General features: G+C 50.5%; 2 pseudogenes; one reads left to right on the top strand and one right to left on the bottom strand.

Moving 5' to 3' along the window:
* Nucleotides 1–38,287: 38,287 nt before the first annotated feature.
* On the bottom strand, nt 38,288–39,065 carry LOC129010781 (uncharacterized; annotated as a pseudogene).
* Nucleotides 39,066–42,157: 3,092 nt separating this feature from the next.
* On the top strand, nt 42,158–42,686 carry LOC129010048 (small ribosomal subunit protein eS6-like; annotated as a pseudogene).
* The last annotated feature ends 29,063 nt before the right edge of the window (nt 42,687–71,749 follow it).

The following is a 71,749-nucleotide window of genomic DNA, read 5'->3' as shown; positions in this document are numbered from 1 at the left end:
GTCCATGGGCACTGCCGGATTTTCTGCAGCTGCTGTGCAGGATGAGTAGAATTCCCGGCCCTGGGAGCCTGTGCTGGACACACAAGGGCTGCAGTGAGAAGTGAAAATGTCAACTACAATCCAGATGCTCCTCGACTTACAGTGGGAACGGGGTGCAGTGAGAAGTGAAAACATAAACTGCAAATTCAGATGCTCCTCGACTTACAGCGGGGCTGTGTCACGAGGACCCATCCTAAATTGAAAATGTCCTAAGTCAAAATGCATCAATGCATTTTGGAACCTATGCATTGGAAACCTATGGAACAGCATGGCTTTGCCTGGCCTACCTTAAATGTGCTCAGAACGTGATGTTAGTCCACTGTTGGGCAAAATCATCTCACACAAAGCCTATTTGATAATACAGTGTTGAGCATTTCCTGTGATTTATTCAACACTGCACTGAAAGTGAAAGAATGGCTATACAGATAATCAAAGTATGGTTCCTACTGAAAGCAGATCATTTTCACACCATTGTAAAGTCAAAAAATCCTAAGTTGAACCATCAGAGCATCTGTTTGTATTTATGGTAATGGTACAAATTAATTAAAAAGTAAGTGGTCCTATGGACAAATATTAATCATACAAAATAATATGGAAAAATGAAATTACAGATGTGATCAGCCTATGGGAAATTTAAAAAATTTTAATGTGTGTTATTATTGCAATATGGTTTTCTCAGTGAGAAATTTTTTTTTAAGTAGAAGGAAGAGTGTGTGGCTACTGTCTGTTTCCCTGACTCAGCACTAAGTCTAGGAGGGCGGGGATCTTGTTTTTCTTCCTAATGGCTCTATCCCAAGCTTTAGCAGACAGTCTAGCCCATAGCATGTGCTCAGTGAACTGGATGAACAAATGGATCCGTGGGTGGATGGACTGAAGGATGGATAGATGGGTGGAGGGGTAGAAAGATGTATGGATGGGTGGATGGGTGAATGGTGGATAGGTGGGTGGATGGTTGGAAGTATGGGTGCCTGGGTGGATGGGATGGATGGATGGATGAATGGGGGGATGAATGGTGGGTAGGTGGGTGGATGGGTGGCTGGCTGACTGGATGAATGTGTGGGTGGATGAAAGGATGGACAAATGGGTGGATGGATGGAAGGATGGATGGATGGATGAGTGGAAGGATGGATGAATGGTGGATAGGTGGGTGGGTGGTGGGTGGATGTATGTATGTATGGATGAATGAATGAGTGGATATGTGGAAGGTTGGAAGGATGGATGGATGGATGGATGGATGGATGGATGGATGGATGGATGCATGGATTAATGGGTGAATGGAAGGATGGATGAATGGTAGATAGGTAGGTGGGTGGATGGATGGATGGATGCTGCTGGCCTGGTCAGGGGATCACTGAACCATGCTGGGAACCTACATATTTCCTGTTCCTCCAGGTCGGCCCTGTGGTGACCTTTAGAGCTGAATAATCTTAACCTGCATGTGTGGAACCGGGATGGCTCCTTGGATGCCTGGGCTGAGGCTTCTTCCTATAAGATTGGCAGGAGGATGGCAATTCTCCTTAGCTGCAGAGTTATGGGCTGGAGCAACAACTGTAAAATACATTTCCTTTTGAATAGACAAAGCGTGCTCCAACAGTTCAAAGGACACTCACCGACAAGCAGGTCTCCCACACTGTTCCTCTGCCTCCAGTTTGCTCCCCAGATGCAGCTGGTGTTATCATCTTTGTTCATCCTTCCAGCGATTACTGTGTCACCAACAAGGAAACACATGGCTATGTCTCTTCTTCCCACGCAAATGACAGGGTGGTTTGTGTGCGGCTCCACATCCCTTTCACACGGCGCTCATGGGAAAAGTCCCTGTCAGTCAACAGTGATCTGCCACATTCTTTACCCACTGGATGGAGGATTGCAGGCCTGGAAGCTCCAGGCTTATTTAACCCACGCCTGCAGCGGGTCCCTCGCAGCCTCCCCATCCTTTGCTAAGATGCTCATGTGGGTGCATTCGTGGGAATCATTCCTGGAGAGCTGCTTGGTGGAAGAGGAAATGCATTTTAAAATTTGTCTTCTAATTTTCACGCCCTTGTTGGTGTGCAGTTCTGTGGGTTTGGACCACTGAACAGACTCATGTAAGCACCTCCAGAACAACCCCATCACCCCCACATCCCTTCACACTTCCTCTTGTACTCACCCCTCCCCTCCACCCTAACACCTGGAAACCGCAGGCCTCTTCTCTGACATCCAGAGTATCCTATAAATGGGCTCATGCAGTGGGAGCCTTCTGAGTGGGCTCCTGGCCTTCAGCCCGGGTCATTGAGAGTTGCCCGGGCGTCTGTGCGCACCCACGGCCTGCCCTGCTCGTCTCCCTGCTGAGCCGCGTCCACCGCACCGGTGCGTGGCGGCTCGTTCTGCGCTCACTGATGGGGGTGTTTGCGTTGTTTCCGGTTTCTGCAATTACAAATAAAGCCGCTAGGAACATTAACCTACATTTTTTTGTGTGGAGGTAGGTTTTCACTCCACGTGAGTGGGTCCCTGGGGTGGGGCTGCGGACTCACACGCTGAGTGTGTGGAGTGTTTGGCTGGAGCAACAGCCACCCTGTTTCCATAATGAAGTGGCTGCACCGTCCACTGTGAGTGCTGCTTGCTCCGCAACCTCAGCAGCACCTGCTATCATTTCCTTCTTTCTTTGCTTTCCTTTTTTTGTTAATTTTAGCATCCTAATAGGTGTGTGCTGTGACCTCATCGTGACTTTAATTTGCATTTTCCTAATAATTCGTGACATTGTCCATTGTTTTATGGGCTTATTTGCCACTTGTGTATTTTATTTGGGAAAATGTCTGTGTACATTTTTCCTCATTTAAACAATATTGTGTCCTTTGCTTTGTTATGGTTGAGCTTTAAGAGTTATTTACATATTCCAGATATAGGACTTTGGTCAGATATATGAATTGTAAATATTCCTTGCCAGCCTGTGGCTGGTCTGATCATTCTCTAAACTCTGTCTTCTGCAGAGCAAAAGGGTTTAATTTTGATGAAGTCAAGTTTATAGATTTTTTTTTTTAAGAATTGTGCTTTTGTCATTGCCTAATCCAAAGTCACAAAGCTTTCTCCAATGTTGCTTCTAAAATGTTTATAATTTTACATTTTACACGTAGGTCCCAGATACATGCTGAGGTAGTTTTTGTGGGAGGTGGGAGGTGTAGGTAGAGCTCACTGTTTTGCTTGAGGACCTGCAATGGCTGCAGCCTCATCTGTTGAAAACATGATCCCTTCCTGATGTGTTGTCTTTGTGGATAGATGCATTTAAAATTTTAGTGAGTAGTATAAAAGCCCTCTCCAGCCAACACAAATTTATTCCTCCATGAATGACTGCACTGCGGGTGGATGAGGCTTTGTCTCCCTGGTGCTCAGTGCACTGGTGGGGATGGGTTCTGTCTGTAGGGGGAGGTGTGGGCATCTGTGGGGGAGGCAGAAGGTGCCCGGGAAAGTGGTCACCGATCAGCTGCACATAGTTACCCCTGGGGTCTGTGCTGACTCCCACACCCATCTGCATCTCTGGCCGGGGGGGGGTCTCCAGGCACGAGATTGTCTCAGGCTCCTTGGGTTCCAGAGCACACCAGGACTGAGAACCCCTGCTCCAGGGGCAATGCTGCTGACACGGCTGCTGGTCAGGCCGCTGGCTGGCCAAGGTCAGGGTCCAGGGGCCTCTGAGTTGGAGGAGGGGGCTCCTTTTCCCAGGCAGCCCCGCTCTCCCAGCCAGGGCCCAGGAAGCCAAGGCTGCTGTCCGCTCACTTCTGCTCCAGCTGCTGGCTCGGTGAGCCTGGGTCCTGCCACTGCTCCCCAGGGAGCTGTAATTAGGATTCCCACGCAAGGAGTTGATGGAAATGGCATTTCACAACACTAATGAACTTCTGCTTTCTTTCCAGAGCCATTTAGCCTATTTAAAATTCAAATTGAAGTCAATAGAAAGTGGCGTGTCTGAGTTCCATCCAGGGATGTGGTTGGTTTGTGTTGGAGGAAAGATGGGCTGTGGTTCCCTTGGGGGAGAAGGCAGGGATGCTCAGACCTGTCTGTGCCCAGGGCCGGCTCAGCGTTGCCCTCCGCAGGGGAGGGGCTCCCTGGGTCAGGACCTGCACAGGGATGGGGAGGGGAGTGACCCGAGGATCGTGTCCCGCCAGAGACCATGAGGCCCGGGTCCTCTGGGTTCTTGAGTGGAGTTGTTTTTATCCCAATTATCCACATAACAGCCCGAATTCCTCCCCCGTGGCCTGTGTACGTTCAAGTCACCACCCATGTGTGGGCTGCCTAGGGAGGCCACACCGCTGGCCAGGTTGGCTGACCTCCTGCTGACTCAGATTGTGACCCCCTCATTCCCTGAGTGTCTGAATGGATCAGGGGAAGTGGTGGAAACAGGAAGTTTGGGCTGCTGGGAATCGCTGGTGAGGAGTAATGCACCACCTGCTTGTCTCCTGGGAACGTGATGACCCTAAGATTTAAGTCAAACATTCACTCTCAAAGTTGTCATTTGTGTGTATGGCCACCTACCTTCTCACTAATCCATCCACCATCCATCCATCTGTTCATCTGTCTGCCCATCCACTTATCTGAACTTATACTCAGTTTACTATCCAGTCTTCTCTCTTCCATGCATCCATCCATCCATCCATCCATCCATTCATCTGCCCATCCACTTATCTGAACATATACCCAGGTTACTATCCATTATTCTCTCTTCCACCCATGAATCCATCGGTTCGCCCACTTATCTGATCATATACCCAGGTTACTACCCATTCTTCTCTCTTCCATCCATCCATCCATCCTCCCATCCTCTTGTCTGAACATATTCCCAGGTTACTACCCATTCTTCTCTCTTCCATCCATCCATCCATCCTCCCATCCTCTTGTCTGAACATATTCCCAGGTTACTATCCATTCTTCTCTCTTCCATCTATCCATCCATCCATCTGCCCATATATCCTCCATCTTACCTCTCATCCATTTATACACCCGTCACCCATTTTAACCAGTCATCTGGATTTTATCCAATTACACCATTTATCCTGCAATTATCCAGTCTCCCATTGCACACCCATCCCCATTTATACCAATTCTCCATTTATTTGTCTGCCCATTTTCTCCTTTGTTCCTTAATGACCCTATCATTCATCACTCTCCAAAGAGAGTGAGGTTTATGCCACCCAGTCCAGAAGCTATTGTCCTTTCATGTTAAGAGAATCGATGTGGTCACTTAATCAGATGCCACTTTGTTTAATTGTCACATTATCGCACCAGAACCAGTATTCCTGCCTGGACCCAGCCTCTGCTCCCCAAGGGAGTCAATTAGCCATCTGAGTGGCCACCTGACACATGATGTGCAGAGATGGGAGGAGACAGGCAGAGCAATTTCTTTTACGCTGGGGCTGTTAATGCTGTGAAGTCTGACTAAGGGTTTCTGTCCACTGATGGTGCTTTTCATGCGATGCGTGTGGTTCTGTTCCTGTCTGAGTCCACCCTGAGTCTGCCTTTCTTCCACACCCTGAGCCCCTTCCATGCAAATGCGCCTTTCCTGACAGCCAGGCTGGTGTCAACAGAGGAGAACTAGGCAGCCACGTAGAGTGTGGTGGAAACATGTCTTCTCTGGAAACATCAGCCTTCACCCCCACACCAGGGAAGTGCTTTGAGCTTCACTGTCCTAGATGCCTTCCTGTGGGCTGTCCACAAGCCTCTTTCTGATGGATAATACATTAAATCGTTCTTAGAATAGGCTCCAAAGGGATTTGCTCGGATGAGAAAGAAACACCAGGGGGGCTGGGAGGGTGTGCAGACCTGAGAGGTGAGTCTGAGAATATCCAGGAGCTGCCACTCCCCCCGCAGGAGGGGACCATGGGAGATGCAGGAGGGAACCACGGGAGACCCAGGAAGGGACCACAGGAGACCCAGGAGGGAACCACAGGAAACCCAGGAAGGGACCCCAGGAGAGCCCGGGGCTGGAGGTGTGGGTGAGGAGTAAGTGCAGGAAGGGGCTGACCGTGACCATGGAGTCCTCTTCTCCTTTCTTCCAGACCCTCTTGGGCCGTGTTTCTAGGGCTCTGCACCCAGATCGATGGGAGGAGGATGGTGCCATTCACTGAAATAATAGGAATAGGTGTGTGAGGAGGAGCTGGCAGGGTGAGAGGTGAAGGCTCTCTCTGGGGAATCCACCCACTGAGGGGCACCTAGACATGGTCTCAGCTCCCACCCTCCTGACACCCACTCTGTTCTACAAAGTTGAAGGTAGAGGCACCTTTCTTTGGAAACAGGTGTTCAAGGAGGGCTTTTTCTGTTATTGTAATCCCCCCTACACACACACACACACACACACACACACACACACACACACAGCTTAAGAGATGGAGACAAACAGTCACCCTACAACAATCACCACCTCTGGGCCTGGACAGGACCAGGGAGGGTGGGCATGGGCGGGGGTATTCCTTGCCTGATGGGGAGGCCGTGTAGGAGTGAGTGCTGACTCAGCTGAACACAGTGAGGGGCTCCTGGGGATCCTGTGTGAACATCGGGGTCCCTGCAGGAGGGGAGACCAGTATCCCACCCCATGCTGGATGCGTGATGAGCAGAAGAGCCACAGGCCACCTGCGGCCAGCAGCCCAGTGCTGGGAGGGCTGGGGAGGGCTGCACAGTCGTCCTCTGAGGGGTCAGCCTGAGTCTAGAGCTTGTACCAGCTCCCATCTATAGATTCAGGAGAGGCCGCCCGCCGGGGTAGCCCACAGGGCAGGCCCCGAAGGACCCCAGAGTGCCCAGGATAGTAACCTGGGTATATGTTTCACCCCAACATGCCCTTGGGTGGCCACATGGTGGGGGGTCGTCCAGCACAGCCCCAGGCAGCCCAAGGCCGTCCCTTGTGGATGCATGGGAAGGTGGGTGGGCCCAGCGGCAGCCAGCCAGTGACTTTATCTCCATTCTGCAGCAGCGTCTTAGGGCCACAGAGGCACCCAGCAAGTGCTCCCCATGGGAGGGTCCGGCACACACGAGGCAGCTTCTTCTCAGCCACACGGCCCCAAGGAGGAGCAGGGTCCTGAGCTGCATCAGAACCCAGCCATGTGCACCTTCCCTGTGTGCGGGGCTGTGGGGATGAGCGGTGGCGTAGAGACCCCCTGACCAGGCCTGGTCCAGGCTCACAGCCCTGTGGGAGGAAAATGATTTTCAAACAGAAGCCCCCAACTTTCCTGAACACAGTTGGGTGGGCAGGGGCGGGGCAGTCAGAGGGAGGAACCAGAGGGAGAAGGGAGTCAGGAACTGGGAGCCTGCTCACCCCATGGGGCGGTGCCTGGGGAGCAGGGCCTGTGCACCCACTCAGTCATTCACTCACTCATTCACTCCCTCACTCATTCACTCATTCACTCCCTCACTCATTCACTCATTCACTCCCTCACTCATTCTCTCATTCACTCACTCATTCTCTCAGTCACTCACTCATTCACTCAGTCACTCACTCATTCACTCCTTCATTCACTCATTCACTAATTCAGTCCCTCACTCAATCATTCACTCACTCACTCATTCAATCACTCATTCACGCATTCACTCACTTCAGCGTGTGGAGTCAACCTTCACCCCAATGTGCCCTTGGGTGGCCACATGGGGGTCACCCAGCACAGCCCCACGCAGCCTGAGACTGTCTCTCATGGACACACTGGAAGGCAGGCGGGCCCAGGATCACTTATTCACTCTTTCATTAATTTGCTCACTCATTCATTCATTCAAAAACTCATTCACTCCCTCCCCTCCTTCTCTCCCTCCCTCCCTCACTCCCTCCCTTACTCATTCATTCACTCACTCATTCACACATTCACTCATTCATTCACTCACTCATTCATTCACTCCCTCACTCACTCCTTCACTCATTTAATCACCCAATCACATATTTAATCATTAATTCACTCAATCACTCATTCATTCACTCAGAAACTCATTCACTCATTCACTACCTCACTCATTCACTCCCTCACTCATTTAATCACTCATTCACTCATTCAATCACTTATTCAATCATTAATTCACTCAATCATTCATTCATTCACTCAAAAACTCAATCCACTCCCTCCCTCAGTCATTTACTCATTTACTCACTCATTCACCAACTCATTCCCTTACTCGTTCACTCCCTCACTCCCTCCCTCACTCACTCATTCATTCAGTCACTTATTCAATCATAATTCACTCAACGACTCATTCAATCACTCAAAAACTCATTCACTTTGTGAAAGGAAAATAAATCTTAGGGCCCCAAAATCGCTAAGCAAAAGGGAAAAGTCAAGCTGGGAACTGCTTAGGGCAAACCTGCCTCCCATTCTATTCAAACTCACCCCTCTGCTCACTGACATAAATGCATAGCTGATTGCCTCCTTTAGAGAGGCTCATCAGAAACTCAGAAAAGTGCAACCATTTGTCTCTTATCTACCTATGACCTGGAAGCCCCCTCCTTGCTTTGAGTTGTCCCATCTTTGCTTCGAGTTGTCCCGACTTTCTGGACGGAGCCAATGTTCATCTTACATGTGTTGATTGATGTCTCATGTCTCCCTAAAAAGTATAAAACAAAACTTCTCTAACCACCTTGGGCACATGTTGTCAGGACTTCCTGAGGCTGTGTCACAGGCTCGTATCCTCAACCTTGGCAAAATAAACTTCCTAAATTAACTGAGACCTGTCTCAGATATTTGGGGTTCACATTTGGGCAACCACAAAGGGATTCTGAGTGGAGATTCCCCTGACCTTTGACAGATCTCCTATCGGTGCTTGGTACCAGCATGAGCTCACTTTATGGCTCAAACCAATAGGACAATTTGCTGAGGTCTGAGGGCATCCCTTCCAGAGAATCCCTGATCTCCCCAAATTTGGTCAAGATCTAAAGTTTGTTTTGCTGTACAACTCCTTTTATTGGAGTTTTACTTGCCTCCAACAAGGAAGGCAAAATTTCCTGTTTCCATGATGATGAAAAGCAGGTAACTTCTTTATGGAGTTTGAGCTCACTTCCAGCAGGGAAGACAAGTTTGAGTTTTTTCCTGCCTCTAGGATGGTAGAGAGCAGTCTTTAGCCTGAGACCCATCCCTTGGTAAGTAGCTGAATTGGCGTCTTGTCTTGGCTTAAGTTTAACAACCAGCTGGTCTTAACTTATCTTTATCATTAGAGTCTTAACTTATCTTTACCATTAGAGTGCTCAGTGATCATATTGTTGGTTTTTGTTGTTGTTTGTTCTGGTCTTTCTGTCATCAGATTTGACCAACTCTACCTGACTTGGTCAAATCCAAGTGAGAACTCCAAATTATGGGTAACAAAGCCTCTCTAATTTGGCTAAAATTTCTCAGAGCTGAAAAAGAGGAAAAAACAAAATTCAAAACCCCAAAAAACTGTGTGCTTGGTTTCTGTGTTTGCTTCCTGCTTTAAAAAAACAAATGTTCTTTCTTTACTTTTCTTCTACCCTATACCTCCTTCCTCCCACTTTGGCATTTGCATACCAAAAATCTAGAGAAGGCTTCTAAGGACTTGAACCCCTTTAAAGAATTCAGAACAAAGGTGCCACTCACCCATTCTGGGCTGTTCTGTTTTCTTTATGGAGTTTCAAGAGTCATGGGCAGATTCTTCTTAGGCCTAAAGCTCTGTTTTCCTGTATTGCATGACCTGACCTCTTTGGCTCTGGGGGTAGCAGAGATGACCTTGTACTGTGAGAGGATTTGACCTTGGCGTGTGTAATGGCAGACGGGAGCTACAAAGTTAGGAGTGGCTGAGCAAATACAGGAAATGGTCTTGGCTGTTTTTTGTTTGTTTGTTTGTTTCTCCCAGGAAGTTGTTTAAGGATCCTAATTCTAGTTTGGAGATGCATTCTAAAGGACCTTCCCTATTACTTTTTCTCCCCAAATTAATCTAGATTCAGCTTGTCTGTGTGCATTTGCCTGAGGAACTAAACTGTTGTTTTCATAGGTAAATGAGAAACTGAGTTTTCTCAGCTCCAAAGAGAAGAGGCATTTTGCTCTTCCCAGCTGAAAGGCACCACTGGGTTACTGGAGGCCTCATAGAGGCATCTGGAGTGTTGACTCCCCATGACATGCAGTGGCCCTACAGGGAAATCTCCAGTGAAAATTAATTTAATAAAAAGATTCATTCAGGAAATGCATAAAAGGGCTGATCACCTGCATTTTGAGCCCTCTCAGAGATCATAGACCTCTGGAGAGAGAGAGAAACTGAGACAGGTAAGACGGCAGAAATGACTCAGTGGTGACACACTGTGGTGTCCTGTCCACAAGTAGCACACATCGATCCACCACACAAAAAAGCTAGGCTACAGCTCAGTTCCTCCTTAAAAAAAAAAAGGGAAACAAATAACTTAAGAATGAAGAGAAAACAAGGAGAATAGCCCCTTTGTGAACACTCTGTAGATTTTATGGCACCTCTACTGCCAGAGTTTATGTAAAATGGAAGTAATATGGTCTTTGTGCACATTTACATTAAGGAAAAAGAGCCCTAAGATCAACCTGCAAACAATAGAGTTCCTAAGTTTTCTTTTTCTCTATTTTCTTTTCTGCCTACTTTAAATCTGATGCTATTTTTCTATTAAGATAAAAACCACTGTTTGGATTCAACAGGCTTTTTTTTAATGAGCTGGTGAATTTTTATTTATCTCATGGCTAAAGTTCTGAAGTAAAAGCTGTAGGATCCTTGTGTGTGTATATATTTAAAAGGCCTTTATAATTTCTATAATTTTATGTTTAATTGGCAATTAAATCTATTTTAATTTCCCTCTAGCACACTTTTATTTTTCCTCCCTGTACCTCATGAGGTAAATTTTGCTATTTGATTTTTACCTGAGTTGTTTCCTTTAATATACAAATTTAAGGCTATTTAGCTGACAACTGTCTAGAGTAGTGAAACAGGTTATCAATAATTTGAAAGTCTAAGATAGGAAAAAATGTTTGTATAAACCTATAAGATGTACTTCTATGGGCATGCCTAGTACATAGATCTATCTATTTATGTGTTGTGTGCAAAAAGTTTCACTGCTGAAAATATATAAAAGGGCTCTAGTTAATTGGCTTAAGAAAATAAAAGCTCTTGAATCAAATACTTTATCAGGAAAAAAGAAAAGACTAGTCAAATGCTTTTTCAAGTTTATGTAACTTAAGTAAAATCTTAAATAAGCTAGCTTTAAAATTATTGGTAAAGTATAATAATATAAATACGTTAGGAATTGCCAGCACACATTTTTGTTTGTATTTACTAATTAAGCAATTTCATACTTATCCCTGCCATAAGGTGTCAAAATTTGGCATAGGGATTTCAAAACCATAAACCAAGCCCAAAACAGAGTGATGTCTGCTTGTGTAATTTTAATAAATAACACATTGGTATTGGTTTAATGAAAATAGCTATATCCAGAATTTAGTAAGATTGCCATAACTTGTAATCTGTGGCTTTAGGCAGTCTACTCCACAGGCAGTAAGGTTTATTTTGGGAAAGGACTGCTATTGTCTTTGTTTCAAAGCTAAACTATAAACTAAGTTCATCCCAAAGTTAGTTCAGCCTATGCCCAGGAATGAACAAGGACAGCTTGGAGGTTAGAAGCAAGATAAAGCCAGTTAGTTCAGATTTTTTCACTCTCTCAGTTATAATTTTACAATGGCCATTCCATAACTTTAAATGATGGCTATTGCAGTTTTCATAAATAATCTAGGTAAACGATTAAAATAAAATAATTAGATAAATGTAATGGGATAAATACTTGTAGACAAACTCATCATAATTTAGAATCTAAAGTTATATTAAATTAAATATACATTTCATTATTTGGGTATTTTCCAATAAAAATATATTTGTAGGAAAATGTTTTTTCTAAAAAAGTGCGTCCTTTTTAAAAAGGTGAATGATTTCTGTATAATTCGAAGCTTATTTAAAGGTTATGTATAAAACCAGGTAAAAGGAACCAGGAAATGAGAAAAATGTAAAAAAAAGTTATAAAAATAAAGAGGTGATTTTTTTGGTAAGAAAGCTTAAAGAGAAATAATTTTGTATGAGAAGAATCTTGTATGGTAAATTTAGTCCTCAAATAAAATGACTGGTGTTTAAGAAAGAGGAATGTTCAGGACACACCAGAAAGTCCAAGCATGTCATGAATGGTCTGTGTAAGTCACAATAAGCGGATTTGTCAAAAAAGACCAAAAACTTTCAGATCAAGTTGTCTATTAATTAAAGGGAAATTATAATGGTCTTTATAGATATTGGGCTTAATGTAAAAAACACATATAAGAACAAAAAATTTTCTTAAGGGATTGATTTACTCTTAATTAATTATAAGAGATTTTAATTTTTTTAACCCAAAGTTCAACTTTTATTGTATCTCACCATTTTAGGTTTTCTCATCCCTTTTAAAGGGTGAGAAATAGTAATACTCTCCTTCAACTCATTTTTAAGCTCATATGTTTTTTTCTTTGAGATCTGTTTGTTGTGGCCTGATGGTAACAATGTTTTCTTAAAGTTCTAAAGGAAATGTTTTCTTCCAACATACCATTCTGTGTAGTGCAGAAGGTCTTTTCTTTTGCCATTGGTAACTGGCCTAACAGATTTTACAGTTTATTGAAACAATTCCTATGCCATTATTATTGTTTTGGTCTGCTTGGGAAAAAAACTCAGATTAAAAGAATTTTTTTTAATTAAGGTTATTACATCCCTGTATCTTTCTGTATAAGCTTTTAAAGTCCTTGTGACATTGTGTTACAGGGATTTGCCTCCTGAATCTAAAAAGGACACCAAGTCCTGCTAAATCTTAAACACTGACAACAATTAAAGCCTCATCTTCAGGGCCAGTAGAAGATGCCAATCAAAATAAACTGCATTCCTGAGACACAGGGCCAGAAATTAAAGCTATTCAACTTCTAAAGGCCCAGGGACTATCATGGAAGAGGTGGGCATATGAGATTATCAGGGCCAATTTTGAGAGAGAAAATAAGTTCAGTTTCTGTATGAATTAATCATTAATGTCAAAGGCACACTGATGCAAGACCAGCATATAGGCCCCTGTGTCAGATTAACAAGGTTTTCTTGAAGCATTCACTGACTCCTTAATAAATGTTATAAAAGTTATAGAAAGCTTATGGAAGTTATATCTTATGGTTAATATTTAAATTTTATAGATTGTTTATAAAATTTTGAAAAACAAATTTAATTGGCTTCATACTGTTTTTATTAGGGCTTATTGTTTGGAAAATTAAGTCTCCTCTCTGAAAGAATAAAGGTTTTTGCCCTTTTTAAAAAAATCCTTGAGTTATCACTTTGGTGTAATGAATGACTTATTTTACAATGACCTGTGATATCAAGTGTCTATCAAGCCTTTGATATATGACAAACTCTCAAATTATAAATTATGCCTTTTTCTGACCTAATTAATCCTTTAAGATGTTAGGTTCCCTAAAGTCCAAAAATGACATAATTTGTTTTATTTGGCATAAAAATTATGCAAGAAGCATTGTCAAATATGAAATGGTGTTGGTTTTCTTTGGGCTGTATTTGTATAAATGTGTGTTCCAAAATTATGGGAAACTCCTACAATTCTGATATGACTTAGTGTACATTATCAGTAATAATTATAATTGTTATATTAAATTATTTTGTGCCACAGAGGTAACAAATTTCCTTGTCAATGTGTCTTTGACTATGGCTTCCCCAAAACTTTTGTCATCCATGGAAAACTGTTGTCTTGTTTTGGTCCTCTTTAGAAGGTGTTTTTATAATCAGGTATAAAACCCCAACAGGTGCTCTTGAATACAGATTTCTGATAACTTTGGAGATTGTGAAATCAGAACAGAGAAAAAACTTTCAGGACTCATGGATAGCTGAAATGTTTATGAATATCAAGCAGAACAAGAATTTACTGCATGGACTGAACTAAGGGAAGACTGAAGTAATCTTTTTGAAGTGATTTTTTTGAAGCTTAAACCATTGCTGATCCTTTGTTTTGTTTTTTCAGAGTCAAGGAAACTTTTCTTTTGAGTTATTGACAACTTTTAACAATTTAGTATACTCCTATGAACAAAATTTGGAGCATGTTTGTTTCTTTCTACCTGATTTCTCCAGAATTTAGAAACTATTTGTGAGTATTCTTAACTTGTGGCAATACAGTTATTTGCATAAGTGCAATAAGAATCTGTTTTCACTTGTAACAGAAAACAATTGGAGAAACTAGTTATTTTACCAGGATTTTGACTGGAATGATGTGTTTTCCTTAGAGGAATCAAAATTGACTTATGGAACCAATAAAAGCCCCTTGGGAAAAACTAACCTCATGACTTGTCTGCACAGTCCCTGTACAGGGTTCCTCACCTGTGGTAAGTAAAAAATGTCACTTTCTAACAGGCCCAGAAGCCGTGAGTTTATCTTAAGACCTCAGAAGGACAGAAATTCACCAAACTCATAGGTATTTGATGGTAAAAATCCATGGCTGGGCTCAGCTTTAAAAAGTCTTATCTGAGATTCCTTCTGTGGAGCAAAGTTCCATCAAAATTAATGTAAAAGCCAAATAATCAGGCCAAGTATAATAAAGCAAATCAATCCTACAATGACTTGTCTTTAATAAAGATAAAAACTAGAGAGAGGAAAAAATATGTTTCAAAAACTATAGTACACCTCTTGTTAGATTCTAGACTTGCCTAATATTTTTCAATTTTTATTATTTTCTACAGTTTGGGCTGAATTCTAATTTTCTTGGCTACAGTCCTCAAAATAGTGTTTTCCATTTTTTCTTTCCTTTAGAAGGAAAACAAATTCCCCCCATTTTTCCTAATTTAGAGTCATTAAAAACAAAGCTGTGCTTTCTTAAAGCCCTGTGAACTGAAGCTAGACAACTTAAACTTCAGAAAAAAATAACATACATATTTACATACATAAGCCACTTTCATACCTGCCTACTGATGTATAGACTTCAGAGTAATGCAGCCTATATAAATTTTCCAGGATTCTTCTTTTGTTTGTTGTTGTTTTCTCCCTTTATCCCCCCTATTTTCTCTTCATAGGACATGAGACTTAACAAGCTACTAGAAATGAACTTTTCTCATAACTCAGGATGTACCAATCTAGGAATAAACCATCCTAGCCAGGAGATATCAGATGAAACCTGAGACCAGAGACTCATTTTCTTCTAAAATGCTTTCTCCAAAAGATTTTTTAAAAAGAAAAGGGGAGAAATGTGAAAGGAAAATAAATCTTGGGACCTCAAAAATCACTAAGCTAAAGGGATAGGTCAAGCTGGGAACTGCTTAGGAAAAACCTGCCTCCTATTCTATTCAAAGTCACCCCTCTGCTCATTGAGATAAGTGCATATCTGATTGCCTCCTTTGGAGAGGCTAATCAGAAACTCAAAAGAATGCAACCATTTGTCTCTTATCTACCTATGACCTGGAAGCCTCCTCCCCACTTAGAGTTGTCTTATCTTTCCAGACCCAAGCAATGTTCATCTTACATACGTTGATTGATGTCTCGTGTCTCCCTAAAGTGAATAAAACCAAACTGTGCTCTGACCACCTTGGGCACATGTCATCAGGACCTCCTGAAGCTGTGTCATGGTCACCTGTCCTCAACCTTGGCAAAATAAACTTTCTAAATTAACTGAGACTTGTCTCAGATATTCTGGGTTGACAACTCCCTCATTCACTCCCTCCGTCACTCCCTCACTTACTCATTCATCTGACTAACTCATTCACTCATTTACTCTTGCATTCTCTCACTCACTCTTTCACTCACTCCCTCACTCATTCATTCATTTACTTAATCACTCATTCACTCACTCATTCACTCATTCATTCACTCACTCACTCATTCATTCACTCACTCATTCATTCATTCAAAAACTCATTTATTCCCTCACTCACTCCCACACTCACTCTTTCATTCACTAATCCACTCATTCTCTCACTCACTCCCTCCTTCACTCACTCTCTCACTCACTTAATTACTTATTTATTCTATCATTAATTCACTCCCTCACTTTCTCATTCACTCACTCATTCATTCACTCACTCACTCATTCATTCACTCACTCATTCTCTCACCTACTCATTCACTCCCTCACTTATTCACTCCTTCACTCTTTCACTATTCATTCCTTCATTCACACACTCCCTCACTTACCCATTCACTCACTCATTCACTTCTCATTTCTCATTCACTCACACACTCACTTTCTCATTCATTCACTCACTCATTCTCTCACTAAGTCTTTCACTCCCTCACTTATTCACTCCTTCATCCACACACTTTCTCACTTACTCATTCACTCACTCATTCACTCCTCATTACTCACTCACTCACTCCCTCACTCTCTCATTCACTCACTCATTCATTCATTCACTCATTCACTTACCCATTTATTCACTCACTCATTCAATCAATCACTTATTAACTCATTCATATGGGAGGAGACATTTGGGGAGGGGGCCGGGGAACCCCAAGTGCAGAAGAGGGCACGGGGGTTTGAGCCCAGGCTGGTGAGGGGTCTCTCAGCAGCAGAGCATAGTGTGAACACACTTGCACATCATTATTGAATTGGAAAATGAGATTTCCAGAACCAGGCAGCCTTCCCTCTCTGGGTGCCAACAGCTAGAACGTCTGTTCTTGAAACCGTGATATAGCCGTCAGTGCAGTCAAGAATTGCACCATTTGGGAGGCAGGAAATCGTTTCCAGGAGAAAGTGCTCCATACAAATGGCTAAGCCTCTGGTCCTGGAGAATCTGCAAATGCAGAAAACTTCAGGATTTAAAAGAAACTCAGATTTGTTCCCCTTTCCTAATTGTTCCCAACCGTTCCCTGAGCCTTTTCTCTTTTAGAGACAATGGAATGGGCTAGAATGTGCTGAAGGGTGCAGAATGCTGGGCAGGAATCTCACCTCTGGGGATGAACCACAGACAGGTGATGTGGTGGGGAGAATTTCCCAGCTCTTTCCAAACCAGTGGGAAGTTCCAGTTGGGAACATATTCCCCAGGGCACTGAACTATTAAAATAGAGCATGGAGTTATCAGAATGGTGCATGGACCAATCCGAATTGACCACAGATCACACAGACTGGAGCATGGGCCAATCAAGATGAAGCATTTTCCAATCAGGATGGAGCATAGATCAATGAGAATGGATTATGAGATGATGAGCCAATTAGGATGGAGCATGGACCAATCACAATGAAGCATGGACCAATCAGGCTGGAGCATTTTCCAGTCTGAATGGAGCATGAGCCAATCGCAATGGAGCACCAGCCAATCAGGCTGGAGCATTTTCCCATTGGAATGGAGCATGGGCAAATCACAAGGGACACGTGTCCAAAACCCAGCACAGAGGGAGCACTGTGTCCAATTGAGTGTCTGTCATGGCTGCACTCACCAGGTCCCCTTCTTATCCTGCCACCCTAGGCCGTGGGTCAGGAGACAGAGGTGCCTGGGGGAGCCAAGACCAAGCCCCACTTCTGCCTGTGCAATGGGACACCCAAGCTGAGAGACGACTGTGAGTGACAGAGAGACAGGAGCCCAGAGATGCACTGAGTCTGTCTGTCTGTCTGTCCGTCTGTCTGTCTGTCTGTGCAGGAGCCCAGAGACCTCAGGCAGCCTCAGGCTTCCAAGCTAGCATTTGTGCTCCTCGCATCTGGGGTTGACTCTAGGACAAGCTGATACTTACAGACACAGAAGGCGATTTAAACGTGTCCCCAGATGACAATGTAGTCTGGGGTGAATTCATTTGTAAGAGTCTGTTGACATTTATTGTAAAAGATGAGTACTTCTCACTGGTCCTCACATGTCTCATCCCTGAGACAGAGGGGGAGAACATCATTTTAATTGCCATGTGATATGTGTTTCCTGAAGACTTTATGGCTGCTTTGCAGTTTATCATCGAGGGGTAGATTTATAGCACTCTGTGGGTCCTTGCCTGCACTGGGCTTGTCAGGCTTTAGGTAAAATGGAGAGGGTCTATAGGGCGTGCCCTTTCCATGCAGGCTTCTCCAGAGCTGACTTGTGGCTCAGGGCCAGAGGCAGGTCTGGGAAAGTCCAGCCAGCAATCAGAGCCCAGGACTGCTGTGCAGGCCCAACTCCCAGTGCTGACCCCGACAGCTGTGCTGTGTGATCCCAGAGCCATCCTCACCACTGAGCATGGTTCCCTTCTCTGTAAAGCAGGGAAACTGATGCTCTCCCAGGGACACCACTCGGCAGCTATTCCCCCAGTGCCTGGAACAGCCCCTTAAGGATCACCCTTCACCCAGCCTCAGTCCACGTGGTTTGGGGACATCCCCAGTCCAGGTGCAGATTACATAACCAAGTCAGCACAATGCCCTCCTATGGGACGTGACTGGCTCAGGCTTAAGGGTGCAAAGCCATCAGGGCCAATCAGATGCAAGGAGATTTGGGCTGAAAGGGTCTGGTCTTTCTCACAGGCTGTGACTTGAGGTGGGCGTGGCATAGATTGCCCTGCTGGGATCAGTGGGCAGAGCCTGCTTGAGACTGGAATCCACGTGAAGGAAGCAGAGCCAGGGGTGGACCAGGCCTTGGTGAGAGTGACCTGAGCTCTGGACACACCCAGATCTGAAAACAGGTCACTCTCACCCTCTCCTGGAAGTATCCATTCATCCCCTTTGGGGCTTAGGCCCTGCAAGTGGGGTTTGTGTCACTAACATCGATGAGGACAAGATGGTCTTATTTCGGAGAATAATCAGGGAACTGTGAGACAACGCATCTGAAACAGGAGGTGATGCTGGTGCCTGGCCACAAGAACCCTTAAATAGAGGTTGCTGTTGGTATACAGAGCTCTCCTGCTGCTGGGGTGCCCCTCATTTATCTGAGATGGATCAGGTAGAACGAACCATTTCAGCATGATGAAGTCCAGATGGAAGTGTGAGTCTCAAATGTGGGCATCATTCTCATCAGTGCTGGTGTTTCTGCATTGCCCCTGACCCCCACCTGGCCCATGAGACACCTGCCCCTGGGTGTCCTTGGTGGGTGCTCCTCTCCCTCCCCTGAGCAGTGGACCAGGCTCACCCTGGACCTCCTCCTCTCCACCTGTTCCCCATCCCCAGGGTCAGCCCCTGTGGCTCAAACACCTTCTACTGCTACTGACCACACACCAGAGGGAGACCCACCCACACCTCTGCCGTGTCACACTGACCTTCACCTATTTCAATTTTCTTCCCTTATCACCACCTGAGGCTTTAACGTAGGTAACTTCGGTTACTCTTTGTTTGAAATGCAAACAAGCCCAATAAGGGACAGGACTTGGTCTTGGTCTTGGCCTCAGTTGTCCCCCATTTGTTGAATGGACAAATGGATTGATGAATGGACTAATGGATTGCTGGATGGATGGATGAGGGGAAGAATGAATTAATGGGTGAATGGATAGGTAAATGAATGAAAGAATGGAAGGATGGATGAGTGGGTGCATGGATGAATGGATACATGAATGAATGGATGGATGGATAGATGGATGAGTGTGTGAATGAAAGGATAATGGAAAAATGAATGAATGGATGAATGGATAGGTGAATGAATGGATGGATGGATAGATGGATGAGTGGGTGAATGAATAAATAATGGAAGCATGAGTGGATGAATAGGTGAATGAATGGGTGGATGGATGAATGGATGGATGGATGAATGAATAGATGGATGGATGAATGGATAGGTGAAAGAGTGGATGGATAGAAGAATGGATGGATGGATGGGTTGGTGGATAGATGAATGAATAGGTGAAAGAGTGGATGGATGGATGGATCAGTGGGTGAATAAATGAATGGATGAGTGGATGGACAGATGGATACAAATTTGCACAGCTCACATTCTCCTCTCAAATGATTTTTCTGAGTCCTTCCTACTTTTACTGGCCCCTGGTCACCTGCCCAGTGTCCTATCTGCTGTGCCTCCCTGAACTCCATGAGGACCCTGTGACCTGCACTTGTCAGAGAAGTCTTCTTGGAGGAGGGGGCTCAGGCAGAGCATGGAGAAGAGAAGAACTTGGGGGTGGAGTGGGGGCACAGCCTGCAGATGGTGGGGAGGGAAGCTCCATCCCGAGGTGGTAAGTGGGGTCTCACAGCCTCGCTCTGGCTCTGTTGGACCTGGGAGAGTGCTGGTAGCTAAAAATGCTTTTTCCCAAAAAGTCTATAACTAGGTGATGGAAAGTTGGGCAGGTGCACAGCCCAGCAGGAATGAGGCCAGGAAGAAAACAGAATCCAGACCCAAGCATGTGATGCTCATTTGAATATCATTTGCATGGAATTCTTAGTGCTCCTCCTCTCCCCACCCCTTCCCTGCTGCCTTCTCTGGGGCTTAGCTCACAGTGGGGCTTATCTCAGCCCCATCAGATACCAGGGAGGGCATGGGCAGCAACACGAACAGAGTTGGGTCCCCAGTGAGTGTGGCCCTGAAGAGAGGAAGGGCCTCCTGGGGCTGAGCCATCCCCTGGTGGGCTCATAAAGACAGAGGGAGCCTTGGACTGGGGACAACCAGCAAGCCTGGTGTGCCCCTGCTGGGACTGCCCTGCTGAGTCTATTGTTAGGGTGCCCTTTGTTTGCCTGACCACGGGAGGCCCGCAGGAGAGGAGGGCCTGGGGACAACCTCAGGATGGGAGGGTTTGGGCCCCTTCTCTGCTCCCTTTCTTGGAGTTTCTTGTGTGAGAGAGGAAAGGGCTGCTTGGGCCACACCACAGGAACCATGAGACCATAACTGGGGCTGTTTTAAGTCTCCAAGGGTGTGGAAGTTGTGGTGCAGGGAATGAACCAGGCCCAGCCTCTGGGAGAGAGAATGGGGAGCTCCCTGGGCCCTCTCCTGTCCCTACAGTTCACAGCCCATGGTCCAGAAGTGGTCCATTTCATAACCATGAAACCCTGGGGAGCACATGGGCTCCTGGAGAGGACCAGGGCCTCTTCCGCTGCCATTTGGGATGACACAAGTTCTGTAGAGCAGGTGGAGCCCGTGTGAGGGTGGGAGCAGAGAGTGACACCCTCTGACACAGGCCGGGGAGGGACCCCAGGCAGTTGTGTGGGGAGTGCAGGGCCTGGGTGCAGGCAGCAGCCTGGGGTGTGTCCCGTAGGACCCCAAGGAGAGGCCATGAGTGCCGAAGAGAATCTCAGGGCAAATCTCAGGGGAGCAGCACTGGGACGTGTCTGTCGCTAAGGTTATTCTAAAGGCAGAAGCACAGGGACTTCCTGAAAGGCTGCATAGGAGCATGAGGCTTGGGCTTGGCTGCCTGGAAGAAGGGAGGTGCCCTGTTCTTGGAGGCCAGAGGATGAGAGCGAGGCAGGCTAAGGAGGAAATCACGGCCCAACCTGGGCCTGGGGCAGGGGCCTGGCTGGGGAAACTCCTGGCTCAGAAGCAGAGCACAGGAGGAGAAGCACAGGTGGCCCTTGCTCTCCAGGCCTCTGGGTGGCCAGGAAGTGCATGAAAGCACCTCTGAGCCTCGGTTTTCCATCTGCACAGTGGGCAGGATGATGAATGAAAGCACCTCTGAGCCTCGGTTCTCCATCTGCACAGTGGGCAGGATGATGCGTGAAAGCACCTCTGAGCCTCGGTTTTCCATCTGCACAGAGGGCAGGATGATGCGTGAAAGCACCTCTGAGCCTCGGTTTTCCATCTGCACAGTTTTCCATCTGCACAGTGGGCAGGATGATGCATGAAAGCACCTCTGAGCCTCCGTTTTCCATCTGCACAGTGGGCAGGATGATGCGTGAAAGCACCTCTGAGCCTCGGTTCTCCATCTGCACAGTGGGCAGGATGATGCCGGGCCCGTCTTTCCTAGAAGGAACTTTTTAGGCACAAATGAGGAAGTAACATAGAAAGACTTGGAGGCTTTGCCAACATAAGGCAAGAGATCACTCCAAGGTAGGATGACTGCTATTTTAATTGGCTGTAATCAAATGTAATGTCTTGTTTTCATGATTTGGATTGGAGGTGGAAATATTAATTCGAATCATCCATCCTGCAGTCAACGGACCTCCCTGATGGTGGCTTCCCGCGTTCCCTGTAAATGCCTGTGACTGATGAGCTATCAGCAGGGATGGGAGTCATGGAGCCTCGGACATCATTGACTCACTTGTGCTTGTTAAATAACTCAGGACCTGGGGCCGCTTCTCAGGGCTGGGGCCGAGTCTCTCGTGCACACCGTGGTGTTGGGCGTATCTGCTGTCTCTGGGGAGACAGACACCAAGCAGAAAGGCAGGAGAAGGCAAAGCTGTCAGCCCAGGCGCTCCTGCCATCCCACGCTGGCCTGCAGGCCACCGCCTTCCGCCCATCCCAGAAGGACGTGTCTTCCTCTTAAATACCTGAGCCAAGAGGCTGGGGTGCATCTTCCCCTCCGCCCGCTTGCTGAGCTGAGTGGCTGCATTGAGGGGATTTTTCTGTCTCTGCCATTAAACAAATCCTGGTGGGCTAATTAGCTGTGAGAGGTTTCAGGTGCTTTCATTTTCAAAAGAAGTCAAAACAAGCACATATTATGCTTGGAACAAGCATAGCTTTCTAATGAAAAGAGACTGCAACTAGATCATCAAACAAATGTAAACAAATAGATCAATAAATGTGCGTGCACACACGTGTTCACAGAGGACGATTTGAAGGTGAAACGTGAAATGACAGCCCGTACGGAGGTGCCAGCCATGAGATGTGCAGGGGCCAAGGGCGCAGGGCCAGGGTGGGCAGTGGAGCCGGGTTAACGTTACTGCTGTGCCCTAAGAAACAGGGAGGGGAGGGAAGGCAGGTCTGGAATCACCTAGGAGGCAGATTTGGCTGATTTGTTTCAGGAATCCTTTCTGCCTTGTGATTTAGGAGTTAACGTTTCCTTCTCCTCTTTCTGCTCCTCCTTCCTCCGATAAAGTGCCTGACCTTCATCAGTGCACACAGGTGGCACTGGCTCAGGGCCCATCGAGGGCCAGTGTCCTGGGCCCTGTAGGGCATGTCTGTGGGAGGGCCACTAAGTTCAGGGGACAGGGCCGTGGGGAAAATCTGCCCCGTGGATGGATTTGACGGCAGCCATGCTGTCCTGGGGAATCAAGGAGGAGCCTTTCCTTGTCCCTGGGACAGCAGGGGCTTCTCCAGGTGGTGGCCCCTCAAGGGTTTCTCCCCAGCAAGCTTCCTGCCCTCCCACTGCTCTGAGTCAAGTTCCTCCCGCCCACCTGCTGACTTCATTCTTCTTCCTCTTATCGTCCTGGGCGGGGCCTTCCTGAGCTTCTCCCTCAACACTGAGGAGCTTGCCCAGCCACTGGGATCTGGCCCTCTCCAGGGTGCTGAAACCTGCTGCCGCTTCCTGGGTGGGGAGGGCGTGGCTGTCCCAGGATAAGCAGATGTGGGACCCCGTGGCAGAACTACAGTTGTTTTGGTGTTTCCATCATGCCCTAAATCCAGCCAGAAGCAGTTTGAAGATACCCGGTGCGGAATGTCCTGCTGATAGCCGGCTGCTGAGCAGACGCCTGGGAGAGAGCATCTTTATCCTGGATGTGCTCAGAGGATTCAGAGTCCAACACACACCTCTCCAGAATCCATTCAGGCGTCTGCAGGCTGGAGACTGAGGGCAGAGAAAACAACGCCCATGGGATTATCACCCAGCTCAGCAAATGCCCATCAACCCCTTTCTGCACATGGCACTGCGCTGGGCACCTGGGGGCTTTAGAGAGGGTGAGATGTGGTCTTTGAATCTGGAGAGTCATCGCGTGGTTGTGAGCCACACTACAGCTCCTCAACAGAGAAACAGTGAGGACGCAACATCAAACAGAAGAATCTTGAAGACGAGGCAAGAGCATTGAGGTACTGCCACCACCTCCAACCAGCTCTTGCCGCAGCTGATAAACGTGCAGTATTGGCGTTGTCGGGAACTGGCTTTCTGGGGCCTCTGTCACCTCCCGTCTCTGCAGAGCTTGTGATTGAGCCTGTTCACAGGACACCTTCGTGCTGGACACAGCTTCCTGTCGTGATCCAGAAACTCACTGAATTTAATCTAAGATTGCTAACAAGAGTTTCCTGAGGCTTTGGAGGGGACCGTCAGGAGTGGTGCTGCTCTCGGAGAAATAAGAAAACTGTGTCAGTCAGGGCTCGGCTTCAGCTTAAAGTGGCAGAAATGCAGCTCGCACTGGTGTAGGTCAGGGAAGTCCACATGAAGCGGAGAGAGCAAGGTGTGACTGGGTCTCTGTGAGGCTGGAATAGGGAGCGGGAGCTCAGCATGGAGCTCTTGCATCTTTCTCTGTGCAAACTTTGCTTCCTCCACTCACACTGGCTGAGCCTCACACTGATCACTGTGGACCCCATTCCTCTGGCATAACAGCTACATGGGTAACAGACTCCAGCATTCCCTCCATGATGCCTGTTCACTGTCCTTTTAGATTTCGAAAGAGCTAGAAGAGAAGAATGTGAATGTTCCCTGCATAAAGGAAAGGTAAATGTTTGGCGTGGGAGGTATCACAAGCATCTTGATTTGATCACTACGCATTATATGACTGCACTCCCGAATATGTACGTCTATTATGTATCAATAAACAGTCTTGGGGAGAATCTTTGCTCTACCTGGCCCAGCTTCTGTCAGCAGCCCAGCCCTGAACCAGTCGCTATGGGCAGAAAGGCAGCCGTCTGAGAAGCTCCCAGGCTGTGGGGTGAGGGGCAGCAGTTGGTCAGTGTGAGTGGATTTTCATTTGTCTTTTTCAGGTTCTGGCCATGTTCTCCCCCAGAGGAGGCCTGAGAGTCTCAGAGGCTGCAAGAACTCCAAGTCTTCCATGACTCTCTTTAGTTCCTTTTCCAGGGAGCAAAAACCACTCCTGCATGCCCAGAGTCAGGAACCTCACTGGGGTTTGTGGGAGCAGCTCTGATTTGTTTTATTCCAGAATCCTTTTTGTCTGCAAGGAACTGGATTATAATTTTGAAACCATTTTTTGGCACTAAACAGAAATACTATCCAGGATATTATGAACATGCAACATTCAGAAAACTGGGAGAAACTGGTTATTGTCATGTGTTGTTTAGAAATATCAGATGCTGGGCCAGGCATGGTGACTCAGGCAGGGTGACTCATGCCTGTAATCCCAGCACTTTGGGAGGCCAAGGCAGGTGAATCGATTGAGCCCGGGAGTTTAAGGCCAGCCTGGGCAACATGGCAAAACCTCATCTCTACAAAAAAAAAAAAAAAAAAAAAAAAGCATGGTGGTGTGTGGTTGTATTCGTAGCTGCTCAGGAAGCTAAAGTGAATGGATTGATTGAGCCTGGGAGGTTGAGGCTGCAGTGAGCCATGATTATGCCACTGCACTCCAGCCTGGGTGACAGAATGAGATCCTGTCTTAAAAAAAAAATCAGAAGCTGTCCTATTGATGTCAAGGACACCATAAAGATGCCTGATGTCACTATCACAAACAGTATTTAATATAGGTCCTTGATAATGCATAGGACAAGGAAAAAATAAGCATAGATATCAAAAAGGAAGAGACACCATTAACAATATTTGCAGATATATGATAGCCTACATAGAAAACCTAATTAACCAACACCATAAATCATAGGGACTAAAAGAAAAATTGCAAATACAGAACACTTCTTACTGATCAGCACTATCTGATTAGAAGATGCAATAGAATACGTAGGATTGCATTTACAATAGCAGCAAGACCTTTGAAACATGTGCTAGTAAACCTAATTAATGAGTGAGATCTTTGTAAAGATGATTGTAAAACTCTCCTGCAAGATGTTACCGTGCTCTCGAGAAAGGGAAGAGGAAGTTGCTCCACTCCTGAGCAGGAAGCCTGAGACTGCACAACCATCCTTTCTTCCCATTCAAATCCACACGTTCCATGCAGCGTCAATCCATATCTCCACACACGTTGTCAGGGACATTTGCAAATGGATTCTAAATACACCATGAAGAGTAAGTACTAAAACAGTGCAAAAAGAGAGGAAGAAAGGGAGGAAGAGGAAGAAGAGTGGAGAGCAGTGATTCTCCCCCCGTTTTCAATAGATAATAAAGACGTTGTGAATGAAACACCGTGGCACCAACGGAAGTAGAGGAAGAGATCAATAGGATGTAATGGAAGGTTCAGAGACAGAGCTGTGTGCCGTGAACTTAAGATGCAATAAGGGAGCTGTTTCACACCCTAATGGGTGGCAATGAATGGTGTTGAGATGCTTTCCTGTTCTGTGGGAGAAAAATAAAATCAAGCCTCACCCTTACCCTATTCCCCAAAACAAAGCCAAACTTATGACCTAAACATCAAGCAGAACTATACAAATAACAGACTTATGACCTAAATATCAAGCAGAACTATACAAACAATAGACTTATGACCTAAATATCAAGCAGAACTATACAAACAATAGACTTATGACCTAAATATGAAGCAGAACTATACAAACAATGGACACAAATATAAGAAAATGGGCCTGGCTCGGTGGCTCATGCCTGTAATCCCAGCAGTTTGGGAGGCCAAGGCAGGTGGATTGCTTGAGGTCAGGAGTTCGAGACCAGCCTGGACAACATGATGAAACCTCCTCTCTACTAAAAATACAAAAATTAGCTGAGTGTGGTGGCATACACCTGTAATCCAAGCTACTTGGGAGGCTGAGACAGGAGAATTGCTGGAACCTAGGAGGCAGAGGTTTCAGTGAGCCGAGATCGCACCACTGCACTCCAGCCTGGGCAACAAGAGTGTAATTCTGTCTCAAAATTAAAAAAAAGCAGGAAAATGTAACCTGGGTGTCAAAAGACCCTAAACAAGACAAAAACACATAGGGCTAAAATGAAAAATACATACTTTTGTCTACATCGACATTTAAAATTTCCATATCAGTAAAGATAAAGTGAAGAGATTAGCCACAGACTCAGAGAAAACATTACATGACATAGAACAAAAGATTCACACACAGAATCTGTAAACGCCTTCCTAGAGTAATATGGAAAAGATAAACAACCCAGCAAAAATTCAGGCAAAGGATATAAACAATTTATGGGAGAGAAATGACAAGGGGCAACATAGAAAAATGCTCAACTCAGTAGGAATGAGGGCAAACAAGTTAAAACAAGATACAACGTTTCACTTATCTGATGGGCAGAAGTGAGGAAATGATCATGTCAAGTATTAGCCAAGTGGCTGGACACAGTGGCTCACGCCTGTAATCCCAGAACTTTGGGAGGCCAAGGCGTGCAGATCACGAGGTCAGGAGTTCGAGGCCAGCCTGGCCAAAGTGGTGAAACCTCGTCTCTACTAAAAATATAAAAAGTTAGCCGGGTAAGGTGGCGCAGGCCTGTAGTCCCAGCTACTTGGGAGGCTGAAGCAGGAGAATTGCTTGAACCCAGGAGGTGGAGGTTGCAGTGAGCCGAGATCGCACCACTGCACTCAAGCCTAGGCAACAGAGTGAGACTCTGTCTCGAAAAAAAAAAAAAAAAGTATTAGCCAAGATGTGTGGAAAGAGGATTCGTGTATGCTGTTTGTGAGAATGTAAGTTTGAACAGTCTTTTCTGGAGAACCATCTGGACGTGTCTATTGACACAAAAAGTGCACACATGCTGTGGTTCCCAGTTTCACTTCTCAGCATCTACCTGAGCATGGGCAAAGGAGGCGGGTGCTAGAATGTGTGCTGCCATGTGGACAGTCATCCTGGAGGTGTGCGGAAAAATAAAACTTTAGTGTCTTCCAAGGGGGATTTGGTTAAATAAAGCCTACGGTATGTCCATAGTATGGAATATTGTGTAGCAGCTGATGCAAAATTGTAGAACTATATACATGGATGTGGAAAGATTTCTAAGGCTTGCTATCCTACAAAACAAGCAAGGAAGAAGTCATGGCCCCAGTGTGATGTGTGTGTATGTGTGTGTGTGTGTGTGTGTGTGTATAAAAGCCATGGTGAAGGGGGCACTTACTTCCATCCATATGGATGTATGGGTGTAAAAGCTTAGGAACCCTCTGGAAGAAGAGACCCCCCCACCAAGGCCACAGTGTTTCTCTGGAAATGAACAGGAATGTGGTGAGCAGCAGGGAAAGGACGGGGTGGGGTCAAGAATGACTTTCAATTTAATCTTCAAATGTACGATTGATGTTTGCAACATTCACCCCTTTTTAGTAGTTATTTGAGGCATCACTTACACTCAGTAAAATAACAAATCTTATGAGTACAGATGGACAGGACTTCAGATATCTATAGGCCTTGTGACCGCCCCCAAGTTGAGGCACAGACACCACCACCCCAGGAAGCTCCTCACGCCCTTTCCGGTCCACACCCAGAGGTTACTGCTCCTGTGGTCGGTTTCCACACAGTCTTGCCTGTTCGGAAACCTAAGTGACAGGAACTGGATATAAATGGAATTCTGTGACACGTAGTATTTCATGATTCCCATTTTTGTCTCAACATAATTTCTTGAGATTTCTCCCTAAAGCTGTCTTTCTCAGGAGTGATCATAGACTAATGTTGCATTGTATGAAGATTCTGCTATTTGTTTCTGCATTTGCCTGGGTTGTTTCTGGGTTTCACTATTTTAAACAAATCTATTGTGTCATTCTTGTGCAGTTGTTTCTTGTAAACATATTTATGTATTTTTCCTATGTTCCCAGGAATGGATTTTCTGGGTCATGGGGTTGCTCTATGTGTAATCTTCTTAGAAGCCATCAAACAGGGTGTCTTAGGGGTGTACTATTGCACCCTCCTCCACAAAAGCCATCCAAGAGGGTGTCTTAGGGGTCCAACATTGCACCCTCCTCCACAAAACCCATCCAAGAGGGTGTCTTAGGGGTGCACCATTGCACACTCCTCCACAAAACCCATCAAAGAGGGTGTCTTAGGGGTCCAACGTTGCACCGTCCTCCACGAAACCCATCCAAGAGGGTGTATTAGGGGTGCACCATTGCACCCTCCTCCAAAAGACCCATCCAAGAGGGTGTCTTAGGGGTGCACCATTGCACACTCCTCCACAAAACCCATCAAAGAGGGTTTCTTAGGGGCCCAACATTGCACCCTCCTCCACAAACCCATCCAAGAGGGTGTCTTAGGGGTCCAACATTGCACACTCCTCCACAAAACCCATCCAAGAGGGTGTTTTAGGGGTGCATCATTGCACACTCCTCCACAAAACCCATCCAAGAGAGTGTCTTAGGGGTCCAACGTTGCACCGTCCTCCACAAAACCCATCCAAGAGGGTGTATTAGGGGTGCACCATTGCACCCTCCTCCAAAAGACCCATCCAAGAGGGTGTCTTAGGGGTGCACCATTGCACACTCCTCCACTAAACCCATCAAAGAGGGTTTCTTAGGGGTCCAACATTGCACCCTCCTCCACAAAATCCATCCAAGAGGGTGTCTTAGGGGTGCACCATTGCACACTCCTCCACAAAACCCATCCAAGAGAGTGTCTTAGAGATACACCATTGCACACTCCTTCCGAGAAGCCATCCAAAAGGGTGTCCTAGGGGGGTGCATCATTGCACACTCCTCCCAGCTACACACAGGAGTTGCAAGGGCCCACTTGGTCTTCAGCAGGAGGTCAGCTGTTCCAATTCCAGCCATTCTTTTAGGCACGTACCGGAGTCTCACTATGGTTTAATTTTTACTTCCCTGATGTCTGTCGATGCTGCACAACTGTCCCTGTGCTTATGGGACATGTGAGAATCCTCTTTTGTGAACTGGCTAATCTAAATTTTTGACCAATTTTAGTCATCACATTAAAGCATCTAATTAATAGGATCTCAGGTCACACATTCAGGATTCTAAAATCTGGACAAAGCAGAGTGTAGAGAACACCTTCTTTGCTCTGTGAGTTTATCTTTGCTTAAAGCCGTGTCTGTTTAAGTCTGCGTAGGCCCTTCCTTCTCCCAAACCCAGTTTCCTCTTGTGTGAAATAGCGCAGGCCATGACTGAGTGCTGCTCTTCTGCAGCATCTGGGCAGGTTTGGCTCCCCTGGCTGGGCCTTGGAAGCCTCTGGAGGCTCTGGGTTGATTCTTTTGCCTGTCAGTCAGTTTGCTGAAGGGCAGGATTGGAGGTGGGAGAGGCACTCGGCCTCCAGCTGCAGAGGGAAGCTGCCCAACCTCCCTGAGATGCCATGAGGCTGAATCAGGGGAGTCTGTGAGTCCTTCAAGGGGTGGCCACAGTGTGGAGAGTTGAATTCCAGGAAAAATCCCCTTTCCTCCTGGTTCAGCCAGAGGGCAGGGGCCTGAGATCTCTGGGTGTGTGCAGTGCTCAGCCACGTGTGCAGTCAGGGATTCCATGGCCCCCTCGCCCTTCACAGGGAGGAGCAGACATTTGACTGCAGGCGTGAGTAGAGGGTCGCTGGGATGGAGGTGACAGAGACGCTGTCCCTGGGTCCCCGCTGAGAGATGTGTCCCATCCATGGCCCTGTGGCCAGGTTCATTGTGGGGTGATCCCCCCGTGGTGCCTGTGCACTAAACACATAAACTCCTCTGCCCAGGATGCCACAAAGCCTATCCCCTCATTTTGGAACTCAGCGTCTTCTCATCCCTGTCCTGGGACTCAAATTCATTGCTTACAGAAGTTCAAGGCAGAGAGAGATATGGGTAAGGATAATGGCAGTTTAAGCTCCCATCTCTGAACACATTTGACATTGTAATGAGGAAGGTTCAGCAATACACTAGACGTGACTGATATCCACAGGAGAAATTCCCGTCTTCCAAGCCAGCTCTGCACTCTTATCCCAGGCACCACATCAGCAACAGGAAAACAAAGAGAGGCACAGGCACCCCGGTGCCACATTCTGGGGGTGAATCCACTGCAGGAAATGCTGCCACAATTAGCTGAGAAACCTTACAGGTCTGTCCCTGGGAGTCGACCGGGGGCTCTGCAGAGAGGACCCTGAGCAACAATCAGTTATGGGACAAAAGGGACCTTCCCATGGCCCCTAAGCAGGTACCTCTCACAGTGAAGGAAAATGGGGAATTTGAGCCCCTAAAGCTCTGCTACTCTGGGACCAGCAGCATCAGCATCACCAGGAGCTTCTCAGAACTGAAGACTCTCAAGCCCTCCCTCCACATCTGCCCCACCTGTGGATTAGAGCCCCGAGTGGGATCTGGACCCATGGCTACCCAGAGTGAAGACAACATTCCCCAGCCCTCCTTGTGGCTTCATGTGACCAAGTGACCCATTTCTGACCAATGCACTAAGATAAGAGGCCATGGGAGCCACTTCCTGGTCATTTCCTGACAGAGGTGAGCCCTCTCCTCCTCCTCCTCTCCTCCACTTCCTCAGCTGTGAAATAGGAATGGTGATGATGTTGATGATGGTGATGATGATAGTGATGATGGTGATGAGGATGATGGTGATGATGGTGACGATAATGGTGATGGTGATTATGATGGTGATGATGATGGTGATGTGATGGTAACGATGGTGATGTGATGATGGTGATGATGATGGTAATAATGATGTTGTTGATGATGATGATGATTGTTACAGTGATGATGATGATGATGGTGATGATGATGGTGATGATGATGGTGATAATGTTGATGGTGATGATTGTTATGATGATGATGATGATGGTGGTGGTGAAGATGGTGATAACAATGATGGTGATGATCACGGTGGTGATAATGATGATTATGATGGTGATGATTATCATGATGATGATGATGGTGATGATTATTGTGATTATGATGATAACGATGATGGTGGTGATGATGATGATGATGGTGGTGGTTATAATGATTATGATGGTGATGATGATGGTCATGGCGATGATGATGGTAATAATGATGATGATGATGATGGTTATGATTATGATGATGGTGGTGGTGGTGGTGATGATGGTGATAATGAAAATGGCGATGATCATGGTGGTGATAATGATGATGATGATGGTGATGGTGGTGATGACGATAATGATGATGGTGATGATTATTATGATTATGATAGTAACGATGGTGGTGATGATGATGGTGATGATGGTGGTGGTTATAATGATTATGATGGTGATGGCAATGATTATGGTGATAATGATGTTGATGATGGTGATGATTGTTATGATTATGATGATAATGGTGATGGTGGTGGTGATGGTGATGATGGTGGTGGTTATAATGATGATTATGATGGTGATGATGGTGATGGTGATGATGATGGTAATGGTGATGATCGTGATGTTGGTATCCTAGAGAGAGAAGAGGATGTGGTGAGATCATGACAAGGCTCAGAGCACAGACAATCCCACCACAAATGCTGTATGAAATATACTTATTATTGTTATAATCATCTCAAATTATTAGGTATGTGGAGACATTCCCCTCCCAGGAGCCATCTCCCCTATCCTGGACTCCCTCTTTATAAACAGGAGCTGAGCCCCCCTATAGAAAACTTCCCTTCTGGACTTCCCCTCAGCAGCACACCCTCCATAGAGCAGGTAAACTTCCCCCAGACAAGGAGGAGACACAGGTGGGTCCCCTGACCCTGTACCAAGGGGTCACTGTGCCTGGCATCCTGGAAACAGTGATTAATGTAAGGAAGGTTGTGTCCCTGAAATAGGCCATGATCAATGGCATTTGAGTTGTGCTTGGCTAAGGGATTGGAGAATGGACATCAGATGGCAGGTGCTGAATCATTTTACTAATGAAGCCTCTGCCTTGCCCACATTATGAGAAGTTTTCCATGGGAGGCTTTGGAGCCGCTGCTTTTTTTTTCTTTTTTCTTTTTTATAGAGATAGAAGTCACTATGCTGCCCAGGCTGGTCTCGAACTCTTGGCCTCAAATGATCCTCCTGCCTTGGCCTCTTAAGGTACTTAGATTACACGTATGGGCCATCATGTCTGGCCCAGAGCTATTGCTTTAAGGGAGGTGCAGCTGGTCTCCCCAGGCTGCTGTCTGCACATCTTAGTACATTAGCGTGGAGTGGGCAGGCAAAAATGTCACACACCTGCTGAATTCACTGTCTGGCTGATTATTAGTGAGATGGGACATCTTTTCTTTTGTTCAACTGTTTTTTGATATTCCTTTTCTGTGAATTACCTGCTCATAATATCTGCTCATTTTTCTATCACTCTTTCTGTTTGGTATTCATTTATGGAAGCCACTTAGATGTTGCGTATACCAAATTGTTGACTATTAAGCATGAGGCAAGCATCACTCCTCAATCTGACCTTGTCTTTTCACTTGTGTATGGTGGCGGTGTTTACGGGAAGAGGTCTACAGTTCATCGCAAGGCTCTAGAGGGAATCAGGATATGCCAACCTGAGGTATGCCATTTTGGCAGCAGAATTCTTTTGAGCAGAAAGCACTGGAGTTCCTAAAATTCTTTATCTGCCTAAAACCAGAGCCTCCCCCAAACAACTCCATTGTCCTAAGTCTGTCCCCAGGAACGACTGTAATCATCTCTTCTTGGAGGTGAGAATCCCCCCCACATCCTGGCAGACATTGTCACAAAGGACCATGTCTCCCATCTGCCCTCCCGAGGGCCCATTTATCTTTCAATAAAGTACTCTGCATTTCCGTAAGTGCGCCTCTGCCCTCCCCACCCCTGTTAGGATGAGATGTGAGCTCCAGAATCTCACTGCTCCTCTGGTATTTGCTTATTTCTGGGATACCCTCATGCACGAGAAGTTTAAAATGTCCAAATGCATGCTTTTTTCCTGTTGGTTTTTTGTTTGTTTGGTTTTCTTGAGACAGAGTTTCACTCCTGTCACCCAGGCTAGAGTGCAATCTCAGCTCACCGCAACCTCCACCTTCTGGGTTCAAGCGATTCTCCTGCCTCAGCCTCCCGAGTAGATGGGATTATAGGCATGTGTCACCATGCCTGGCTAATTTTATAATTTTTTTTAGTAGAGACAGGGTTTCTCTATGTTGGTCAGGCTGGTCTGAACTCCCAACCTCAGGGGATCCGCCTGCCTCAGCCTCCCAAAGTGCTGGGATTACAGGCATGAGACACCATGCCCAGCCACTTTCTTCCTGTTAATGACTTTCATCAGTTAGGCCCCCAGCCACTGAAGGTGAGAGAGTAGAGGAGAAGTTTTTCTTCCCCTACAGTTCTTTGAAATTAGTTTTCTCACTTAAACCTCCACTCTGCTCTCCCAGCAACCAGTGAAGCTTTCTCCATTAAATTTAGTTCAAGTCAAGGCTTTGTAAAAGCAGAAACCCAGGAGGAGAAGAACATCTGAGCAAAACAATCTTCCTAGCAGAGTTTCTGTTTTAATATATTTCCCCAGGATATGGGTTTCAGCTGGAGGCCCTTTCAACCAAGTTGATCTTTGCCCAGAGGGTGGGGGGAGATCCATCTCTGCCGGGTTCTTTGAGGCTCTTCCCAGTGTGAATTAAAGGGTTGGGGCTAGAACTTAGGAAAATCTCCTGGAGAATCCACAGAGCTGGGGGCTGCTGCCAAGGTCTGAGGTGTGGCCTCTGGAGGGGAGCCCTGCAGACCCCAGCTGCCCTGGGCTGGGCCTCCTGCTCTGGGCCACCCTCTCTGCTGATTCGCTGGGGTCAGACCCCGGTCTGGGTGGAGCAGCCACAGGACACATGTGGGTCTCGAAGGCTCCTCTCCTGCGCTCCTGGGGAATAAGGCGGCAGCGGCCCCTGCTCTTCTCCTGCCTGGGCCACCGTCTTCACCAGGTGAATGCATCTCTTTAAAGCCTGGGATGGAGGATGGAGGCTAGGGGATGGGAATGGGGAGGGGACTCTGGGACTCCCTGGGAAGGAGGAGGAGGAGGAGGAGGCAGCCCTGGCCTTCAGAGCCCAGTGAGGCCCCATCCCCTGTGAAGGCTGCACTCACCCTGAAGTGTGCCTGTGCCCAGAGATTTGTTTCCATGTCGGGGTCTCATCTGACCAACTCCAGGAGCCTCCAGGTGAATCAGGAAACAGGAACCTGTCATGCAGGGGACTCCCCATCCCAGTTACATACTTCCCACCCCCAAGTCCCCAGCCGGCACTGGGGCCTCCTGTCTACATAGTGGGTGTTCTCCAGAGGGAAACCCTCCTCCACTTCCCTGCCAGTCATACACTTTTTAAAAACAAATCCACAAATTAAAACATTTTGACAAGCTGAGGAGTGATGCATGTAACACCCAATGAATGAGAAAAGAAACGTGAAAAATTCATGCCTTATTTCACTCCGTGTCACAAAAATGAATGTGTTGCTAAGGCTTGTAAATTTTAGGAAGGAATTTTTGCTAAAAAACAAAAATTGCAAGCTTCGGAAATGTCTGCTCCCACGGCTCTGAAACAAAAGCACACCCTCCTCCAAGCAGCAGAGAGCCCAGCTCTGCCCCCCGGGGACACCCAGGGCCTTCACCCCAAATAGCGGATCCTGTGGGACCCTTAGCACTGGAGCCCTGGGGCACTGGGCGCTGGGCCTGCGTGGATTTCCCAGGCTTGCTGGAATTCCGTGCTTCGCAGCAAACTCCATACGGGGGAAGCCGGAGGAGAAGGCCCAGGGAGAACGGGGTGTAGACAAATGAGAGGCGCCCCGTCCTGGGGGAATCAGGAAGGGGTCCTGCAGCCCCTGGTGAGGCCCTTCCCCCATGCACAGTCCGGGCCCCCCACGGCTTCTGCAGGACCCACCTCAGCTCCGGGTCCAGGCTGAGCCAGCGCTCTTTCCTCAACTGTGAAATGGGTTGCTCAGCCCCCTCACGGGGTTGTTGAAGCTCAGGCCGTATCCTCGGGGACAGTCGGCTCTGGAAGCCACAGTCTGCTGCCTGCAAATGTGCTCCTCAAATCGCCTTCCCTCCCGCAGCCCCTCAGCCCACCGTGGTACCAAGTGGCCAAAGTCTACGGCCACACCCCCCTGAACGCCTACGAGCTCGTCTGATCTCGGAAGCTAAGCAGGGTCGGACCCGGTTAGAACTTGGATGGGAGACCAAATGGCGACAGTGCTGGGCTTTCTTCCTCAAACCCACGACCACAGCGCGATAAACAGGGACCCTGTTGGAGGCCACGTGGGTCACAGGCCTGTACCGGGCCCAGCACTTTGGCGAAGGCAATGGGGATCCTGATTGGCCGCCAGGGCCACGGGCCCTCCCAGAGCCAGACGCAAAAGGGGAGGGAGCTCTCCCAGGAGCCTCGCGCGGGACACTGAGCACAGCCCCTCCCCGCACACGCGATGATCGATCAATGGAGACTTGACACGTTCGTGGATTCTATTTTCCCGGGAGGGTCGCTGGGACCGGTGTGAATTCTCCCGTCTCACCCCACAAATCCTACTAACAGGCATCCGCGAGCTTTCTCGTCTCGACTTTGCACAAGTAAATTGTGTTTTCTTTTTAAAATGACAAATAGCGCGAGCTCCTGGCGTCCGTGTCCGATTGGAATAGAGACGCTGTCCCACGGGGGAGAGACGCTGACGGCTGAGAATTCTCTGGAACCCCCAGCGGCGCAGACACCCACGCGCTGCTGGACGCACGGAGCCCGCCCTGGGCCTCCCTCCCCGGCTTCAGGTCCCCGCCTCGGCCCTGCCCAACGGGGGCTGCGCTCCCTGCAAGTCTGCGGCCCCCACGCGGCCCTCGGACCCGGCGCGGGTCTTCTGCGGACGCCTCCAGCCAGCTCCGGGTCCCTGCTCGGAGGACGCTAATTGGCGTCGTTAAGCAGGTGAAGCAGGTGTAGACAGAGATGCGTCCTGCCCTCCGCACCCGCTGCCCCCGCAGCAGCCACCGAGCCTCGACCTGTGGCTCCCCCCGAATGCACGAAGTCCACGCTCCTGTCCAGGACCCTGAGTCAGGGCCTGTCCCACCCGCCGCTCCCTCTACGGCCCTGACCCCTCCCGGGCACACCGGGCCCGTCCCCCGAGGCGATGCTGGCCTCGGGTCTGCCCTGCGGTTCCCCCTCCCGCGCTGCTTCCTGCCCGCAGTGGGGGCCGCTCCTCAGGCCCCGCTCAGAGGAGCCCCGCGGCTGGAGAGGCCCTCGCGGCCGGAGAGGCCCTGCGGCCCCCCAGATGCTCCCGAGGCACTGCCCGGTTCTTCCCTTCCCAGCCCCGAAGCCTCTGGCTTCATCTCTTCCCTTCATTTAACTGATCCACTTATTTCAGGGGAGCTCCAGGAGGACAGGGATTTTGTCCGTTTCTTTCACTTTTGGATCTGCAGAGCCCAGGACAGCACCTGGCCCGTAGTAGGTGCCGCAAGAAACGCTTGTTGAAGGAAGGAAGGAACGAACCCACGAGAATTGCAGGAGGATTAAATGAAAGATCAATTCATCCCACCTCACGGTAATAGGCACCCTGTTTCCTCCCAGCCCCGAGATTGGAGAATTTGTTTTCATCCTCCTGTTGTCTGAACACAGCACAGAGCAATCCCGAGACACAAAGCAACGTGCCTTTCAAAATTTTTAATAAACCTGGAATCTTGCTGTGCTGGCCAGGCTGGTCTTGAACTCCTAGCCTCAAGCGATCCTCCCTCCTTGGCCTCTCAAAATGTTGGGATTATAGGCATGAACCACTGTAACCAGCCTCAAGACAGGCTTTCTAAGACACAAGATTCCACATGTCAACTGTACCCACGGAAACCATTCCTTAGTTTATTGTCACCGCCATTCCTAACTCTGATGTGAAAATCCGTGCGTTCATCAACATAACCCAGTTAGGGTCACACTCATCATGGGGCCCCCATTGTCTCTGGCGCACCCCACGACTGATATCTGCGGGGCCATCCCGCTAGGCTTCGAGTTTCAGCTTCCGCCCCAGGCCTGCCTTTCTGCAGGGGCCAGGGTGGGGTCCTGTGCTGATTGGACCCTCTGACCCCTTGCTGCTGCAGAGGGGCTGTTCCTTCTGTTAAATCCCTGGTGCCCGAATCCACTCTGTGTCTTCTCTTTTCTCAGCAGGACGTTTTAAAAGCCCAGACCCCCTCCTTGCAGAGCAAATCTCCAGGCTTTGGTGATCACTGTCACATCACAAGAACCCTCTTCATCAGGGGCCACTCTTGAGACTGGGCTGAAGCCCCCAAGAGGGGGAAGCTTGGCGGGCTCAGTAGGTTCAGGGAACTTTGAGGTTCACTGCCCTTCGGGGAGCCCTCTCCAGTTCTCCACAGTCCCCACCGCTCCCTATGGTCATCCCCGGGCACCTGCACTCCCACCGTTCTGCCTGGGCCCTGGGGGCATTTGAGCCCTGGGCCAGTCCTGAGTTGGTTTGGAGGCTGGGCTGTGTGGAGCTGTGGAAGGCCCTGGGCATGGGGCCAGCTCACTGCTGGGGGCCTGGTTTTCTCACTGTCCAGCTGTGTGGCTCAGGGGCCCCCGTCTCTATGTCTCAGTGATGATAATGCTGGCCGTGTGGGTCCTGGAGGGGCCTTGAGTGAATTCCTCTGCTCAGATGTGAGGTGCTTAGACCTCACCCTAGCTCTGCCCTGTGACCTTGGCAGGTCATCTGGGGTCACTTTCCCATCGGAGTGGGGGTGGGAACTGGAACCAGCCACTCCCATGTCCCTCCTCTGAGGTCGCTCTTGGCACTGGTCCTAGGGATAGGGCTCTAGGGGACTCTGGCCTCTCTCTCTCCTCTCGGTCCCACTTGCCTTTGTCCTGCCCCCTGAGATGAGGGCATGGACGCCCGGGTACAAGACGGGGCAGGCAACCTCACAGTGGTGGTAACCCTGTGCATTAACCCTGGGCCTGGCACGTGGACCTCCTGTGACTGTCCCCAGATGCCCATGAGGCCGAGCTTGGCACTGCCCAAGACCACACAGTCCATGCGTGGTAGAGCTGGGGTCCAGGCTGCCCACCAGGGCAGTGACTGCAATGGTGCAGCAGGGGACAGTCACTGTTGTGAGCTCAAGCCAGGCACTGCGCTGACCTTGAGGGATGGCTCCGTGCTTCCCCTTCCCACAGCTGCAGTGAGGTCTAGGAGAGCGGGGTCAGCTGCGGGCTTGAGTCCTGGGGTGCCTCTGGGCTGACGGGCCCTGCCTGACCTGCTCCTCCAGTGCCCCAGCCCTGCCCCATCCACGTCCCCTCCCCTCACTGCCCCCGGCCCACTCCGCTGCGGTCTCAGTGCCTTCCCAGGCTCAGCATCATCTGAAGGGAGGAAAGTGAGGGCCCCAGACTCTGTGTCATCCTGGCAGGACCCCTCCCCTCCCATGGCTTTGAGCCCATGAGATGGCCTTGAACAAAGCGGCAATGGGCCCTTCCTGAGACACAGTGCGGCCGTTTACTGGGAAACTGCCCAGTGTGACCCTCATGACTGTGATGTGAATCCTACAGCAAAGTTGAGCAGTGTACAACCTGGGCTACTGCACCTGGCAGCCCTGGCTCCTCCTCCTCTGCCTCTTCCTGCTCCTTCCTTCTCCCTCAGAGCTCTAATTGTCACTGAGACTTTATGTTTCATTTAACAAATGTTTGTCTCTCTGCTTGAACAGAACCTCCATGGGGGGAGTGAAGAGTGTCTGTTGTATAAATAGTTGTATTTCAGTGCATAAAACAGTGCCTGCCTCAAAGGGAGGACTCAATCAATATCTGTTGAATGAATGAATGAATAATTGCCTGGGTCAGCGAATGAATGGCTGAATGAATGATTTCTCCTTCCCCTCAGCACTGTCTGGAGTCCCCAGAACAGGCGTGGGCAGCAGTCGCTGGTCTGTGGCCTGTCCCACTAGACTCGGGGGTCTCATGCTTGGTCTGGGTGGAGATCACCCACCAGGCTCCCGGGTCGATCCTCTGCTCACAGGAAGCTGCGTCCGGCCCAGCTGCCAGGAGCTCACTGCAGATGGAGGGAAGAGCAGGGACGATCTGCGAGCGCCTGAACAGCACACAGGAGCCAAGGAGCCGCTGCTTAAAATGCAGGCGTTGAGAGGAGTTTTGCCTCCTTTTTGAGTTGAATATGAGATTTCCGAGCAGCCATGACGAGTTGGGGTAGTGGAAGTGGGGAGTCCGTTCCTCAGTCAGATGGAGGAGGGGGGGGTCCCCTTGGATCTCCTCTCGGGGCTTGAACCCTGATACTTAGTCTCTTCCCACCTGCCCTTGGTGGATCTGGAAAGCTCCTGGGAACAGGGTGGGTCCTCTTTGTTCTAAAGGTTGTAAGTTGAGAGCACCTCACATAACTGCCCGGGGGCGGCTCTGACGGGCCTCAGTCTGCTTGTGGTGTCACACAGGAAGACCCCGGGGACTGGGCCGCTCAAGTCCTCCTGGGTCAGACCAGATCACTGGGCCCCACGGGCTCCGCAGTGAGTCCAGCATCGTTTCCTGCGCAGTGACCCAGGCCGGGTCCCCGTGGGCTCTGACTAGGGGACAGTGGGACTCGGGATTGGGGGGCCTGCTTGAGTCATTGCTTCACTGTCCACTGTGACTGGGGACTCCCAGGGGGATTTCTAGGGGACACATTTGCCTAATGCACTGGGGTTTCTATTTTAGAATCACAATACCCTGGAAGGCAAGAAATGGGGAGCTGCATCTGCATCCACAGGGTCCCGCCAGCCTGGAACATCCCTACTGGCCTGGAATCCCACCCCACGCACCCTGCTGATCCTGGGCCCATCCCTGTGACCAGGAGATGGAGTCCAGGGGCTCCCCAGGCCTGGGCCACACGACTGCCCTAGGAGCCTGGCATCAGGGAGCGGTGCTGTGTGCACCCCCAGATCCACTGAGAGTAGGGAAGGGGCTTCCCCACGGGTAGGTGAGGATGGCGGGTGATCCGAAGATCAGGAGATGGAGCCCCGCCCCTCTTCGCAGGTGAGCAATAAAAGCTCTGAACGGTCAACTGAACTACTTAGGGCGGCTGGTGGGACTCTAACCAGGTCTGCCTGACTGTGTCTGCCTGTGTGTCTCTGCTGTCTCTCCATCTATCTGTCTGTCTGTCTGCCTGTCCACGTGTGTCTGTCTGTCATCTATCTGCCTGTCTGTGTGTCCGTCCATCCATCTGTGTGTCTGCCTGTCCATCTATCCATCTGTTGTCCATCTCTCCATCTCTCTGTCTGCCTGTCTGTCTGCACAGCCCCTGACCTCACACTCAGGCTGCGTTTGCAGCAGCCGTTTCCCATCTAAGCATCCGTGTCCTCCTTGCTGAGTTGGAGGTAGGAAGTCACATTGACATTCTGTGTGTCTGTGTGTCTGTGAAGGTAAATAAAATTACAGACACAGGAGGAGCAGACCTTCTGCTTCTTAGAGATAATGAAATGACTCCTGGCCATGAGCAAAGTGGACACACTGTCTCCGGGGTCAGCAACCCCCATGCTGGGCCCCGGTCCCTTCTGTGTCCTGGGGTGTGAGGCTCCCAGGAGGCCATGGTTGGTAGAAAAGGGTCCTATGAGTGGGCTGGGGCAGATAGGAAGCCAGAGCCACCCAGGGAGTCCCATGGGGGCCACTTAATCATGGAACTCGTCACAGAGGGGCTGGAGGAGCTGCAGAAGAAATGGTGGGGCGGTGACCCCGAGTTAGGCATCAGCAGGAAGCCAGTGCCATCCAGGGCTGCAGGGGCCGGGGAGGGGTGAGCACAGCCAGGGGCTGGGCGGCCAAGTCCAGGGCACCAGGCACAAGCATCCCTGTCCTCTCCCTGTGGAGCCACAATGGGTGTGCTTAGTTCCTCCAGCAACGTGACGTGACGGCACAGTGAGACGTCGTCCACCAGGGAAGCCCACGGAGACTCAGCATCCAGCGACTAGGGGGCTGGTCACGGGGGCACCTCTGCTTGGCGCGCATAGATATTCCAGACCCCCAGAAGGAAACGGGCTCAGGATAGACCACGTGGTTTCCACAGGAGTTTAGACACAGGAGCTCCTCGCTATTGAGGGAGGTTATGTGTCTGCGCAGGGAACTGCTGCAGCCAGATTCCAAGACACCAACCAAGGGCACCGTCACCAGCAGGCCTTTCCCAGGGCCACCGTCTCAGGCCTTTCCCAGGACCACCGTCTCAGGCCCGCCAGGTCACTCTTTCCGGGCACTTTCTCAGGAGGGAAGCACAGAGAGTCTGGGGTTGTCACATGATCCTGGCTGAGCGTTTAGACCTCCAGAGAGAAGAGCACAAAGGCGGAACAGGAAGCCCAGAACTCCCTCCTGGCAGAAACACCAACTCACAACAGCAAGGCCCAGAAGCCTTTCTGAGGCAGCTACAAAGCTCTGCAAATTGATACCAAGTGTAAGAAGGTGTAATCTGTGACACTGAGGACGTAAAGCGGGGGGTTGTAGAAAGGAGTAGAGGTTTTGCATGCAGTTGGAGTTGTTACCAACTTAAGGTCAATTGTTATGAGATGTTTTATGCAGTCTCCATAGTAACCACAAAAAAAATACCAACAGAAGAGCTGCTTCAAGATGAAGCTGAACATCTTCCCAGCCGCTGGCTGCCAGAAGCTCATTGAAGTGGATGATGAACGCAAACTTCATACTTTGTATGAGATGCCTGTGGCCACAGAAGTTGCTGCTGATGCTCTCGTGAAGCATGGAAGGGTTCTGTGGTCTGGATCAGTGGTGGGAACGACAAACAAGCCTTCCCATGAGGCAGGGTGACCCGACCCATGGCTGTGTCCACCTGCTACTGAGTAAGCGGCATTCCTGCCATAGATCAAAGAGAACTGGAGAAAGACAGTGAAAATCTGTTCGTCGTTGCATTGTGGATGCCAGTCTCAGTGTTCTCAACTTGGTTATTGTTAAAAAAAAAAATAGGACAGAAGGACATTCCTGGACTGACTGATACTATGGTGTCTCACTGCCTGGGGCCCAAAAGAGCTAGCAGAATCCGCAGACTTTTCAATGTCTCTAAAGAAGACGATGTCTGGGAAAATGTTGAAAGCCCTTAAACGAAGAATGTAAGAAACCTAGGACCAAAGCACCCAAGATTTAGTGTCTTGTTTTCGTGTTTTTTTTTTTTCTATACAGAGTCTCACTCTGTCGCCCAGGCGGGAGTGCAGTGGTGCAATCTCGGCTCACTGCAACCTCTGCCTCCTGGGTTCAAGTGATTCTCCTGCCTCAGCCTCCTGAGTAGCTGGGACTATAGGCGCATGCCACCACACCTGGCTAATTTTTGTATATTTAGTAGAGATGGGGTTTTACCATGTTGGTCAGGCTGGTCTCAAACTACTGACCTTGTGATCCCCACACCTTGGCCTCCCAAAGTGCTGGCATTACAGGCTTGAGCCACCACGCCCGGTCAGTGGCTTGTTACTCCATGTGCCCTGCAGCACAAAAGCTGGCATCTTGCTTTGAAGAAACAATGTACTACAAAAAATAAGGCAGAGGCTGCAGAATATGCTACACACTGGCCACGAGAATGAAAGAGGCCAAAAAAAAACGTCAGGAACAGACTGCCAGGAAATGCAGACCCTCCAGCGGTGAGCTTCTACTTCTAAGTCTGCATCCAGACAAAAACAAGATTTTTTGAGTAACAAATAAGATCAGACGCTTCCAAAAGAAAATGCCTATAGAAGATACACAAAAGAAAATGAGAAAGAAATCAAAGCAGCTCAGTACAAAAAAACAACAACAAAGAAACACAAAGAAAGGCAGCAAGAGAGGAAAAGAGGAACAAATAATTATAAGACAAACAGAAAACAATAAAATAGCAACAGTAAGTCCTTCCCCATCAGTCATTAATTTAAACATAAATGGGTGAAACTCCCCAGTCAAAAGACATAGAGTGGCTGAATGGATAATAAGATGCAGCTATATGCTGTCTATAAGACGCTTTATACTTTTTTATTTGTACAATTCATGGGGCACATGTGAAATTTTGTTACACATATATAATGCATAGTGATCAAGTCAGGGTATAGGGTGTCCATCACCCAAGTACAATATACTTTTGTTAACTATATTCACCCTACTCTGCTATCAAACGTTGAGTTTATTTTTTCTATCTTACTGTTTTTTGTACCCTTCAACCAACTTCTCTTCATCCTCCCCCATCCCCACTCACCCTTCCCAGTCTCTGTTATCTGTCTTTCCACTCTCTACCTCCATATCACTTTAGATATAAGGACATACACAAGTTCAAAATGAGAGAATGAACAAAGATACTCCATGCAAATGGTAAACAAAAGGGAGCAGAGGTGGCCACATTCATATCAGACAAAATAGACATCAAGTCAAAAACCATCACAAGAGACAAAAAGGACTTTACACAATGACAAAAAGGTAAATTTACTGGGAAGATATGGCAATTATAAACACATATGGACCTATTAACAAAGCACAGTAATATGTAAAACAAACTGACAGAACTGAAGGGAGAAACACACAGAAATGCAGCAGGAGGTCTCAATACCCCATTTCCAATAATGGATAGATCAGCCAGACAGAAAAACAGGGTGAGAGAAGACTTGAGCAACAGCATAGATCAATTGGGCCTGAGAGACACTGGATCCCTGGTGTCAGGGGAGCTTCTCACCATCCCCCACTGCCTCCCTTTCCTGCAGCAGATTCGGGGTCTGCACGGCCCTGCAGAGGGGTTGAGTGTAGTCATGGATTTGGGAACCCTGAACGGGGAATGTCATTGTCCTAAGGCTGGGAGACAGGCTTGGTGTGCAGATGTGCATATGGCATGTGTGTGTACAGGTGTTCATACAGATGTGATGTGGGCATGTGTGTGCAGGTGTGTACATGCATGTGTGTGGAGTTGTGTGGATGTTAGTGTGCATGTGTATCTGTGTATCCATGTGGGTGTGTAGATATTGCATGCATCTAGTACATATGAATGTGCAGATGTGTTTTCATGTGCATATGTGTGTGTGTGTGCATGGATGTGTTTTTGGTTGTGTGTATATGTGTATACATGTGTTCTGTGCAGGTGTGTATTTGAGCATGTGTGTACACACAGATATATGGGATGTATGGATGTGAGTGTGCATGTGTGCATGTGTGTACATGTATGTGTTATGAGTATTTGAGCATGCATGTGCACATGGGTACATGGGATGTAGAGATGTGTGTATATGTGTACACATGTGTCCTGTGCAGGTGTGTACTTAAGCATGCATGTGCACACATGTACATGGGGTGTGTGGATATGAGTGTATGTACATGTGTGTACATGTGTTCTGTGCAGCTGTGTACTTGAGCGTGTGTGCATAAGTGTGCATACGTGTCTGTGGGATGTGTGAGTGTGAGTGCACATGTGTGTCTGTGTGTGCATGGCATGTGTGTGCTGTGCATCTGTGTGGGTGTGTAGCTGTGTGCAGGTGTGGGCAGATGTGTGTTTTAGTGTGTGCGTGTGTGCACATGTGCATTTTGTTTAAAACTCAGGAGGAACCTGTAGTGAGAGGCATCCCCACAGCAGGCTGCTCCCCACTGAGCTTAGTCCAGAGGCCCTAGGCCACTCACTGGGGGAGGGGGCTCAGGGCCTCAGCGGCAGAGGCCCAGGTCACATCAGGGTCACAGCACCAATGCCCAGGGCTGGGTGGACATGGCTGCCAGTCCAGCTGGTGGGAGCTGGGTCACTGGGGACCAGCCCCCAGCCTTGACTCTGACAGCCGACTGTGGCCGGGGGCGCCCAGGGCTGCCAGGACTTCTGGTTCTCCAGGATGAGGTGGAAATCCAGGTTTTACCTGGAACATTCCGACTTTGAACTATTCCAACAGACTCAGAATTTCACAGGACACCATATGGGCCACATCGAGCGTCCCAGGCTGGGTGGAGCCCCCGCCCCACTGGCTGTCTCAGGACTAATGGTGGCAGAAGCTCACAGCCCTGAGGCAGGAGCCATCCATGCTCAGGGTTTTAAGTGATTTTTCTCATTTTGTGCTCCCCTGGGAAGTGCAATTTAGAGGTGATGGAAGCCAACAGAAGGGGTGATCTTGGAGGATTGGCCCAAGGTCACCCGGGCTCGTGAGTAGGGCCAGGATGGACTCTCCTGGACTTTGTGCTGCAGCACCCCCAGCACCTGCACTTCACTGCCTCCCTGTCTATTAATTCATAATGCTAATAATTATTAGCATTGTCATCATTATCGGATGCCAGTCCAGTGCTGCTTCTGGCTGGAAGGTCTGAGGCTGTGCCGGGAGGAGGGAGAGGCCTCTGTCTTCCTCCCTTCCCCACCTGCCACCCCTGGAGAGCAGGGAACGGAACAAAGCATCCCTGGGACTGGCTTGCACCTGCTCAGAAGCTGGGGATGAGCTAAAACTTTCCTTGAGGAGCTTGAACCCAAGCTTGTCCTGCCGTGGTCAGCGTGGGGACCCTGCTGTCCACACCTCTGGGGACCTGTCCACGCAGACATCTTTCTCTCTATTCCGGGGGGGCCGACACCCTGGGCCTCTCCTCTGGGGTCTCTTGCCACTTGGAGGAGAGGTGGGCTCACCACAAGCTCCCATCAGCCACTGCTCTTGCTGGGCTGCCTGTGCCTTCCCTTTGAAGTTACAATTCACATTCATAGCATCCTGCATACATTCCTGGTTCCAATGTCTTCTGCAGAAACTCCTCCCTGTGTAGTCTCCCTGCCTTGCTATGCTCTATTAGTGATCACCCACAATGACAGTGACAGGTTGCATTAAAGTCATGAAGAGCGGAGCTCCTCATGAGTGGATCCAGGATGCTCCACTTGGCTGGTGGATGGAGCAGCCGCAGTGTAGGACTTCCAGGGACAGCTGTCTCTTCTTTCAGGTCCTGGCTCAGCCTGGCTGCTGGATACCCCATTTCTGGACTTAACTTCCCATGTGAGTCCCCAAGGGGCCTCTTCCAGGACAGTCCCAGATGTGAAGTTCTCCTGGGCCCCTCCTCCCTCTCCCCAGGGCGACTGTGAGCTCCGTGGGGCCCAGGACGGCCCCACGGGTTTCCCTGCAGAGAACTGGGCAGAGGCTGACCTCTGCAGGCACCCTGGGCTCCTGACCATTTGACGCTGCTCACTCTTCTCCAGACCCTCATCTGACCTGAAGTCACAGGTGCTGGTGCCATGGTGACAGGTGCATAGCAACCCACACATTCTCCAGGCCAGGGCAGGTGGGTTTATTGCTTTTAGGCTGGGTCAGTGACAGCAGCACCTGGGAGAGTCACTGTCGAAACCACCTAGAACACAGGGCCTGACCGTCCAGGAGCAGCCACGAGAGGACAGAAGACACGTGGCCACACGTGAGGATACAATGGCACCCGTGCCCCAAGCTCTGCACAGAGGACACTCGGTGTGGGGACAGGATGGCACCCATGCCCTGAGCTCTGTGCCCTGATCACTGTCACCTCCCAGGCACGGCCTCACTGAGGACAACGGAGTGGACTGGGAGGAACATGCAGTCACGTCTGTATGGCCCGTGTGACTGGCAGCTGGCATGTAGGGTAGGTCACATGAGAGCCACCCTGGGACCCAAACCCCCACAGGCCCCCAGACCCAATCCCGGATCACACAGAACAAGCCAGTAAGTGTGTGTCCCAGATGAGCCAACTGTGCTCTCCCCACTCGGGATGTGGCTGCCCCGCAGGGGTGGGTCCCACGGGCTGACTTGGGTTGACCAGATGGACTCTGGAGCAGGGCAGCAGCTCTGCTCTGGATGGAGTTCAGGGTTTGGTTGGAAGAAGCTGGAGCCAAGAGGTGACACTGGGAAGGGGGCTCCCGGGAGGGGCCGATGAGAGGGAGAGAAGCAGGAGGACATGTATCACTGGGGACCAGGAGCAGGGTCCTCACGGCACGCGGGTGACCAGGAGCAGGAGGTGGGGCGGCGGCTGAGGGGCATCTGCTGTGGATGATGGGGGCCCAGGGAGGAAGGAGGGAAACGTGGAGGGAAGCAGAGGACAGTGTTGAACCCTGAGCAGGGGGTGGAGGCCAGGGAGGGGCAGGAGAGGTGTGTCCTGTGGGAGGAAAAAGGAAAGGGGAGGGGGAGGTGCAGGGTCTGGACTGTGGGACATGGGCTGAGGGGCGGGAGCGTAGGGAGGGGACTCAGGGGTGCCTGACCTGCAGCTCCGTCTCTCCAGCTGGCCGGGCAACAGGGCTCCATAACCCAGAACCCACCTCCTGGGTGTGTCTCAGGGTAGCTTTGCAGCAGCAGGAGAGATTTAGGATCGGGAAAAAGGGAAGATTCACCGCGGGGCTTCAAAATAATCAACAGAAACATCCTCGGTGGCATTAACAACAGTACCCAACCTCATGTGGTTGTATTATATCAATATTACTCACGATGGACAGCCGTGATGCATCCACACTGTCTTCACAGGACTGCCTCATTCACCCTCACAAGGCAATCGTGTCAATTCAACAGTTATCTGCATTTTACAGGTGGGTAAACTGAGGCCTGAGCTGCACAGTTGTGAGTGTGGAATCCAGGCGCCGGCCTGCCCGACCTGGAGCTGAGCTCTTGCTTCTAACTGCTCCCAGATTGGGGAGTCCTGCCCGCCTCTCCCAGGAAGCTCCAGCGCCCCCTTCCCCGAATCCCAGCCTGCAGAGCTTCTCTTCCAGACGCAGGTGCCACCCTTCGCAATGCTGCGAGCAGAGCCGCCCTGGTCCATGTCGGGAAAACCTCTCCGTCTTGGTCTCTCTGCACGCTCTCCGTCACAAGCAGGAAAACGGCCTCAGCATTAATTCTGGGCAATAAATTGTGGTAGATGCACTGCAGGAAAAATCGGGGCCTGCCCCGTCTCAGCTCTGGGATTGGGGTCCTGAGTGATGGAGCAGATGGAAGCTCCCTCGGGAGTCCAGTGGCCTGGGTCGTTACTCCATGACTGAAGTCCTCAAGGATGAAAAGACAATTTTTCACTCAGGTGTGAAACAGACCAGACAGACCAGTGCTTTCAGCCCTTCTTCTGCTGTGTGTGCATGACGGATGCCGGTCAAGTGTGCAGCAGACACACTCCTGGGGGCTGATGCGGACTCTGACGAGCCCAGAAAGGTTCTGCCGGGGAGTGAATAGAGACGGCAGCCCCTGAACACCAGGACGGACGGCTCTGCTGTGAAGGACTTGCCACGCGGACATGAGGCTCCTCCCCAGCCCCTCCCCTGCCTCCCCTGGTGCTCTTGGCGCTCCCTGTGGGGCTGCCCCTCCCCACATTCAGTCCCTGTGGGCCAGGTGGGGCCCTCGCCTTTTTGTACACGTAAATCACGTGATGGGGCCCACGTAGTAAACAGACAACCTCCCTGGGACAGCACTCTGTGGGGTATGGGCCACATGACCTCATCAGGGCCAATCAGAGCAAGATCAGGACCACTGCAGAAGCTACTGGGGAAGGCCTGTGCTCTTTCTTAAGCACAGGTGAGCTGGGAGGTGCTGCAGCATTGATGGGTTCACAGCCAGAGGGAATTCTGGGGACAGCATGTGGGGCCTGAGATGGAGGCAACACAGGAGGGAAGAGCTAAAAGCCAGAGAGAGAGAGAGCAGGAGAGAGCAGGGGGGGTGGAAAGAGAGAGAGAGAAGGAGTGAGAGAGAGTGGAGAAAGTTGGGGGATAGAGAGAGAGAGCAGGAGAGAGCTGGGGGGAGAGAGAGAGAGAAAGAGAGAGAGAGCAGGAGAGAGCAGGGGGAGAAAGAGAGAAGGAGTGGAATTAGTGAGAGAGAGAGAGAGAGAGAGAGAGAGAGAGAACTTCCTGGAGATGTCTCTAGAGGCCAGAACCAGCTAGAATAACCTAGATGTATTCACTATGTGAGCCAACATATTCCCCAGCATCTGCTGATTGGCGTCAGGGTTTCTGATGCTCCGCAGAGAACTGCCCCCAGCTGTTCACCCTCTCCTGACTGTGGACGGCCGAGCCGGGCATTTGTCCTGCCAGCTGTGACCCCAGCCCATCCTCTCTGGTGACACAGCGCGTCTGAATGTAGCAAGGGTGAAGTCACCCACCGTCAACTACTCTAATGACCTTTTATTTATTAAAAAGTAAAACATTCCCAACCTGTGACGCCTGGGTATTTAGAAAAACATTACTTGTCACACCACAGAAAATCGTGGTGACACAATGGTGTGCTTCAGCGCCATGGAGAAGAGCAGAGTGAACCGGCTCTAGTGCTGGGCTCCGGCGCTGCTGTGAGCACGTGCTCACGACACATCCTTGTTACCTTCTCTGGGGAGAGCCCTGACTTATCCGAGGGAGCCACATGCCCCTCTATCCTGCTGGTTAGGACATAAATGTCCCTGCTGCACCTGGGGCTGCCTCTATGGTGACGATGACGCTGGAACCTCGGGTTGGGGAGGGAGGCTCGGAAGGGCATGTGTCCTGAAGCCTGGACCTCCCGGCGCCCTGCCTGTGGGTTAGTTTCTGCATTAGTTGCTGATGTCCGTCTCTGGTGCTTCCCACCAAGAGCCTGAACCTGCACACCTGGGCTCAGTCCCCAAGACACGGGCCGCGCGGCACCTGCCAGGGCTTCCGGGTTGAGATGGCTGCAAAGGACACCAGGAGAGTCGTGGGTGACGGTCGAGAAACTGTCCAAGAACAATTGCTCAATCCCACTGGTTTAATCATACACTAAGACCCTTGTCATTGAAAGAGGGTGACATCAGGTGGGGGTTCCCCTCCCTCCCTGGGAAGGGAGCACGGAGCTCACTTGTGGGTGCTGGATCCTCATGGCCTCCTCTGCTTCTAAAGGACGGAGGAGGCAGGAGAACAGGTGGGGCCCAGACTGGGGCGGGAGGAAGGTAGAGCCGACCCCATGGCCTCCAGGGGATGGGGCAGGGGAGAAGAAGTGGGGCCTAGGCTAGGGGAGGAAGAAGGTGGAGAGACCCCATGGCCTCCAGGGGGAATGGGACCCCCTCCCCCAGGCAGCCCCTGGACTAAGGCAGTTGAGGGGAGAGAGGGGAGGGAAGGGGAGGGGAGGGGAAGGGAGAGAGGAGGGGAGGGGAGGGGATGGGAAGGGAGAGAGGAGAGGAGAGGAGAGGAGAGGGGAGGGGAGGGGAGGGGAGGGGAGAGGAGGGAAGAGGAGGGGAGAGGAGAAGAGACGAGATGAGAGGAGAGGAGGCTGCCCCAGGAGGAGACCAGGAGCCAGGACCAGATGTGGAGGGAGCCCCAGGAGGTAAGTGCTCAGCCCCAGCGAGGCCAGAGTGTCCTTGTCGTCTGTAACCGAGTTCCTTCTCATCCAGCACGTCTGGGCTGGGTCACCCTTGACTGCACGTGACAGAACCACACGGGGTGTTGTGTTGTGGTGCTGCTGTCATGGCGTTGTGGTGTGTTGCGTGGCTGATGCTGTGTTGTTATGTTGTGGTGTGTGGTGTGTTGTGTGGTTGATGCTGTGTTGTTATGTTGTGGTGTGTGTTGTGTTGTGTGGTTGATGCTGTGTTGTTATGTCATGGTGTGTGGCTGATGCTGTGTTGTTATGTTGTGGTGTGTGGTGTGTTGTGTGGCTGATGCTGTGTTGTTATGTTGTGGTGTGTGGTGTGTCGTGTGGTTGATGCTGTGTTGTTATGTCGTGGTGTGTGTTGTGTTGTGTGGTTGATGCTGTGTTGTTATGTCGTGGTGTGTGGTGTGTTGTGTGGCTGATGCTGTGTTATGTTGTGGTGTGTGTTGTGTTGTGTGGTTGATGCTGTGTTGTCATGTTGTGGTGTGTGTTGTGTTGTGTGGCTGATGCTGTGTTGTTATGTTGTGGTGTGTGTTGTGTTGTGTGGTTGATGCTGTGTTGTTATGTTGTGGTGTGTGGTGTGTTGTGTGGTTGATGCTGTGTTATGTTGTGGTGTGCGTTGTGTTGTGTGGTTGATGCTGTGTTGTTATGTTGTGGTGTGTGTTGTGTTGTGTGGCTGATGCTGTGTTGTTATGTTGTGGTGTGTGTTGTGTTGTGTGGTTGATGCTGTGTTGTTATGTCATGGTGTGTGGTGTGTTGTGTGGCTGATGCTGTGTTGTTATGTTATGGTGTGTGTTGTGTTGTGTGGTTGATGCTGTGTTGTTATGTTGTGGTGTGTGTTGTGTTGTGTGGTTGATGCTGTGTTGTTATGTTGTGGTGTGTGTTGTGTTGTGTGGTTGATGCTGTGTTGTTATGTTGTGGTGTGTGTTGTGTTGTGTGGTTGATGCTGTGTTGTTATGTTGTGGTGTGTGGTGTGTTGTGTGGTTGATGCTGTGTTATGTTGTGGTGTGTGTTGTGTTGTGTGGTTGATGCTGTGTTGTTATGTTGTGGTGTGTGTTGTGTTGTGTGGCTGATGCTGTGTTGTTATGTTGTGGTGTGTGGTGTGTTGTGTGGTTGATGCTGTGTTGTTATGTCGTGGTGTGTGTTGTGTTGTGTGGTTGATGCTGTGTTGTTATGTTGTGGTGTGTGTTGTGTTGTGTGGTTGATGCTGTGTTGTTATGTCGTGGTGTGTGTTGTGTTGTGTGGCTGATGCTGTGTTGTTATGTTGTGGTGTGTGGTGTGTTGTGTGGTTGATGCTGTGTTGTTATGTTGTGGTGTGTGTTGTGTTGTGTGGCTGATGCTGTGTTGTTATGTTGTGGTGTGTGTTGTGTTGTGTGGTTGATGCTGTGTTGTTATGTCGTGGTGTGTGTTGTGTTGTGTGGCTGATGCTGTGTTGTTATGTCGTGGTGTGTGTTGTGTGGCTGATGCTGTGTTGTTATGTTGTGGTGTGTGTTGTGTTGTGTGGTTGATGCTGTGTTGTTATGTTGTGGTGTGTGTTGTGTTGTGTGGTTGATGCTGTGTTGTTATATTGTGGTGTGTGGTGTGTTGTGTGGTTGATGCTGTGTTGTTATGTTGTGGTATGTTATGTGGTTGATGCTGTGTTGTTATGTTGTAATGATGTGGTGTCTGGTGTGCTGTGTGGCTGATGCTGTGTTGTGATGTTGTGGTGTGGTGTGTGGTGGTGTTTTGTGTTATGTTGTTGGTGTGGTGATGTGGTGTGTGGTGTTGATGTTGTGTTACATTGTGGTGTGGTGTGGTGTGTGGTGTGTGGTGTGAATGGCTGTAGAAGTTCTTGCTGTTGTATTGTGGTGTTGTGTTATCTTGATGCACTGCTGTTGATGGTGTGGCATGCGGTGTTGTTTTGTGTTATGTTGTGGTGTGGTGCTGGTGTTGTATGGTTGTAGCTGTTGTGTTGTGTTGTTATGTTGTTGGTGTGCTGTGTCTCTGTCCACGTTGGGCAGATGGTCCTGGGGACACTCCTGGAATCCCCCGGCTCCCGATATTCCCAGCCTCTGCTCTTAGGAACAGTCCAGGCTGGACCTGGTGTGGGACAGAAGCCAAGTCTATGCCAGTCTTCAGCTGGCCCACCCTTAGGGTGAGCACGTTCCCCTGGAGAGCCCTGTCTTTGTCTGTGGATTTCTGGGTGGGGCCATGCCTGGCGCTAGGAGGTGAGCAGGGCCCAGGGCCTGGGGGCAGCTCTGCGTCCCCACCACCTTCGTCCCACCCATGGGCTCCAGAGCTTCTCTCCTGCACCATGGGTCAACGGCTGCCACCTCGATTTCTGCATCTCCGCTCCAGAGCCCAGTCCTTCAGGCTGTAGACAAGAAAATCAATGCCCAGGTCTTGGAAGAGTTGAAGAGAAAGCCTATTGCGTGTCAGAACGTGTTAAGTCTCCCTCCAAATGGAGCTGCAACGGGGCACGCTCCTGCCTGGGAAGGGCTCCTCCCACCCGCGGGGGAGCTGTCTGACTCCAGCACTCATGTAGGGGGACCTACACCCAGGGCTGGGACACACTGGGACCTGGGCTGACCCTCAGCACCCCTCTGGAAGAAGACAGCAGAGCTGCCCAGGCCCCAGCTCTGCTGAGGGCTGAGGATGGGCTGCGGCCGGGGCAGGTCCTCAGCTGAGCGAGGCGGGGAGCCCCTGAGTCTGGAAACAGCCTTTCAACGTCATTGAGGGCATTGTTGTGTCATCCTCAACGTAGATAATGACAATGACGCTGGCAGCTGCTTCCCTCCTTCCAGGCACTCTGGAAGCGCCATTTCTAATCCCCTCCCCAGAGCCCACAGGCTGGGACTCTGAGACCCGTTCCTTCTTTACCAAACCTCTCTCTTCTGCTGCGGGAGGCTGGGACGTCGGGCACATCCTCCTTGTGGGGCTGACGTCGAGGATGGTGACGACGACACTGAGCTCACTGCGTGGCCAGCAGGGATCTTAGCAGACCCAGACACCTGGATGCAAGCAAGCCTGGCTCTCCATCTCCCTCCCAAGTACCCCAGGAATGCTACCCAGCCGTCTGTGCCTGTTTCCTGCTCTGTAGAATGGGAATCACACGCGTGTCCGTTTCCTGCTCTGTAGAATGGGACTCACAACAATGGCACTGTCCCAGTTAGGGCGAGGCTGCTGGAGTGCCCCCAGCACTCAGCTTTGTGACTTAAGTGTGTCTTTCACTCGAGTCTGGCGCAGATGCGTTTGATGGTCAGCGGCTCCCTCCACGCCCAGAGGCCCTGCAGTCGGGCTCCAAAGATCTTGAAATTCTTAATTTTATGTTTGAATTTGTGCTTTGTAAGTGAAGTTCAATGGAGCTTGCCCTGGGGGCTTGGAACCCTGGGTCTCTCAGTTCCCCCTCCCTACTCACTGAACGCTGAGGTCCCAGCCCTGTCCAGCCTCCCCTCATGCAGTGCCCAGGCCAATCGAAGGAGGCCGCATCCCACCTCCATCCCTGGCGGGGGTCTGGGCCGGGCACCAGGAGGGTTGGAGTTGGTGTGTGGCAGCAGAGAGTCCATCCGTGCCCCACACTGGTGGGCTGGTGCTGCTGCCTGCCTCTCCTCTGAGGACACCTGCCATGTATTCCTGCCTATTAAGTGCCTCCCACTGGGCTAAGTCTCCTGTTGCCTTGTCCCATTTCATACTCACCCTCCAGGAGCACAGATGCACCTGCATGACACCAGGGACGCCTGGGGCTCAATCCCAGGTTTCCCAGACTCTAAAGCCCATGCATCAACCTGCACCAGACACTGCCTCTGAGTCCAGGAGGGTCGAGGGACGAGGACTCCAGACCTTGAGGCTCCAGCAACCCGGGGCACCCCACGGAGCTGTGTCAGTTGCCCCAGACCCCCTCGTGGTCCTACTGCCCCAGGCCTCAGAAGGGAACAGGCACCACAGAAACACTGCTGACACCGGGGGTGTCTCCCGTGACTGCCCCTGGAGAGGGCTCAACTGGGATTCAGCACCTGGACTGTGCAGGGAAACATCTCCTCACAGGAAAGGAAATCTCCATTTCTACCAATGGACATTCCGTGCAAGTCACCCTGAAAATTCATGGCAGAAGGTCTGTTCCAAAAACCGACTTCCCGCTCCGTAGCTCTGCCTCACCCTGAAGATTCATGGCGGAAGGTCTGCTTCAAAACCGATTTCCCGCTCCATAGCTCTGCCTTCGGAGAATCTCACATAAATAAGGAATGAGCTGCAGATGTGGAAGGAAAGGGAGACTCCATGATCCTAAGAGGAGGGAGCTGGAAGCTGGGAGATGGAGAAAGAGGGCAATAAGAAAATCAGAGGTGCATAGCCCCCAGCCCCTCTTCAAAATCCCGTCATGATGATGCTGGTTGAGGGGATGGCACTGTCCCCATATGGCTCCAGATTTAAGCACAGAGTCTGTGTCCCTGATGCTGAGGCCACAGGTAATGATTTGTGGACTCCTCCTATGGGGCAGGACCCACCCCATGACACCTGCGCCCATTTTCCAGGTACCTGAGGCACGGGAGGCTGAAGGAGACTGAGAGCCAACTCGTTGCACCCCAGCCCTGCTAGACACAGCGTGGCCCCTGCAAACTGTGAAGTGCGGCACACCCCAGCAGGTGGTGGGAGCGCCTTTGCTACCCTCACTGGCTTCTGCTCCTCGTGAGGTGAGGGGCCAACACTCCTTTCTCTAGAGCGCCCTGCAGACCCTGATGGGTCAGGGCCTCCTGTGCTGGGGGCTCTGGGAGCATCTGGGGCTGTCGGGGCCAGTAGAGCCTACAAAAGGCTGAGCCTCCCTCCTCCCCTGCCTTTCATTAGAAAATCCGAACAGCCACATATTTCATTTGAGAAATAAATATTCATTAAAACCACATAATATGGATGTATGGCTGTATTTGAGGGGAAATTAAAGGAATAAATAACCCATAAGTCTTTGAATGTGTTGTCCTTAGGTAGAAATGTCTCCAGGTTTTCTATGGCCACCTACTGAATTATTTGTTAGTTAAGCTTAGATGTTAAGAAATAGTCAAAATGGTCCCAGTTCCAGCATTCTTATTTCTTGTAAGATCAAATGTTTATGCAAAGCGTATGGATTGATTGCTCTAATGAGAGTTCAGTAAAGTTGGGGCAAATAACATTTTTAAGCAAATTTCAGGGAGATTCTGCAAATCTCTAACATAAATCACCAAGGCGCTCAGGGGAACAGATGGCCGCCTCATCTTCCCCAGCCTGATGTGGCCCTGGGATGGGGGCAGTAACTGCAGGTTTGCACCCTTGGAGCACTGGGGAGTTTCACTAAAGTACCAGAAAGGGATGTTGTGGGCTAAATCCTGTATTCCCGTGGGGTCAGAGCAGCCGCCCTGGAGGGGGTTCTTGTCTGCAAATTGCAAGTGCAGCCCTGCCTGCCTCACCCCCGACCTCAGGCAGAGGCTCCTGAAGGGCAGCACTGGGTGGGAGGTGGGGGTGGGTGGGAAATGGCTTTCACCCCCGGGAGAGCTCACTCCTGGGTGTCAAACTCAACGTGCCCCTGGAGGGTTTCCAGGATCAGGCACCTGAGGGGTCCTGAGCCTCATGTCAGACAGAGCCCGCTGCCCACCCTGATGGAAGTGACTCCCAGCAGGAGAAAGCCTGGCCAGGCCCACAGAACCCAGACACCCCCTCCTTCTAACTCATGCATGTTGGAGGCCTTGGGGTCTCGCCCACACCCCACGGGCTGCAGCACCTGCCCATGTCCTCCAGTTACCCCCGAGGGATGCGGCCTCTGGGGGACCCCCTCCTCTGAGGATCCCCCTGAGCAGAAGCCCTGTGTGAAGCTGCTCCTGCTGGCTCCCCTCCCCCATCACTCAAGGCCCCTCTAAGAGGCTGGGAGGGTCCTGGGTGGAAGGGGACAGAGCTTGGTTGAAGAGAAGACCCTGGCCTCCGGGGAGGGGCTCCTTTCCCTTCCCCTCTCCCTCTCCCCACACTGTGGGTGCCCTGAGGGTCTGGTGGTTGTTTCAGGGCTTGCGAAACTTTGGACTAACTGCCTCTGCCCCGGTCCTGGAGCGGATGGTCCTGGGGGCCTTTGTAGCTGTTTCAGGATCGACCAGACTGTCCATGTCTCTGCTCTGAGGCTGTCAGACAGATGGGCAGCAGCACCTTGAGGCTGTGCTGTGGCTCCTGCCTGAGGGTGACCGTGCACATGCTGCTGTGAGCTATGGGGAGAGAGTCTGGCTTGGAGCCACAGACTACCCCTGAGAACACACCCCAGTTGCCAGCCCTGAAAAGCGAACAAGTGACAACAGGGATCCCAGCCCATCTTCTGTTTGCTGTGGACACATGTCTCTCACTGTGGCATCCACATCAGTGAGCTGTCAGGGCAGTGGGACCTGACAGAGGGGCTGGATCAGGGTGCATGGGCGCTCTCACATCCTGGGTGACAGTACACCGAGTGACCTTGCTGTACCTCAGAACCTAAGCACAACCATCAAAGCTACAACTACAACAGCCACACAAAAATCAACCAGACAGGTCCTCCGGTTCCTGCCAAGACAGAGCAGTGCTGCCCTCCTGGCTCCTCCCTTTCATGACAAAATAGCCTGGGCATCACTCAACAAGTGCAGGAAGACTCTGAAACCTGGGGAAAAGGCAAACCTGGGGCCTCGCACATAAGGAACCACAGGCCTGGAGTCCTCTGGGCTCCAGCTGCTGCCTCCCTCACGGGCCTCCCCCATCTCCCTGCTGCAGCCTCAGGGCTGAGCAAACCCCTTGGGCCCACTCAAATCAGGTGCCAGGTGACCATTTGGGCAGCTCAGATGGGAACAATTAGAGGTGAAAGGAGGCTCTGCCAAATGTTTGACTTTTGCATGCTAATCAGCTGTAATTGTTAGATCCACATTTATAATGCAAGGAGAGAACAGAGTTCTCACCCTGAAGCCTGGAGTTTGCTGCTCCCCAAGGCAGAGCGCCCACTGGAGCTGGGGTTCAGGAAGCCAGTGCTTTGCTATTCCAACTGCAGGGTGTGCTCTGAGGCAGGAGGCCTGCTTTGCATTCTGGAAACCTCTGAGCTTCTCTACAAAGGAGCTCAATTCTTCTTTCCTGATGTCCCAACTCCTCCTCCTCCTGCAGCTGAAGCTGGAAGTTACAGCAGCAGAGCACAGGCAACAAGCCCTGTGTGACTCAGGACTGGTGTCCTGAGTCCTGGGCTAGGCTGGAGGTGACCCCACAGCACAGCAGAGGCTACACTGGTGTCCTGAGTCCTGGGCTAGGCTGGAGGTGACCCCACAGCACAGCAGAGGCTACACTGGTGTCCTGAGTCCCCGGGCTGAGCCAGAGGTGACCCCACAGCACAGCAGAGGCTACATTGGTGTCCTGAGTCCCCGGGCTGAGCCAGAGGTGACCCCACAGCAGAGCAGAGGCTACACTGGTGTCTTGAGTCCCCAGGCTGAGCCAGAGGTGACCCCACAGCAGAGCAGAGGCTACCCCACAGCAGAGCAGAGGCTACACTGGTGTCCTGAGTCCTGGGTTGAGCCAGAGGTGACCCCATGGCAGAGCAGAGGCTACACTGGTGTCCTGAATCCTGGGCTGGACTGGAGGTGACCCCACAGCACAGCAGAGGCTACACTGGTGTCCTGGAGGTGACCTGCACAGCAGGATGCTGAGGCCCCGGGGAGGCCATGCCCACCCTCAGGGCTGTGTCTCCAGTGCGGCTTACCTGGTGACGGGTGCAGGTGCAAGCAAGGATGACACAGCTTCCGCCCCATGGTGGGCCCTGAGTTCATGGGGTAGGGGCGGTGCTAAGGACAGGAGCTGTGGGAACAGAGGTGACCTCCTGACCACGGATGCTGGCCCTAACTCCCTTCCCCCTGGAAAAGGAGACTATCTTGGGCCCCTAAAATCACTCAGGAAAAGTCAAGCTAGGAACTGCTGAGGCAAATCTGCCCCATTCTATTCAAAGTCGCTCCTTGGCTCCCTGAGATAGATGCATATCTGATCTGCCTCCTTTGGAAAGGCTAATCAGAAACTCCGAAGAATGTAACCATTTGTGTCTCACCTACCTGTGACCCTCCCCACTTCGAGTCTTCCCGCCTTTGCTTCCAGTTGTCCCATCTTTCCAGAAGGAACCAATGTACTTCTTACCCATATTGATTAATGTCTCATGTCTCCCTAAAATGTGTAAAACCAACCTGCGCCCGACCACCTTGGGCACGTGTCATCAGGACCTCCTGAGGCTGGGTCACGGGCGTGTCCTCAACCTTGGCAAAATAAACTTTCTAAATTAACTGAGACCTGTCTCAGATTTTCTAGGTTCACACCCCAGACACGGGCAGGTCCCTTCCCACGGGCAGAGGACACAGCCTGAAGGGAGAGCAGAGAGCCCACCAGCTTCCCTCCCAGGGCCCCAGACCAGATCTGCCCCACCTGGTAGTCTTTGGGCTCAGATCCCTGAGGGCAGCTCATGGGGTCCCCAGGTGGGGGTCCTCAAGGCCAGGCTGTGGGAAAGAGCTGGAAGCCCTAGCCGTGGGTGCTGAAGTTCCGTCCTGGAGAAAGGGGATTTGTTCTCAGCCTCTGGAGAAGAGCACCGTCTTCCCGTTGGTAGGGGCCATCACAGCAGGCTCTCGCCTGGGGTCTGTGTGGACAACTGGGTCTCACTTCACTGTGTTGATTCATGGGCGAGGCTCCCAGAGACAGAGAATCTCAGCTCAGTGAAGACAGAAGTGAGGAGAGCCTCACCAATCACAGCCAAGCCACCGAGGCAGACACAGCCATGCCATGCTGGAGGCCTGGAGGCTGGAGGCTGGGTGGCTGCTTCAGTTTCCTGAGGGAAGAAATTTGGTCTGAAATCGGTGCACAGTCAGGAAGAGTCCTGGACTGAGGTCTGAAGATCTAGGGTTCATTTCTGTCTCCAAAATCTAAACCTAGAATAGAGAACTCAAGTTCAAATAGCCCAGCGACCCTACGTGGATGGCACGTGGCATTTTCATGTCGTTGGTGGGCCACCTGCACCCTGGCATGGTCAAAGTGAGGAGACAGATCCTTAGAACCAGGTTAGCAGGTGCTGGAGCAGCTGTAGGAGAAACGGGCGTTGGCTTAGATTCCTCTCAGAAGCTCCTATCAGATCAGCGTTGCTTCAGAATCCTCCCTCAGGAATTGGAACAAAAACCCTTCTGAGGGCTGGAACCCACGGCCCACAGGGAGTTGGGGAGCTGGGGTTCTCTGCTCCTCTAGTACCAGACGTTTGCACTCTTCTTCCTCTGGCTGTGGCACGTGACCACTGGGCCAAGCCTCTGTGTGAGTTTCTTTCATCTTCACGCAGTTTCTGATGTGACCTTTTTTCCCAGCACTGAATTCACAGGAAGTCCGCTTAAATGGGGCCAGCATTTCTGTGTTCAATAATTCAATGCTTGTGCTCACCGCCAGGCGGGTTAATTTAGTAACAGTGGGGAGCGCAGGCTGCCTTCCACCCGTAGATCATGTTCCATCATGTTCCGCTTTGACTTCCAGAGCACACGGGTGGGTGAGGACACTGTCCTTCCCAGCGATGGCTGTGACTTTTACGTGGCCATTTAATGCTCCCAGTTAATATGATGGTGAGAGGAAAATGACCTGTGCTGATAGCAGTCCTGGCCGCCTAAAGGTTCCCAGCATTTTCCTCATAAAATGCTAGTGCCACTAATACACAGGTGTATGCAAACGGTGTGCACATTGTAATACAGTGGACACACAGACCATATTTCAAAAGCTCTCTGGCAGGGATTTGAAATTAAGTGACAAGACATCCCTGTCAAGGGCAGGACAAAGCAATGTTCCATGGTTGCTAAGATGCCAAGTTATTTGGACAACAAATTTCCCTTGTCCTAAAGAGCTACTGTTGATTCCAAGGGACGCATCCTCCTTGTAATGACCTGGATGACAAACGGCTCCTGGGCTCACACTCTTCCGTGCCAGCCCCAGAGATCTTCCCCACTCAGTCCCAGGAAGGAGGAACTGAGGTGTGGCCCTGGTGTGGCCGGGGACGTGTTCCCCAGGGGTGGCTTGCAGACCACCTGCCTTAGAAACAGCTTGGCGGGGGAGGGGAGGGCTTCAGATGCACTTGTTTGTTCATCCCTGTCCAGAACCGAACACTGAGGTGGAGGCTGCCTTTCCCACATTCCCGGGGGTGTCCATGTCCGCTGCTTTGGGAACCTCTGGTGCAGCGCAGGTGGCCAGGGCTGGGACCCAACGGGACTTGGGTCTGCCCTGTCCCTGCAGTCTTCCCCACGATGGTGCATTTTTCCCTGGTCACTGCCCTTGTTACTGTGAGTGCCTGTCAGGAGCGGCTTCATCTCTGGGAGCTCTGTTTGCAGATTCAGGCAGCTCTGAGTCCATTTCTAGGGGAGGAATGGGAGTGGCATTGGGAAGAGAGGAGGCGTTGGGAACCAGGGGCAAGGGTGACCCCAGGCCACATGCCCAGGTGTGCAGAGCGGGGCTCTCTGCGTCTGGGAGTTGGTGCGACCTGGGATGAGTCTCCCTCCCTGCAGGGGTGGAAAAGCTTCCTTCTCCAGTCCCAATCTCCAACTGTGGCCTCCCTTGGCCAAACTCAACAGAAAATATTGGTGGCATCTGTGGGCAGCAGCCCCTGTGTTCTGTCTCCAGGGTAAGAGACCAGGGCTGAGAGGCACCATGTGGAGAATGACCAGAAGTGTCCATCAGTCAGAGTCACCCTGCCCAGCCCACCCTCCATCCTGGGGGCCAGGGCATAGGGGGTGGATGTGGTGTGATGTGGGGGGTGGGTGTGGGTGTGATATGAGGTGTGGGTGCACGGTGTGATATGGAGGGTGGGTGTGGTGTGATATGGAGGGTGGGTGTGGGTGTGATATGGAGGGTGGGTGTGGTGTGATCTGGAGGGTGGGTGTGGTGTGATATGGAAGGTGGGTGTGGTGTGATATGCAGGGTGGGTGTGGTGTGATATGGAGGGTGGGTGTGGGTATGATATGGAAGGTGGGTGTGGTGTGATATGGAGGGTGGGTGTGGTGTGATATGGAGGGTGGGTGTGGGTGTGATATGGAGGGTGGGTGTGGTGTGATATGGAGGGTGGGTGTGGTGTGATATGGAGGGTGGGTGTGATATGGAGGGTGGGTGGGTGTGATATGGAGGGTGGGTGTGGTGGGATATGGAGGGTGGGTGTGATATGGAGGGTGGGTGGGTGTGATATGGAGGGTGGGTGTGGTGTGATATGGAGGGTGGGTGGGTGTGATATGGAGGGTGGGTGTGGTGTGATCTGGAGGGTGAGTGTGGTGTGATCTGGAGGGTGGGTGTGGTGTGATATGGAAGGTGGGTGTGGTGTGATATGCAGGGTGGGTGTGGTGTGATATGGAGGGTGGGTGTGGGTATGATATGGAAGGTGGGTGTGGTGTGATATGGAGGGTGGGTGTGGGTGTGATATGGAGGGTGGGTGTGGTGTGATATGGAGGGTGGGTGTGGGTGTGATATGGAGGGTGGGTGTGGTGTGATATGGAGGGTGGGTGTGGTGTGATATGGAGGGTGGGTGGATGTGATATAGAGGGTGGGTGTGGTGTGATATGGAGGGTGGGTGTGGTGTGATATGGAGGGTGGGTGGATGTGATATAGAGGGTGAGTGTGGGTGTGATATGGAGGGTGGGTGTGATATGGAGGGTGGGTGGGTGTGATATGGAAGGTGGGTGTGGTGTGATATGGAGGGTGGGTGGGTGTGATATGGAGGGTGGGTGTGGTGTGATATGGAGGGTGGGTGTGGTGTGATATGGAGGGTGGGTGGGTGTGATATGGAGGGTGGGTGTGGTGTGATATGGAGGGTGGGTGTGGTGTGATATGGAGGGTGGGTGGGTGTGATATAGAGGGTGGGTGTGGTGTGATATGGAGGGTGGGTGTGGGTGTGATATGGAGGGTGGGTGTGGTGTGATATGGAGGGTGGGTGGGTGTGATATAGAGGGTGGGTGTGGGTGTGATATGGAGGGTGGGTGTGGGTGTGATATGGAGGGTGGGTGTGATATGGAGAGTGGGTGGGTGTGATATGGAGGGCGGGTATGGTGTGATATGGAGGGCGGGTGTGGTGTGATATGGAGGGTGGGTGTGATATGGAGGGTGGGTGTGATATGGAGGGTGGGTGTGGGTGTGATATGGAGGGTGGGTGTGGTGTGATATGGAGGGTGGGTGTGGGTGTGATATGGAGGGTGGGTGTGGTGTGATATGGAGGGTGGGTGTGGGTGTGATATGGAGGGTGGGTGGGTGTGATATGGAGGGTGGGTGGGGGTGTGATATGGAGGGCGGGTGTGGTGTGATATGGAGAGTGGGTGTGGGTGTGATATGGAGGGTGGGTGGGTGTGATATAGAGGGTGGGTGTGGGCGTGATATAAATCTCCACCTGGGAAGAGCCAGGGCCCATCAGGGCTCCCCACCTTTGTACCCAGCACAGGGTCATGGGATAAGGCCCTTCTCTCTGGCCTCCTCTCCAACCTGCAGTTCCCTGTCCATCTTGGCCAAGTTCATCTGATTTGCAGATGAGGAACCTGCCTGGCATGAATCCTATGGTCCCAGGTAAGCATTGTGAACCAGAATGTTCGGCTGCAGTTTTCGAGAGTACCTACGTTCCCCCAAGGAAAACCCACTTTCCCCTCTCTCTCTGTCTCCTTCTCTCTTTCTCCCTCTCTCCCCAGCTTCCTTTGGGAAATCAAGAGCAAAGCTCCCTCCCAACTCGTGGTGTTCCCTGGGCAGAATGGAGGCCGGCTGCATGAGTTGAAGAAATGAATGAAGTGATCAGGAGCTGAGTGCTGGCAGAGACCACCCCCCTGGGCATATGTGAAAACCTGGAGACCCCACTGAACTTTCAAAATCCAAAGAAGAGAATCCTGAGGAAAGATCTATATCATTTGCTGGGGTGTAAGATGTGCAAGGATATTAACAATTTAGCAAACACACATCAAAGGAAGGTATAAGTACCATTTTCACTGATAATTTTCTATTGGAAGCATGAATGATACATAGACATATATTTGCTTGATCTGGTTTAGTAAAGTATTATTAATATTAGATAACCAAATTCCTACTGTAACCCAGAGGGCTAAATTGTATGAACAATGTTGTCTGATGTCCCAGTTGCCAGGCACTGTGGACAGCCACCCCTACATCCTCCCCACCTCTTCTTCCTGGCCCTCTCCAGGCAGATGGGATGGAAACTCAGAACTTGGCTGACCTTCCCAGCCTCCTTTGAAGTTCTGAGAGGCCTCAGGGTTCCTCACCAGAATCAGCTCTCGGGAGCCAGGCTTTTCTGACTCAGAGCCAATGCAGGCTTCAGGCCCCACACCTCCTCCTGCTCGGCCTCCTCTGGCCTCAGTTGATGAGATGGAAGCTCCCTCCCCTGCCTCCCTGTGCCCAGGCTCACAAACCCGTCACTGGATGTCTTTATTTAGTGAGCTTTCCTGCCCAGGCCTGCTTCCAGGGCAGGATGTATTGATCCAAAATCCATCACTTAGTGTGTCTGGGCATTTAATCAATGAGGCTGCAGGGAGCCCCGCGTGACTCAGAAGGCACTAGGAGTGAAGGCCAGGCGAGGAGAGCATCCAGAGTGGGCGGAAGGGCGTTTTTAATTTTTGATCCTGTAATGTCAGGCTCCAGTAATGAGATGTCTATTCCCTGTAATGCTGGCACTACAGCAGAATTCCACCGCAACCTGGATATTTGCCCAGGTACTCATTTTATAACTCCCATGGTCATTCAGTAAATACCCTACCTGTATCCTATGTGCCAGACACAGATCTAGACGCTGGGCAGAGTGAACTAACAGCTTACAGGTCACACTGAGCTTGTGGTCCCTAATGGAATGATGGTGATGATGGTGTTGGTGATGATGATGGTCATGACAGTGATGGTGATGGTTGTGATGGGGATGGTGATGATTGTCATGATGGTGATGATGGTGATGATGGTGATGGTGTTGGTGATGGTGATGATGATGGGATGATGGTGATGATGATGGGGTGATGATGGTGATGATGATGGTAATGAGAGTGATGGTGATGGGATGATGGTGATGATGGTGATGGTGTTGGTGTGGTGATGAGATAATGGTGATAGTGATGGGATGATGGCAATGCTGCTGATGGTGATGGTGATGATGATGGTGGTGATGATGATGATGATGGTGATGTGATGATGGTGATGGTGATGTGGTGATATGGTGGTGATGGTGATGGCAGTGATCGTTATAATTAAGGTGATGGTGATGGTGACGATGATGATGGTGGTGATGGTGATGATGATGGTGATAATGGTGATCACGACAGTGTCAGCAGAGGAATCAGGCACAGTAGTAGCAATCTGAATAAACATTACACAGCCCTTACTATGCAACAGATGCTATTCTAGACACCTCCCATATGTCAGGTCACTCAACTGACACGACATCACCTAAGGTAAGTGCTCATGATCTCCATTTGATAAATGAGAAACTGAGGCACAGAGAAGTTAAGTCACCTTCCTAAAAGCACACAGGATGTGCTAGTGCTGGGATTCAGAGCAAGCACCTCATCCCATAAGCAGTGGACTCAGAAACAACACCATAAACTAATAGGCAAATACTTTTAGACAGTGACAAGTATCATGAAGACCCTCAAGAGGGTGATGTGAGTGTGACTTGGTGTGAGGAGGCTGCATTCAATGAGAGGTCAAGGAAGGCCTCTCTGAGTAGACACTCACCACTGGGGAGGGGAAGCATGAGGGTTGTGAGAAGTGTTCAGACAGGTGTCACAGCAAGTGCAAAGGCCCTGGGGTGGAGTGAGTTGGAGCATTCAAGGAACAGCAAGATGGCCAGAGAGGCTGAAGCAAAATAAACAGAGGAGGAGATGGAATCCAGGCCATGGGAGCCTCACAGTGCATGGGACATGGTGTGGGTTTATTGTGAGTGGGTGGAAGACCCCAGAGCCTCTGCAGGGAATCATCTCAGTCACTCCATGATGCCTGAGTGTGTGATGCTGATTCTGGGCTATGGGGCAGGTTGGGGCCTCTGCTGTGTCCTGGGGGCAATGGGAGGAATCTGCTCCCAGCAATTATAGACACTTCACGAGCAAGACGGCAAGAGCACTCTCTGAGGTGATCATGTTTGGGAAAGGCACTCCTAACACACCCCATTTCCAGGAGCTAGAATGTCTTGACCTGGCCTAGGACACCACTGTGCAAATCAAGGGACGTGTGTTCATTTGAGTGGATTGCAGCAGCCAGGGTGGGGCCCAGCATTGGGAATTAGATCCAGGTTGTGCTTCTGTGAGAGTTTCTCTCTCTACACAAGTCAACAGCACTGTGGGAGCTCTGGTCCCTTCCCAGGGCATCAGGAGACTTTGGGGTGAATTTATAAGTAGAGGAAGCTGAGCCCTTATGAAGTCATCCTAGACATCTTGGAGGCCTGGGTGGGCCACATGTCTACAGGCAGGACCACCAGGCAGGGGGTGGGCAGCTTTGTTGTCAGGGGCAAGGCTGCAATTAAACATCTCATTGCCCTGGCTCCCGCTCCAGGACTGCCTGCAGGAAAATCAATGATCAGAAATGCAGCTGGTGGGGTGCCCAGACTCCTCAGGACCCTGCCTTCATCTGATGATGCTGCTCAGCTTTGCACATGAACTGTGCCGTCCCAGGAGGCTGTGCTCTCATGAGGAGGTGTGTGACTGTCTTAATGAGACGTCCCTGGCACTGAGCCAACCTAATCTCGGATCCTCAGGGTGAGTTCTCTGAGCTCTGACTGTCCTCAACCCCCATGACAGCCTGGCTGAGTCCCAGGGGATGGGTGCTCTGATGCTGAGATCATGTATGGGGCTGTGTGCGTGGAAGTGAGGTAGGAGGTGAGCGCTCCACTCTGGAGCAGATTGAAGACTGGGTGAAACAGAGAAAAGGCCACAGCGCCTCTCCATAAGACACGCCCACTAGCGCCATGACAGTTTACCATTGCCACGACAACACTGTGAAGTTACCTCACCTTTCCACGGCAACAACCCCAAGACCTGGAAGTTACCACCGTTTTCCTGAAATTTCTGCATAATTCATTCCTTAGTTTGCACGTAATTAAGAGTGGGTATATATAGATATATATGACTGCAGAGCTGCCCAACTGCTCCCCTCAGCTCACTGCCCTGGGCTGAGCCCCAGTTTTGAGGCTTTCCTGCCCTGCCTCAGAAGGAGACACCCCAGCATGCACCAGCCCACACCGCGCCCCCTCCATCCTCTTCCCCACTCACTGGCCTCGTTGGGAAATGCTTGAAATTATTCCAGGACAGCTTTGTCCTTTGCCCAGTGTTGTGTCCCCAGGTAAACAGTGGGTGCCTGCAGAGAGAAGTCCTCATGGGGACAGAGCCTGCAGTGCCACAGGGCCCATGCCCCCTCCCTCCTGGGTACACTTAGAGCTCATTTCCAGTCTCCTTGTGTCAGGTGGGGTCAGGCGACCAAGCTCTGCCCAGAGGGCAGCACTTCCAGGCAGGCCCATGAAGAAGGGCCCTGAAATTCTCACATTTTCTCTTCCTTATGAGCCAGTTGGACAGAGAGGACCCCAGGGGCTCAGAACACAGTGGAGGGACTCGACGCAGACGCAGGAGCCCAGGCCCTGATTGACCGTGGAGGGAGGGGTGATCCTGTGCTCCACTTTGGACTGTCTCGAATGAACTTTCAACTCATACTGGTTGAAGTCCCTGCAGGAGTGGGGTCTGCTGTTAGGGTCTTTTGCCCACTCTGACCAAACAGCCGCGAGTACAGACTCAGTTCCTCTCACTTTGGTCTGAATGTATCAGCTCCCTTGTTCCAGGGGACATGCTCTGGGGGATTCCGATATGGGGACAAAGGAGAGAAGACAGGCCTTCTTGCAGGAGAAGGGCCCGAAGTTAATTCTGGCTGGAACGACCCGTGTCCTCTTTCCTCCCGACTTGAGGATCTCACCCCGCAGTGCACAGGAATTAACTTCATTTGTGGACACTTGGTTTGATCCTGCCAAACGTCTGTTCTCCATCCCTTTGAGACAGTTCTTACCTTTCCCTTCCCCCACCTTGCCTCTGTCACCTGTGATTTGAAGGAGGCTGATCCATCCTCCACCCTAGCTCCTGTAGCCCAGGCCTCGTCAGCGTCAGCCTTGGCCCTGGACTCAGCGATGGGTTAGCGATGGCTCATGGCCCCTGCCAGTCCAGGAGGCTGAATTCCAGACCTCTGTGGGAAATGGCAGAAGCAGGGAGCTCTCTCTCCACTGCAGTTGGGAGGCTGGTGGGGTGTCTGCCTGGGATGGCTGAGAGCATCGCACAGAGGAAACCCTGCGAGTAAAGGCAACAGAGGAAAGCAAATTAAAGCTGGAGAGAGACTGAGAGAGGATGGAAACGACTGCCCTTGAGTTCTGGACAGAAGCTCCCGTCACACAAAAGGGTGCATGGGTTTTATTTGTTTTTTTCACCTAAGCCAGCCTCAGTTGGGTTTGTCACTTGCCACAAAAAGGACCCTGACAAAAGTAGTTTAAGAAGAAAAGCTGGAAGCAGCAAATGCTTCGCAAAACCCCGGAACATTTGCCCTTTGTCTTGCTGGATTCCATGCTGTTGCTGGAGCAGGAGCCTCTCCTGTCCTGCCAAGCTGAGTCATCACTGCTGACGCCAGTGGAGGATCTGGCAGGAGCCCTCTGCACCTCATTTGGGCACCCTCAGGGACGCACGCCCAGGGGTGTTCCAGGAAATTTAGCAGGGAAGGTAACGTTGACTTTATTTTCTTCTTTTAATGTCTTCCTAATGGACCTGTTTATCTCCGCTGTTCGTTTGCCATTTCTTTCCTGCAAAGGTAAACTCTCATTCACAGACTCATTAACCGTGCTTGCTATTCTGGGCTTACTCTGTGGGGTGTCCTGGAGTTCAGGATCATTCACAGGGGTCAGGGGTGCATCAGGGCTAAATGGGGCTATTGACATTAGTTTCCAGGGAGGCTGAAAGACACTCATTGTGACCACCCAGTACTCCAGGAAAAAACTGAGCCCAAAATTATATCACCAGAGATGAGAGCTGAGTGACAGCTGGTCATCTGCGGCCTGTCCCGCAAATGTGTGGTCCACGCGTCCTATCTCCCCACACTGAGTACAGGGCAGGTGCAATGCTGTGGGGGCTGCCACCCTGTTACATCACAGTCAAGCATGTGTTTAGAGCTCAGCAGAGAAGGGGCCTGGATCCAAGCTCAGGCAGGGAGAGCCTGTCTCTCACGGGAGGTGGTGGTGGGGGTCTCAGTGTCAAGGCAGAGAGATGTGTTGGTCCTTAGGAAATGATCCTGAACAGAGTGGAGGAGCTGAATCATCTTTTCTCTGAGCCTCCATTGCTCTCCCTGTAAATTACAGGCCCTGGAAAAATCATCTATGCATTCAGCAAATGTCTAGCAGCATCATGCTGGGTACCAGCGTAAAAATGACTCTTTGTTCCCATCTGCATGGGTTTTATAGTCTAGGCAGGAAATCTTACATTTAACAAATAATCATAGAAACAAATAAGTCATTACAACTTGTGATAAGTTCTGGGAAGAAAAAAAGACAGGTCGCTCGAGATCATATCAAATGAAGGATAGGATGGAGAGCGGTGGATGCACATCCCAGACCTTGAAGTGTGACCTGAGACCTACAGGGCGAGTAGAAACAGGTCAAGCAAAGAAAGGAGGGGAGAGGCTGTCTCCAGTCACAGGAAGGGCGTGTGCAGACGCCCTGAAGCTGGAGAAAGCCAGGGTGCCGGAGAGGAGAGAGGTGAAAAGACGTTTTCAGAAAACGGCAGGAAGCTGACCATGGGGAGCTTCTGAACAGAAGGACACTAGTATGGGGGTGCCCAGGACCTCCCCACTAGCACGTGTGGACAAGGGATAAATAGAAAGAGCGGCCCCTATGGTCTCAGAACTGTCATAAATTGTACTGGAGGTAACTGAGTGCATGAGAGGGTGCGAGAGTGTAAATGGCCTTGAGAACTGTTTCGACAGCACTGCGGGCTCCACCCCCATCACGCTGCTCAGAAGGCATGGCTGCTCCCAGAGAGCGCCATGACGACCCTTCATGCCCCCTCATAAAGGGCTCCTGTGTCCACCTCTCGGGGCAGCCTGGGGCGGCAGGACCCTTGCAGGGTCTGGTCAGCTGGTGAGACTGCCATCCTTCCTTGGGCCTGCTGTCCACGAGGCCTGCAGGCAGCTGAGCGACCCCATCCCTCCATTGGCAGGGACAGCCTGGTCAGGAGCGGTGGGAGCTGGGACCCTTCACTAGGGTCTTGTGCTCCGATGTGACCCCTCCCTCCCCCAGGGGACCTCAAAGGGGACAGAGGCAGCATCACAGCTTGACTGTGCTTTCCAGAAGGTGGGAAGGTGTGCTGGAGGCTGGAAGATGAGGGTTTTCTTGAACACAGGCCTGGGATGGGAAGCTCGGGTCTCAGGGGTCATAGTGGCTGGTCTCTGAGCTCCAGGTCCCAGCCTGTCTCCTTTCCCTCCTGCTGGCTGCCAGCTCCAGTTTTCACGGGTGTCTGAGTCTGTGCACTTGAGGTAACCACAGGACCCTCGAGGTCACTTTGCTTTTCTCCTCCACCTGCTTTATGGAGGAAGAGGTCTTGCAGCTGTTGCCCACTTTCACAAACATTTCAACATAAGACTTTTAAAGACACAGAGGCGGTTCCCAGGCATCTTCAAAAGACGTTGCCTGCATTGTTTTTTCTTATTGCAATGATTCACTGTAGAATGCCCGAAAACAGATATAATTATAGAGGAAATAAAAATTATAACTCCTGCACACACGTATATATGTAAAAGAGAAGATAATACCATAGACATAATGATAATACCAACTTTTTCCTTTTAAAATTACTTTTGATTATGGTAAAATACACATACAATTCACCATCTTAACATTTTTTAAAACCTTTTAATTGAGGAATGATTGACATACAAAAAGGTGTTCATATTTAATATGTGCAACTGGATGGGTCTGGAGATGAGTGTACGTTCACGAAACCACCGCCACTGCCGATGCCATAAACACCCTCTAAAAAGTTTCTCCCCCCCTGTGTGTTTATTGGTTTTTTTCTGAGCGTAATAAGAACATTTCAGATAAGATCTACTCTCTTAGCACACAACACAACTTGGAGATGAGGCTCCTCGCCTGCAGCAGACCTCGGGGCGTATTCTTCTTGTGAGATGGTTTGGATCCATGTCCCTGCCCAAACCTCATGTTGAGCTGTAACCCCAGTGCTGGAAGTGGGGCCTGGGGGGTGGTGTTTGTGTCAGGGGGTGGACCTTTTATGGCTTGGTGCTGTCTTTGTGATGGTGAGTGAGTTCTTGAAAGATCAGGTCTTTTAAAAGTGTGTGGCACTCCCCACCCCCACCTGCTGGCTCCCGTTCTCCCCATGTGATGTGCCTGCACCTGCTTCACCTTCTGCCATGAGTAAAAGCTCCTTGAGGCCTCCCCAGAAGCAGAAGCTGCTGTGCTTCCTGTACAGCCTGCAGAACCAGGAGCCAATTAAACCTCTTTTCTTAGAAGTTACCCAGTCTCAGGTGTTTCTTTTAAGCAATGCAAGAAGGGACCAATACATATTGTATGAGCGAAACATGACGCCCTTGAACTCACAGCTCCCCCTCCCCTCCCCCAGCCCCTGGCACCCCCGCATGCTCCTCTCTGCTTCCACGAGCCTATTTCAACAGCTCCCCCTCCCCTCCCCCAGCCCCTGGCACACCCATGCTCCTCTCTGCTTCTGTGAGCCTATTTCAGATGCCGCATATAAGGGCACTGTGTGACATTGTCCTTCCGTGGCTGGCTCATTTCACCCAGCACAGCATCCTCCATGTTCATCCACGCTGTCTTAAATGGCAGGGCTTCCTTGCTTTTAGGCTGAATAATGCTCTGTTGTGTGAACATCCCACATTTCCAATATCCACTCACCATCGGTGCCCGCTGGCTGCTCCCACCTCTTGGCTGTTGCGGTTGTTGCCGTGTCCTCCCGCTGGG

This window comes from Pongo pygmaeus, chromosome 10 (genome assembly GCF_028885625.2).
Source record: "Pongo pygmaeus isolate AG05252 chromosome 10, NHGRI_mPonPyg2-v2.0_pri, whole genome shotgun sequence".
Classification (NCBI taxonomy): domain Eukaryota; kingdom Metazoa; phylum Chordata; class Mammalia; order Primates; family Hominidae; genus Pongo; species Pongo pygmaeus.
Note: the sequence above shows the minus strand (reverse complement) of the source record. Positions and strands in the feature narration are given on the sequence as shown.